Below are 71,322 nucleotides of genomic sequence, written 5' to 3'. Positions count from 1 at the left end.
TAGCGGTGTTAACAGTGCGCTGGAGGGTCTTCCTGTTCTGATCTGTGCAGCTTCCGCCCCACACTGTGATGCTGCTGGAGACGATGCTCTCGATGGTCCCTCTGTAGAATGTAGTCATGACAGGAGGCGTGGCACTTGCCTTCTTCAATTTGCGCAAGAAGTAGAGGCGCTGCTGGGCTTTCTTCGCCAGTGATGCTGTGTTGGTGGTCCAGGAGAGGTCGTCGCTGATGTGCACCCCCAGAAATTTTGTGCTGCTCACTCTCTCCACAGCATCTCCGTCGATGGACAGTGGTGGCAGTTGTTTGTGGCCTCTCTGAAAGTTGACAACAATCTCCTTGGTCTTGCTGACATTTAGCAGGAGGTTGTTGTCTTTGCACCATTTAGCCAGCAGGTCTACTTCTTCTCTGTAGTGAGCCTCATCGCCCTTAGTGATGAGGCCCACCAGTGTTGTGTCGTCCGCAAACTTCACCAGATGGTTGGAGCTGTGAGTGGTTGTACAGTCATGTGTTAGCAGTGTGAAGAGCAGGGGGCTGAGCACACACCCTTGAGGGGCCCCCGTGCTCAGGGTCAGAGTGCTTGAGGTGTTGTCCCCGACACGTACTGCTTGTGGTCTCTGCAACAGGAAATCCAACAGCCAGTTGCAGAGGGAGGTACTGAATCCTAGCTTGTCCAGTTTGCTGATGAGTTGTTGTGGTATTATGGTATTGAATGCTGAACTGAAGTCTATGAACAGCATTCTCACATATGAGTCTTTATTGTCTAAGTGGGTGAGGGCTGGATGGAGGGCAGAGCAGATTGCATCCTCCGTGGATCGTTTGGCTCGGTATGCAAACTGGAAGGGGTCCATGGTGGGGGGTAGGGTGGCTTTGATGTGTGACATGACTAGCCGTTCGAAGCACTTCATGATTATGGGCGTGAGTGCTACAGGACGGTAGTCATTGAAGCATGATGGTGATGATTTCTTTGGCACGGGTATGATGGTGGCAGTTTTGAAAAGTGATGGGATGACTGCTTGCTCCAGAGAGGTGTTGAAAATGTCTGTAAAAACATCCTTCAGCTCTTCTGCACAGTCCTTCAACACTCGTCCTGGTATGTTGTCTGGGCCTGCTGCTTTGCGTGGGTTAATGGTGGCTAGTGTCCTCTTCACGCTGGCAGAGGACAGGTACAGGGGTTGGTCGTGGGGGGGAGGTGGGGTTTTCTGTGGGTGAGTGTCATTTTGTGCTTCAAAACGGGCGAAAAAACTGTTCAGGTCATTTAGCAGAGAGGTGTTGTTCTCACAGCTCCGTGGCGCAGGCTTGTAGTCAGTGATGGCCTGTATGCCCTGCCATAGGCTCTGTGCATCTCTGCTGTCTTTGAAGTGTGTTCTTATTTTGTCTGTGTAATCCTTTTTTGCCTTCCTGATGCCCTGGGACAGGTTAGCCCTCGCTGTTCTTAGGCCAGCTACATCTCCAGCTCTGAAGGCTTTGTCTCTGGCCCTCAGCAGTCTGTGGACGTCTCCTGTCAGCCATGGCTTCTGGTTGGCCCGAGTGGTGATGTGTTTTATTTCTGTAACATCATCGATGCATTTGGTGATGTAGGAGGTCACAGTGTCTGTGTATTCCTCAATGTCAATGTGGTTGTTGTGGGTGGCAGCTGTTTTGAAGATATCCCAGTCTGTTGTTTCAAAGCAGTCCTGAAGTTGTGAGACGGCCCCCTCCGGCCACATTCTCACCTCCTTCAGAACCGGTTTGGTGACTTTTGCTCTTTGTCTGTATCGGGGCAGCAGCAGGATGCTAATGTGGTCTGATTGCCCGATGTGGGGGAGGGGTTTGGCTTTGTAGGCTTCTTTCTGTGGGGTGTAAACAAGGTCCAGGGTGTTTTGTCCTCTTGTTGGGAAGTTTACATGTTGGTGAAATTTTGGTAGTACAGTTTTGAGATTGGCGTGATTGAAGTCTCCAGCGATGATTGTGAAGGCATCCGGGTGTTCACTTTGTTGTTCACTGACGGCCCGATACAGCTCATTCAGTGCCATGCTCCTGTCACTGTTTTTGTTGCTGGGGGGGATGTACACCGCGACCAGCAGAATCGCGGTGAATTCCCTGGGGAGGTAGAAGGGTCGGCACTTAATTATCATAAACTCCGCCAGTGGAGAGCAGTGTCTGTGTACTACCGTAGCGTCTCGGCACCAAGCATCATGTGTGTAAACACAAACTCCTCCACCACGTCTTTTGTCTGCTAGGGCTCGGTCAGCTCGATAGCACGTTAGCTGCTCCAGGTGTATAGCAGAGTCGGGGATGTTATCGTTGAGCCATGATTCAGTGATAACAGTCACGCAGCAGTTACTCACTGTCTTGTTTGCTGATCTTAGCAACCGAATGTCGTCCATCCTATTGTCTCCCATAAGTCCCAAAGTGTTTTGAAATAAAATTATCTGAAATGCAATGGCTTTCAATTCAATTTATGCCTAATATTTTATCTGTGTAGCACACAGTTGATTTGACATTCATGAACAATCGTCGACACATGAAGCAGTTTTAATTATTAGCTGGCTGCAGAATTATCCTTTTGCTTGCATCAGATAGGCTATAGCTGTAGCCCACTGGCAAAGCGGTCACTGAACAGCCTACCAAAATGTGCATGACCCTTTATCAGCAGTAGACATATGTCTTTCATCATTATAAGATTATAACTAAAAATGCCATTAGCAAGGTGATAAACTATGGAGCCTTAATACTTCGAATGGGAAGCGAACCTGCGAACACGCAAGAATGTAATTCCTTTCCTATGCCGTCTCGCTGCACGTTACACCACCACCGAACGTAAGTGACGCAGAGTAGCAAGGTTGCTAGAACCACACGTATGTGAAGTTAAAACATTTTTAATCGTATAATCTTCATACATTCCTTGGAGCTAGTGAATGTGTAAATCCATGCTTGGTGTACTGTCGGAAAAAAACATTTCTATAGGCCTACTTCTATTTTTTAAGTTGTAGGCTACAGGTGACGAGAGCAGGTTGACGGAACCATCTTTTTGGACTCGTTTTCCGACTGATTGTTTTTTTTTGCAACACAGCTTAATTTAGCTTGAAAGTGAACCTGCCACGGAGCAGGTTAGTTCTGTGGCATAAATTCCCATGGTTACCAAGCTGGGATTCACATTAACCTCATTAATGGAACGGAATTCTCATTAAAATTAGCGAGACTTATCGAAATAAGCCAGGTTTGGCCTTTAGCGAGGTTGATGGAATACCCCCTCGGTCTACGTCATCTACAGAATAGCCTATTCTGCCAAAGACTGCTGTTTAATACACTGTAGCAAGCATATTTTGTGTGTGTGGTCGATCTACTGGCCTCATTCATTCCCTGTAACAAATACTCTAACGCACAAGATATGTAATACATTCAGTTGGCCGGCTTGTTACAGCCAACAACAGTTTAACTATGATGGCCATAGTCTTCATATCATTGTTTAGGAAATCTCGGACAACAATTTCTGTCGTTAAAATGGGAGAATGAAGTTACTAACTTGCCACAGTCCTCATTGTTTGGAAAAGTGGTAAAGGGAGGAGGAACCAATCATTTCTAGACCTTTTGTCAGAGTGTAAGCTATTGATTGGCTCTCAGCATAAAAGCCAGCCACTGAGACACACTGCGGCAAGGAGATAATATAATGGCTTCATTAGCCTACTCCGTGTAGAACGTTTCAACGACAGGAATCACTAGTAAAATGAGCGGAAGAGGCAAAACAGGAGGCAAGGCTAGAGCTAAGGCTAAATCCAGAGACTTTCTAATGAGGAGACACAGCACTTAAAAAATCCTCCATAGAAATGCATGGGGTTAGTTTGTAAGGGCAATATGGCCGTTGTCAACACATATCCCACCCCTTCCTCGGCAAAACGTCGACATTGAGCCAATCATATGTGGTGTTGTGAAGACATCTTCCCAATCATGTGTTGTGAACTCGCCGCAGGAGCAAGATTGGTGTCGTGAAGCCTTGCGCACGCGCATTTTTGCTGAATAGGGTGCCCGATGAGTGCCCAAAAATCGTTGCTATATGGCCGCTGAGTGGAGGGACTTGCCTAAAAGGACTTTGCTAAATCTCGCTCGTCAAGAGCTGGACTTCAGTTTCCCGTGGGCCGTGTGCACAGGCTGTTACGCAAAGGTAACTATGCCCAGCGTGTTGGAGCTGGTGCCCCGGTCTATCTCGCCGCTGTGCTCGAGTACCTAACTGCTGAGATTCTTGAGTTGGCTGGTAATGCCGCTCGTGACAACAAGAAGACTCGTATCATCCCCCGCCATTTGCAGCTGGCTGTACGCAACGACGAAGAGCTGAACAAGCTTCTCGGTGGAGTCACTATCGCACAGGGTGGTGTACTGCCAAATATTCAGGCTGTGCTGCTACCCAAGAAGACTGAGAAATCTGTAAAGAAAAAACGGTAAACAAAGGCTCTTTTAAGAGCCACCCAAGTCTACATAGGAAGGCAATCTCTTCAATGGCGTCTGTTGTGTAACATTTATATTGTCAGACTTTATCCAGGCGACTTGGGACAGAATGAGGAATAACATTTGAGCTGCAATGCCAGACACCGAGAGTGAAAATCGAACATGCAGTAATTTGAAGTTTATGTAGGTTCGGAACTGTTATACTGACAGTCTCCGATATTTGTGTGTGCCTCACCAATAAGAGAAATGTACCGCCATTAATCCAGTAGCTTTTTACTACAGGGCTGGAAATGTACCGCCATTAATCCATTAGCTTTTCACTACAGGGCCCGGTGTAGTTCCCCTGTTAACCTGTGTAGGGCTGGCAATGGCAGTAGCAATACAAGGCGTGATAACGCCGCACACGTTCGAAAAAAATAGATCGGTTTTTCAGTTGCCTCAGAAAGCATATCATCTGCAGGACCCTTTATGCCCCTTGGTGTCAATATTACCAAAGTCCTTTTAGGCAAGTCCCTCTCGGCGGCCATATTGCAACGCTTTATTATGCTCCAGCGGCGATTTCACAACACATGATTGGCACGATGTCTTCACAACACACCATATGATTGGCTCAATGTATTCACATCACATCAAATGATTGGCTCAATGTATTCACATGTCGACGTTTTGCCTAGGAAGGGGTGGGATATGTGTAGACAACGGCCATATTGGCGTTACAAAGTAACCCCATGTAGAGGTTTGCACTCCCGCAGTAGACCCGCGGGACCCGTGGGTCCCGAAGCAAAAGAGTGCGGCGCGGGACAACTTTTGAAAGCTCTTTGCGGGAGCGGGCGGGATGAGAGAGGTGCGTTCGCAGGTGCGGGACAAACCGATGATTCACTGCACTCCCACAAATTAAATATGTGCGTAAAATTAAATATGGAAATGATTAAAATGGTGTTCATAACTACAGTTCAGCTGGATGTTCTGTTAGGCAGCATTAAAAAACGGGGTTTAAGCATAACTGACGGATAGCAGGCCTATAGCCTATCCTCCTGACTACCAGCAGTTCAATTTTGTCCTCTCTAGAGGACCTTTATAAACCAGAATAACTCCCACACCATACATTCTATTGAGCTAATTCCTTTTGTTCTCTAAAGAGGACATTTAGGGCTTTTAAATGGTATAACATGTATGGGGGTGGGGTTTTGGGAACTTCCTCTTCCTCTTCAAAGAAAATGGCGGCCATCACCAAAAGGACATTTTATGGAAAGAAGAAAAGTAAGCGCTTAATCAAGTTAGTTGAGCATTTAACATTTAAAATGTTGTTGTTTTTTCTATGAATCTCTTAAAAATACTTAAAATAATTTTCTGAAGTAATGTAACAATGTTTTACCATCATAGGAGAGTGTTAAACAATTGTCCTCCGCCGTGGACATTTGTAGTTACTACCTCCATTTTTTTCTCTTTTTTACTTATTTTTGATTCAGTTTTATGTGTACGGTGTTATGAAGTCCACTGTAATGGACACTTTATATTTCTTAAATAAAAACATTTTTTTCAAAAAGAAGAATTTGGAGATATTTTTTTTCTTGGTAGTCAGGAGGCTATATTGTCGTTTACGTGGGTTCAATTTGTTCCTGCTGCTCATTGTCAAAACTCAAAATCGAAAGCATGACAGAGGAAGAGGGCACCAGGCTAGGCCTACTTCAGTTATTAGCCTACATTCAGAACCAAGAAACTGACATCTGGAGTCTTTCTCAGGTGTGTGTGCTCCTTTCGTGAAACAGAAAGAAAAACTGAATAGGCTATCTATACAGATGCGGGCGGGAGCGGGACTAAAAATAACACATTAATGTGTTCTACCCCATGCATTTCTGTGGAGGATTTTTTGAGTGCTGTGTCAGAGACTTTCTAATGAGGAGACATAGCACTCAAAAAATCCTCCATAGAAATGCATGGCCTTAGTTTTACCAAACAAATGAGTAAATGGGTCGTGATCTAACCCGATCAACAACGTTACATGATCACATCAATGTCAGATACTTTATTCTCTGTAGCCTATTGTAAGTTATTGTAGCATCAAAATTATTTAGTAGTATTTATTTTTAAATAAAACAAAGTGCAATTGTGTTCCTTTAAGGATGGAGTTGATGTTGGATATATCACAGTATATTCCAGCCTTCCCCTGTGTAGACTAACCTTACAGTGGAAGACATTGTTGTAAAACCAATCAACCTGGGTTAATAGACAGGTAATTAGGTTACAGATCTTGAAATTTAAAAAAAAAAAAAGTGCTCTCCAGAAATGAAAAAGAAAAAAAAAACTGAGGTTTCAAATAATACATCAATAACTACTCATTGCAAGCATCACTAATCATCAGATAATCTTACAGTTTTTCACAATTGTTAAAACACGTTTTTTTGAAACCTTCCACCCTTTTCTCAAAACTGTAAACACAAACCCCAAATCTCAAACTATATTCACAAAACCTCTGACAACCACCGCAAAACTGAACAATCGCCTCAAAACAGTTGTACCTGTGCTGAAAGCCAAACTGTCTTCAGATCATCTCACAAAGCAGTCAAAATGAAAACACTACTGAGCAGTCATTAGACGCTAACATAAAAAAAATGGAAAACAGTGTTCAGTACCGGTCATATAGCTCCAGGAGAAATGTTCATTGTTTACAATACAGTAAATGCATATTGCATTTAAAAAAAGATTTCATAACTCAGTGGATTCAACATTTACTCTAAATCCAGTAAACATAAGTATTGATAATGGAAGTGTGTGTTTACAGTTTTGAGAAAAGGGTAGGAAAAAAATGAATACTCAGTACTGTAAGTGAGAATTATGTTGTAGTCTACCTACAATGTTTTATATGAACCTGCACTGTTTAGCTACCTGTTTACAGTCTGAAATAGCTAATATTGGTTGTGTCACATCATTTAAAACAAGTGTGATCAATTTTGAGTAGTTATGTTTAACATATGGCATTTGTGCTTTCTTTACAGTTTTTTTCAACTGCTTACACACTAAATCTTTGCTTGTCACACAATTTTCTAAACATGTCCTCCAAACACCAAACCCGACACCAAATCTGCAAAACCATACACTAATTCTCAGTGTTTGACTCAGTTTTCAATTGACTAAAACACATTTTGCAAAACATCACACAGAATTTTCTACCTAACACACAAAAATCTAACAGGAAGTAACTTGATTTCGTTCTTCAAACACAACCCATCAAAATGCCACACTAAATCACCAGTGCTTCACTCTTTCTCTTCACATGTGTAAACACTCTTTACTTTACTGAACACCATCCAATCATTGCCTTAGTATAGGTCTATGAATAGATATACTCTCTATATAGGTATGGACAGTTTCAATCTGCTCCTAGAGGATTTCCGGTTGAAATATTCAGAACCAATGCAGATACTTTGAAAATTACAGTAATCTGACTTTATCTTACAGTAATGTTCTACAAAAAGTTGACTTTATGTAAAAATTTTCTTTTTACTCTATTTTTGTTTGACACCCCCCCCCCCCCCCCCCACACACACACAAAATCAGTGTTTTCAAAACTACATGTACATCTGGTGGTCACTGTATTCTTCTTTGCTTTTTTTTCTTGTTTGCTGTAAAATACTGTATTCGCAACAGCAAATTATTTGGGAAAAATCACTATTTTTGGCTTCAATATTGCTTGCATTTACTGTGTATTTCAACTTCTCTTTGTTGATACCGTAACTTTCACTCTTGTATGGAAATACATATATAAACCCTAAGACAGAAGAGCTTTAGGTTTTGAGCAACAGTGTGTACATGATGTATCCAAAATGTCATATTATGACAAAAGTGTTGGTAATGTGAGGCGAATGTTTGCTTTAAAGATGTGTTTTTGACATTTTGAATGTTGTGTGTCATTTTGTTGGAGATTTGAGGCATTTTGCATTTTGTGTGAGCAATTGTGGGTTTTGTGTGTGGAGTTTTGAAAAATAGACACAGAGTTTTGAAAACGTGTGTAAACAATTGTAAAAAACTGTAAATGTTAAACTTGTGCCAGTTGTGGTTACCATTATGCATCACAAGAACATCACCATGCAAATTGTGTTTTATTTGTGAAAACTGTTTAAGGTTTTGCCAAAAGAGTGATCGATTCAAGAAATGTGTTCAGGTAACTGAGAATTTGGTTGAGAGGATGGAGTTTAGTGTTTTAGCTATTGTGAAAAACTGTAATATCAGACCGTAGTCTCTTGTCGTTCTAGTTTGGGCTTCTTCTTCAAACCGTGCTGTCTTGCTGTTATGGTTTGGAATGTGTATTGATGGCACTGTAGATCACAGATTCAACCCCTGTTCTGTGGAGAAGCATCAGAGAAGTGTGCTGATTTATCAGAGAAGTTCACTGTGACATACAGTATGTATTGCTGCCATAGGTTGACATGGGCTAAGGCATGTCTTACTAATGCAAGGCTGATCAGAGGTGCATTCAAATTCACACACATAGGCGAATGTTTGAGAATGTTTGCAAACAAGTTACTTTTTGCCTTGAGTTTTTTGGTGAACGTTTGCAAACACTCGCAAACAGTCTGAAGAGGTAGTTATCCGCAAACGTTCAGTGGAGCTGGACGTGAGCTTGACAAAGGTAAAAATGCAATTAGACCATTGCAATGGAATGTTAACACCAAATCATTCAAATTTAGCTGTTCAGAGAAAACTTGTTCGACACAAACATTCGCCAATGTTTGCAGAATTTGAATGCACCTCAGGAGTTTTGCTGAAACGTGACACATGACTATCTTTTACTTGAAACATCTTGTATTTACTGGTTGGAAAATGTACTCTGTTGCAGATTGAGGTTTGCATTAAAAGACAGAGATGCTGCAGCTCAAGTTTCAAATTAAGAATGTTGAACTTCCAGTCATATTCATTCATTCAACACACACACAGGCAAATATAGTGCCTTTACAAAGTATTCACCCCCTTGAATATTTCCCCCTTTATTGCTTTAACAAATGGAATGTTTGTCTATTTAATGTTTGTCTATTTAATTTGGCCTTTTCTTACAAATAATTTACAAATATCCCCTCTTTAATGTCAAAGTGAACACAAATTTCTATAAAGCAAAATGTTAATTAATTAAAAATGTAAAATGCAAAATAGGCGATTGCATATTCACCCCTCTTAAAGTGACTAAATCAACAGTGGTCCAGCCCATTGGTGCTAATAGTCCCACAATTAGTGAAATGGGGATCACCTGAGTGCAGTGAATGTGTACAGTATAGTAATATAAAGACACCTGCGTCTGGAAGGTCCAGTCACTGGTCAATCAGTATTCCTGACTATAATCCCACCATGAAGACAAAATAACACTCCAAACAACTTAAAAGGTTACTGAAAAGCATAAGTGATGGGATGGATACAAATACTGTCACTGAACATCCCAAACTACATTGTACAAACTACACAGACATGCTTTAAAGACCGCAAGGTGAATGTTCTTGAGAGACCGAGTCAAAGCCCCGACCTCAACCCTATAGAAAATATGTGGCTGGACTTGAAAACAGCTGTTCACACCTGATCCCCTTTCAACCCGACAGAGCTTGAGCAGTTTTACAAAGAAAAATGGAGCAAAATCACAGTATCAAGATCAGTGCAAGCCTAACTGAGATCTAGCCACACAGGCTCCATGCTTTAATTGTGGCCAAAGGTTCATCTGACTTGAAGGGGGTGGATATTTATGCAATCACTTGTTTTGCATTATATATTTTAATTAATTAACATTACTTTGTAGAAATCTGCTTTTGCTTTGACATTAAAGATGAGATGTTTGTCAATTATAATAAAATATGCCAAATTACATTGATCGAGATTCCATTTATAAAATAAATAAAAGTGGAAATATCCAAGGGGGGTGAATACTTTCTATAGGCACTGTACAGCATCCCCTAGTAAAGTGCAATGCACCATCCACATAACAAATTAAAACAAACTGTAGTGGCTCAGAATAACTCATGTTGTCTCTACCAGAGACTTTCTAATGAGGAGACACAGCACTTAAAAAATCCTCCATAGAAATGCATGGGGTTAGTTTGTAACGCCAATATGGCCGTTGTCTACACATATCCCACCCCTTCCTCGGCAAAACGTCGACATGTAAATACATTGAGCCAATCATGTGGTGTGAAGTGAATACATTGAGCCAATCATATGTGGTGTTGTGAAGACATCTTCCCAATCATGTGTTGTGAACTCGCCACAGGAGCAAGATTGGTGTCGTGAAGCCTTGCGCACGCGCATTTCTGCTGAATATGGTGCCCGATGATATGGAAGCATATGAGTAGCTTTATTCAAATGAGAATGCAATCTGCAATATGCAATTCAAAAAGACATTACATTAAGCAATTGACAATTCATTATGCAATTTAATATTGCAATTTGCAATAATATCCAACAAATTGTATTTTAATCTGCAAAGTGACAATGAAATCCTAAAATCAATTCCAATAATTTTGGTTAAAAAATAGAATAAACATGGATTGAATTGCATTCCATTTTGCCATGGTACTTCAGTCTCAAAATTTAAATGGCAATTCATTTTGCATTTTAATTTTCAATATTCAGTTTCATCATTTAACTGTCAATTCGTTTGGCCATTTGAATTTTGCAACACAAAGAGCGTGACCAAAGTGCAATGCAATCACGAGGGGCGCTATTTCTTTTCCATTTGAATAAAATGCCTCAAAACGATGGCAAAACGTTTTTGCCCAAAATAATCCAAAATCTTTTCAAGCTGGCATTGACAGTTTTGCCAAATATGTTTTTAAAATGCAATCCTACATTGCACTTTAAATATTAAATTGCAAAACGAATTGACAGTTAAATGATGAAACTGAATATTGAAAATTGAAATGCAAAATGAATTGCCATTTGAACTTTGAGACTGAAGTACCATGGCAAAATGGAATGCAATTCAATCCATGTTTATTCTATTTTTTAACCAAAATTATTGGAATTGATTTTAGGATTTCATTATCACTTTGCAGATTAAAATACAATTTGTTGGATATTATTTCAAATTGCAATATTAAATTTCATAATGAATTGTCAATTGCATAATGTAATGTCTTTTTGAATTGCATATTGCAGATTGCATTCTCATTTGAATAAAGCTACCCATATGCTTCCATACGATGAGTGCCCAAAAATCGTTGCTATATGGCCGCCGAGTGGAGGGACTTGCTTAAAAGGACTTTGTCTCTACTTTGTAAAATTTTCCCGCAATGTCAGTAAATACTCACTGGGGGGCAGCACTGAGTCCCTGCAGATTCACTGAGGTGTACTGGGTCTCCTCCTGTGATGTGCCAGACAGAGGCGGCTCAGGGACGTTGGGCTCTGGTTTGGACTTCCTGAATGGGACGTTGGCATACTGGACGTCCTCGTCCTGGCTGAGCACTTCCTGCTGTTTGTTGGGCGTAAACTGGACACTGGCGTACTGGATGTCCTCTTCCTGGCTGAGCACATCCTGCTGTTTGTTGGACTTAAACTGGACACTGGCGTACTGGATGTCCTCTTCCTGGCTGAGCACATCCTGCTGTTTGTTGGGCGTAAACTGGACACTGGCATACTTGACATCACCATCTTCATCATCACAATCTGCCCCAGCTATCTGGCCAGAGCCACAGCCCATAGAGGTGTTATAGTAGACAGGATTAGAGACTTCCTGTGAAAGTTAAGCGACAAAATGAGCTAAAATAATTCCTCTAGTAGAATACTGTAATGGTGATCTGACAAGATAAATTATATACGGGGCTGGATTTACTGAGTAGGTTTGGGTTTGTTACTCATCAACTGCTACTATGTGCAGAGCTTACCTTAGATGTGTTGCTCTTTGGGGTTTTGGTAGAGTTTGTTTTCTGTCTGTCCCAAACACATCAAAAAGTTTGTGACATTGTTACTGACTGTGGTGCGTATGTAGAGTTAAAAAAAACACAGATGGACTCTCAAGGCAGAATTTTTTTCTTTCTCTGTAATCAGAAGCTGATGTTGTAATTTACAGTTATCTGACATTAAAAAGTATTGCTCTGTCACATACCTCCAGAATGAAGCAACCACGACCAACAGCAGAACCACAGCTGAACTGGCCCCCAAAGCAATAAACTGTATTCCACTGTGAAAGTCTGAATCTAAAGAAAGACATTTACAAATGCATTGCTGTCGCACAAAATCGTACATATGTCAGATGTGCATCTCTGGAAAATATATTAACAAAACATGCAGGGAGGTCTAAAGTACAATTTCAGGTATACTGTATGATAATAGTATAAACTTTAAATATAATGTCAATCAGATAGATAAACCTTTCATCAATGAGGTCGAGTACAATGTAAAATATGATGTAGACTAAATTACATATGATATCATCACTCCCTGGATGCTTTCCAGAAGATTTTAACAGTGAATGTGAAAGCTGCAGTGGGCAAGTCTGACAGATTGAGGGGATTTAGCCAAAATGTTGAATGTTTACAACTCTCATGCCCCTCCCCCACTACCACCGAGCACCCTCTCATCAAATTTGTGCTAGTCAGTGCGTACCAGACTGTGATTGATAGTCAGATCTCACACAGCCCTAGCCTAGAAATCTAGACGCGCCCCTAGCGGCAGCAAATTACATTTGCTGCCAGGGCTAGTCTAGCAACTCTCCGTTGGCTTGTGAGCTCCAGAAATCGAAACTTAATCAGGCCAATGAAATCGTGTATAGAGTCGTTAGGTGGGCTTAACATAATGATTGATGGCAGAGTTGCAACGGTTTGGCTTGAATTCCCTGCTACTTGAAAACAAATAAGATGGATGCTGCTGGCGAACAGTGTGACATGAGTTAAGCTTTTATTAAGTTGGCAAACGTTTGAACTAGCTCTGCTGGTGGGAAACGCATGGGACTCATAGCGCTGCCGCTGTCCTATTGCGCGCAGAGGGAATTTGAAAGACAACTGATTATCCCGCCCCTCGGACTGAGCACTGCGAATGGCGAGTGCCCAGACCCTACATTTTAATGTGGGTCTGGCTCGTCAGGCTAACACAGCCCTGCTCTGATTGGACCAGAAGAACCGGGAGCTGTGGATTTTTGCAAAACAAATAACAGGCTCTAGGTGGAGGTAGTGTGTTTTTTTTTCTAAAACCGGCAAATTTATGTTGTTCTGTGGGAGCATACTATCGGTTTCAGAAAATATGATCAAAAAAATCTTGCTAACTGCAGCTTTAACTCAGTTGTAGGTCCGTACACAGCCAACAGCGTCTCATCAAATGTAATATGAAATCTGATAAACATGAATCCTGTGCTCAGATTGTGTGTATGACTGCCTGATTCATTGTTTTAATCTAGCTGCACCACACAGTACTCACAGTGCACATCCAAACATGTGGCATTGGAAGTGTTGGCTCCATGTTTGTTCTCTGCCCTACAGTAGTAAAGCCCACTGTGTTCAGCACTGATGTTAGTGATGCTGTACGTTTGTCCTTGTCCAATCCATGCAGGTTCAGATCCATGCTTCCTTCTGTACCAGGTGTAGTTGTGCACTGGTGGGTTGGCATCGCTGCTGCAGGTTAGAGTCACTGAGTCGCCCTCCTGAATGTCACCAGAGAGGTTGAGTGATGCTGAGGTCATCCTGGGAGAGTCTAGTGGATGGGGGACATGATAAAATAGCAATCTGATCAGCAACCTCCTCAACTCTGTTCACATGTGCTGTAGTCTAAATTATCAAATGTTTAAATGAGGGTTAAATTAAGGAGAAATAAGGGTCCCCAATGTTTTCTCGAAATCCATGTATGAAATGTACAATAAAGAAAGCATGGATCTCATTAACTTACATCTGACTTCGAGGGTCCTATCAGATGAGTTGAGAATCTCATGTCCCTGAACAGCACATGAGTATCTGCCTGTATCTTCAGGTCTGGCAGAGTCTATAACCAGCCTGTTGTTAGTCGTGTGGGAGTTACCCAGAAGCTGTAAGTTCCTGTACCAGATGTAGGTGGGGTTGTTACTCAGACTGCAGGTGGTGCTGCAAGTCAGTGTCACTTTGCCTCCCTCCGTCACGGTTGCAGGATCTATCAGCAGCTCTAGGCCTGAAGAAAATCCCCTTGCATTATGTACTTAATACTGTATATTTAAGACTTCAAACCATTTTGAGGGTACTTCCGTCATTATTTATTATCATGCAAATACCTGTTCATTTGAGTTCAAGATCTCCACCAGAAAAATCCCCTCCTTTATCAGTTATAAATCAAAAGGTATACAACTTTGCATCACCAAAGCTCACGTTTCTTATGCTCAGAGTGTGGCTATTCTGGTTATTTTCAGTATAATCCACACGACCCTGATAATGTTCATCCCCTCTGAGATCATCATATTTTCTGATAAACCAGAATGCCTTTGTGACAATTATTGTCATACAGAAAAAATCTATTTTAATTTAAAACATGTTTTCCACATTACCAACCTGTAAGTGTCAGAGAGACCTCATGTCCACTCCATTTCCCTTTTGAGTCATCAGTTATAAACCTGAATCTGTATTTTTCCACAGTGTCACTGTCTCTCAGATCCTTGATTTGTAGGGTGCAGTTGTTAACTTCATCACCAAGATATTTCACACGCCCCTGATATCTGGGATCCAGACTGAAGTCATCTTTATCTTTTGTACCAGTCTCCCATTTGATGTGCCAGAATGTGTCTATGATTTGATGACCACTTGGATATGAGTAAGTGCAGAGAATGTCCACAAATGACCCCTTTAAACCACAGATGCTGGTAGAGGAATACGTCACACCCCAGTCGCCCTGACCATGGATACCTGGTCACATGATAGAGAGAGGTTAAAGCATCACTGCTACTGGACCTTCCACAACTGAAGTTCTGCCTTAGAATCCAGAGAGTACACTGTGGGTAACTCTTACCACACATTACAGTAAAGTGTCTTGTTCACTTGTTTTGGAAATGGTGTATCCCCAAAGACCTTTCTTTACTCATAACACTTCATTGTTGTATAGTTTGGTAAAAAAAAAAAAGTGTTACTGATGTCCTCATGCTTTACATATCAGGTGCTTATTTCTACTAGCCTAGAAATCTAGACGCACCCTAGCGGCGGCAAATTAATTTGCTCAGCCTGTACGTCTAGTATCAAACCATAGGGATTTCTATTGGCTGACGCCATGGACTTCATCCAATCACAGCGCTCTATTTTGTTAGAGAGTCTTAAGGCGGGCTTAACAGGATAACGACAGTCCTGTGACGGTGAACAAGGAAGGTGGCTATGGCTAACGAAGAGCAGTTGTTTGAATCGGCGTTGGCGTCAACTTTGGAGGAGTTGGACTTGTGCTTTTCTTTGAAAGTTGAGCAACACAATGCACTTAAGTTATTCCTTTCGAAGAAGGATGTATTTGCCGTTTTGCCGACCGGATACGGATATGGTCGTAGCGCTGGCCTATTGCATGCCTAGGCAGTTTGAAAGACAATTCTCTGCCCGCCCCTTGGATTAAGCGAGGTAAATGGTTCGATTCCAGACTATACATTTCAATGATATAGGATGGCCCACCAGGCTATATTTCTACATTTTCTGTATTAATTTAGTGATGCGGTACTTTCCCCACGTTTTTTACCCACACAAGAACAGTATAGTTACACAAATTTAATTATAAAACTTAGTACATTTGTTGTGTTATGTATTACACTCTGTAGCCCTTACTGAAGACACCTGGTCACAAGTTAGAAAGAGGTTAAAGCATCACTGCAAATGGACCTTTCACAACTGAAGATCTGCCTTAGAATTCAGATTTGGCAGCAGCTACTAGTGCATTGTGGGAAATATTTACTACACATTACAGCTGTTCATAACCATTACCATAATTATTAGAGATTAGAGATTTGAGATTAGACTCAGAATCCCCCCCCCCCCCCTAAAAAAACAGTTATAGTGCTACACTCTGTGGGGCTGGGGGCATCTTTAAAATCACCGGAAACGGAACCGGAAACCGGAAAATGCAGACTAAAACTATTTTACATAAGATAGATAGATAGATAGATAGATACTTTATTGATCCCCAAGGGGAAATTCAAAAGAAAATGTCCCATACCCAGCAAATAACAATATCAAAGAAGCAAAGAAGTAAACTCCTAGGAAATAGCTATTTAAATTCAGTGCTGAATTACCTAATAGAATGCACAGGACTGCAGTGAGAATTGCAGGGCTTCTTGCGAATGACATGGCTGTGTCAGCCTGCCTGTGAAGAAACAGATTAATCATATTACCGTGGAAATAGTCATAAACATGATGCCGTGTTAGCTGAGAGAGGACATGAAATGGGAAGCCTACCTGATCTTGTGTACAACAGAGACTTCGGGCCCTAATTTCGTGACGCAAAACCTGGCAGAAAGCGGATTACAGTTTTTTCTGATTGCTTAAGCACATTTTTTGTAACTATGGCTTTTTTTGCAAAACTCTACAATGGTAAAACCTCTCACCCAATCAGCAAAACATTGTAGTTCTCTTGAAAAAGCTAACACACCTTGCTTAACTCTTCACACCTTCGTAAAAATGGTGTTTTCGTATCAAACAGTAAACACAAGCCATCACAATAATAAGCACACAATGTGCCAACAACACACTGATGGTATGAATAAAAAACACATCTGGCTTTTGCTTTCTCTGTGCACAAGGTAGACTATGTCAGTTTGAGGTCATACTTTTGTCATAGTTCTGTAAACATACAGGGATCCCAACTTCAAGTATTAGTGTTTATTTACACACATCAAAACAAACACAAGTGTGTTTTTCCAAGTCAAAACACAAAATAGCATTTCACTGAGACAAAACAAATCAGTCTACATCGGGTCGTCTCTCTCAAAATTCTGTCTACATCACATGCAATGTCCTAGTCCAAGGCACCGGGAAAAATATATTCTGGAATGACGTATCCAGGCCTGACATGACAATATCCCCACATGTAGACTGTTTTTGTGTCTGTTTTTTTCTCTTCTCACTCTTCCTGCTCACTCCATTGTCTTTTTTGTCACTCCATTTATAGTGCTTAGGCTGATTGCAAAGTGAACTAATTATCCAAAACAGTTTTCACATGAGAAAGTGTGCCAGAGAGTTGGCAAAATAGTGTAAATAATAGCCATTGTGCCTACAGTTGTGCAAAGTGTGTGTTACAAAATTGCAAACTGAGTGCAAAGCAGTGTTTGTGCTTTTAGTTTTGCGAACTCAGTGAGTGGTTTTGCCATTTGTGTGTAGAGTTTTGCAAAAAAAGCCATAGTTACAAAAAATGTGTTTAAGCATTCAGAAAAAACTGTAATATCCCAGCGCAAAGTTTATTCTTATCTTGCATGTCTCTTTTATTGAGCACCGCGCCAAGGGGTGTGGCAATTAACAACCTAAGGAGGGGTCTGGCGCATGGTCTAAAAATCGCTATTGTACACTACCTAAAACACATTATGCCATTGACCAAGAGAAACCTGGTCAGAAATCCATGGCTAGTTGCTATGTTATTTTAAGAGCGCGTTATCAACAGTGATATGGGCGGGTGCACAACGCATCCTGTTTCTCTTATCCACACGAACAAGCACCAGCGCACATCCATGCAAAACATAACAAATTCCATGATTACAAGGGGAAACATAATGAGAATAAAGATATTACTAAATACATCTCACAATGAGTAGTTATTCACCATTTGCAAATTGGTAATGACGGATAAAAGTGATTAGGCGAGAGAAATAGGAAGCACAGCTGAAGACACACTGTCATGAGAGTAAGCAGCAACTCCTCTGCAGGATAAATGTTTTTTATTTAGTCATTCGAACTTTATTGGGGTAAGCGTTGCTTTTTCCTGTCAATAGTGAAAGTAATTTACTGCTGTTTTGTTGTTGAATGACACCAAGGTGAAGTTACTTTTACTTTGCCAATGAGTTCAAATAGTAGACGAGTGCAAATGCGTGTAGGCTATATGCTAGGTTTTTAGTAAAGCATGGTTTAGTGGAATAACTGTTCCATACGGTCTTGTGCAAGCAGAGTCCTTCAAATGCACACCCATGACTGATCAAGATACCTAGAAACGCCTTGCACCATCCCAACGTTTGATAATGAAAACATTCCCAATATGGACTGGACATTCTACTAAATTTAAATAAGATTACTGACCATGCATTTAGTGACCCGCAATAATAAAGGTTGTATCAGCGATAGCGGGGATACGTCACTTCTTTTGATGTTCAAACAAAACAGAGAGCTAACTCGCTACTCCCCCTCCCTCCCGTGCAATTAAAACTCTCCCAAACGCGCATCTTGTCGGTTATTGGTTGAAACACTTTATTTTGCCTTTGAGTGGGTTGCCAACCCTTGTTGATAGCAATTGTTTTTGTGTACAGATCTCATAGGCTGCCTACAGAGACACGTTTTTTTTGACGGACTGCTTATGGGGCAGAAAGCTTGCGTATCGTTAGGAAAGATTAGATAAATGTGATCATTTATGTTTGGGCCTTTTTTGGGCCTGAAATCGCTGAAACAACCTTTAAGCCCTTCAGTTTGTTGTTTAAAGGCCGGGACACACCAAGCCGATTATCGGCGGAAGTCATTGGACAGTCGGGCGAGGTCGGGTACTCGAGTTGGTTTGGTGTGTCCCTCGCCGTCGTCAGTCGGAGGAGCTGTCAGCGTTCATTTTGGCCAATTTGACATGTTGAATCTGCCAGTAGCAGTCGGCCTCAATGACCAATCTGATTGGTGGAGTGCTAGCCCTTGACTAAACAATAGGGGGATTCAACTGCATGTAGCTCCCTGCAGCTGTTTTATTGCATAAGGTGATTTCTAAGATTGCTACATGAAGTCGAATCCCTCTATTATCTCGGATTAGTGACCATTAGTCTAGCGATGTATGTTATGAACCCATTTTGATAAACTATCCTAACATATTTTTCCTACACTGTAACAAGTTGCTGAATGTATGTTATTTCAGGTTAGTTTCCAACAATATACAAGTTTAATCTGTCCTTAGTTGCTACCTAGCTACCAAACATAGCAGTTCCCATTCACTTTCCGTTTACTGTGCTAACATTAGCTAGACAGCTAGCTAGCTCAGTTAACAGGCAAAAATAAATTATTTATTCCGTGTCCGAAAGAGTGTTTCATTGGCATCACACACAAGCAATGACAATAAAATAGTACACAATATATATTAATATTTATATTTTCTTATTGCTTAATCAGAGAATTACGAAACTAGTGTCATTTTGTTTCATTGGCGAATCCTGTTATGATTATTGCTAACTAGACGTTAGACCACTAATTTTTCGGCTCTGAATCTTTTAGCGCCGCCTGCTGTTATGTAAACGTACTACACCTTGTGCACGTACAGAACGTACGCTCGGCGTCGGCGGTGCTTAGGTGTGTTCCGAGATACTTTTTTGACTGACCCAGGGAGACGGGAGACGACTGATCAGTCCGTCTGCTTTTCTGCCAACGGTCGGCCGTCGGCTTGGTTTGTTCCGGCCTTAAAGGGACACCAATGTTTTTGTGTCAATTAATCATCTTCGTAAGTCGGTATATGGTTAAATGACTCACAGGGCGAATGAAGACTCTCTCACCCGCCCCTACTGCCTGTAGGAAGAATATCCCGCTTGCAAATTCGGCGTATTGACCCACCAACCTTCAGTCTCACAAAGTCTCAGACATCGCGAGAAGCAGGATCAGTTTACATCCTGCATCCCCAGCACAGAGGCAGGCTATCGAAACACTAGCAAATGTTGCAAACAATTGGCAGAGCCACCGAAGAAGCAGCAAAAACCCTTGACGGAAGATGCAAAGAAAAGGAAAAGAGCTTCAGACCGAGTGAGGGCTCACACACGTATCGACACGTACAGACGCTAGGGGGAGCTTCGTAGAGAAAAAGCATCAGGCTCGCCTGGTGTCCCTTTAACATTAAAGCGATGGTTCGGAGTAATTTCACGCTAGGGTCCTTTGCACCATGACCCCAAGCCAAACACCCTCCCAGAACGTGTTTTCCCTTGATCGAACCCTGGTCGAGTAGCGCTGTCAGAAACGAATGACTTTTTGCAGGCGTAATGGAACCAACATTTATCTCGTAAATTACTCCACTAATAATGGCTAATGGTAATAATGGTACGACACTTCTACATTAGTACAACTATGCTCTTTACTCATAAAATAAGGCATTGAAAAGTTTGTAAGTACACCAGGAGTTTTTTTTAAATAACACTTGCCTGATGAATGCTACTATACCGCTGCGTCGACGTTACTTCCGTGATTTGGGAAAATCCTGCAAAAGTCCTGGCAGGAAGCATGCATAAGGATGTAGATCCAGGAATGCACTAATATTTTGTTCGTAGTACCAGTTTGCAATAATTATTAGCTAACTCTAAGTTGTAAACACTTTGGAAAAAAAATATTAAAAACTGGGATATACCAAAAAACGTTGATGTAATCGCTTCCAGCTAGGGCTAGGGCTTTTTCCAAATCACAGAAGTAACGTCGATGCAGCGGTATAGTAGCAGATAGTAGCATCCATCAGGCAAATGTTATGTAAACTAGATGTACCGCATAGCGGTACAAAATATGACCGCCGCTCAGTCCTGTACATCCGTTCCGCGAAAATAAATCACACTAATCAATTTGTCTCCATCTTTTACTCCATCCCCCACTCTTGAAACTTTTGTGTATGCTTGTTTGGCATGCCTGTGTGTGTGTGTGCGGCTGCACAGAAAGTAGCCTACTGGCGCTGCAAAGGTGAATAGATTGTAGAATAGCCAAAAAAGTTGTAGCATTGTTATAAAACCTTTAAAATCTCTAAACAATCACAAGTAGGGCAGTTCATCACAGTTCATCCATTGCAACTGGATTGATGAAATGTCACTTACACCTGTAGGCTACATTGTATCTGAGAAAAGCAGAAGGTAGCAGCATAATGTATTTATTTATTTATTATTAAACAAAACAATCCCTGTCAGTTCCATGCAGTTTTCAACAGCTATCAAGAAGAGAGGTCATGTCATGGATTTTTGTGAATGTTTCTTCTTCTACATATGCATAAGTTTAGTCATCTAGTTCATATGATATTCAGCTTTATTGTCAATGCACAAATTAAATACCAGTAGTCTAAAACAAAATGCAGTTTTACCCAGTGGTGCAAATAACTGACATGTCCAAAAGGGCCTTCATGAAATGCGTTGCTAGACTGTTCTATACACATTTTAACGGGCCAAGTTGAAGAGCTACCATCCGTTATTGTTCATGCAAATAATAGGCTGATTCATGTTCCCTTGCCATAGGTGCCAACTCTCACGCATTGGCCGTGAGACACACGCATTTGATTAGTTTCACACACTCACACGCCACACCCCCGATTTCTCACGCTGAAGTGTCAACCCGGTCGGTCAGATGCCTGAAAAATGAGTTTAGCCATAGGCAAAATTGTATTGGACCGGTGTAACGTTGGTACTAAATCATCCATCGCAAAGAATGATTTTTGTAGCACGTGTAACAAATATGTGTAGGTACAGCCCTGCCTTGGATACATCTCTCAAGGTGCGCTCTAAAACATTTGGTTTAAATGGAGATGTAGATCATCGCGGGTGCGTTAATAAATCTACATTGCGGCGAGTTGACACAAATTATTCACTTTGACGAAATTATGTAGTTTCAGTCCTAGTTACTTTACTTTGGGCCATGCTCTTCCTTACTTGAATCACCTTTGAAAATAGAGGATTGAAGTAGCCTATATTAGCCTGACGAGCCAGACCCACATTAAAATGTAGGGTCTGGGCACTCACCGTTCGCAGTGCTCAGTCCGAGGGGCGGGATAATCAATTTGTTGTCTTTCAAATTCCCTCTGCACGCAATAGGACAGCGGCAGCGCTATGAGTCCCATGCGTTTCCCACCAGCGGAGCTAGTTGGCTAGTTCAAATGTTTGCCAACTTAATAAAAGCTTAACTCGTGTCACACTGATCGCCAACAGCAACATCCATCTTATTTGTTTTCAAGTAGCAGTGAATTCAAGCCAAACTGTTGCAACTCTGCCATCAATCATTATGTTAAGCCCACCTAACGACTCTATACACGATTTCATTGGCCTGATTGAGTTTCAATTTCTGGAGCTCACAAGCCAACGGAGAGTTGCTAGACTAGCCCTGGCAGCAAAATAATTTGCTGCCGCTAGGGGCGCGTCTAGATTTCTAGGCTAAGCCTATATGGGTGTTTGGGAATGAACGTTGACTCGATGCTTTTTGAGACTTTGAGCAGAAATGTCCCAGCCCGGTGTTTAGGATGCATCTTTCAGGTAGCCTATATATTTTTCATTAAAAAACCATCACGTAGCGAACGTGTTGTGGCTAACTCACTTAGCTCCTGTTAGTAGCCTAGGTTATGGTCATAAGCAAATGAGATGACAGTCGAAAGATACAATTAGTGCTGCTATCAATTTGCTTGGTATAACCGCATTTATAGTTTTCTACAAATGCAATCAAATTGGCCTCCATCACTCAACTAATGCTAACAGTAACATTATTGTACCTAGGTCCTATAGCTATTGATATTATAAGATTAACGTACCTGCAGTAAAAACCAAGCATGCCCGATAAACATTCTCAGATTTATTTCGGCTTCAAGAAGAAATGGGAATTACATTTCATGTGAAAATCGTCCTATCCTTATTAGGCGTTCTCTGCGGTAAACTACAGTCCTTGTAGGAAGCGTCCATTGTTTTTCCAACCCACTTTAGATTAACTTTCAACAAAATTACGTCTCACTGCAACGATGCGCCATCTGGTGGACAAACGACTACGTATCGCCAATACTGGAAATGCAGCCATGATGATGATGATGAATATTTGGTTTATCTTTAATCCTACTGAATTTGTAATTATGTATCGGCCGTTCTAATTGCCGATACCGAAAGTATGTGCGTGCCTGGGTGTGTGTGTGCGTGTGTATATGTGTGCACCGCCATCTACAGGCCAATGGGTGTACAGTCACTAAATGTACACATAACTTACATTTTTTTAGACCCCCCATGGATGAAATTCTACGAAACTTGGCATACCTCCAGAGAATGGCAGGTTAATCATACACATAAAATTTGGTGCAGTTCTGAACATCTTAACTGAAGAGAGGGGCGGTTAAAGCAGAATGATATTGCATTTTCATTTTTTACCGGGGAGGTGCAAATCACAAATGAGTGATTATGGGCTAGGTTGATGTGGGCCCTTGAGACCAACATGCCATAAAAATGTCTTCATCCTCGGTGCCACGGTTCAGGTAGTTATTTAGGAAAAACTGCATTTTTTGGGTTTCGGGGGGCCCCCGGGGACCAAACGAAAAAGTTTTTCCGTAAAAGTCTAGTGGGGCTACATACCCACCAAATTTCATGTGCCCCGGTGTTTCGGTGTCCCGGGTATCGTTGACCAAAAATTCAGGAAGTAGATGACGGGAAAAAAAAAAAACTTTGACAATCACTATATGACCGCTTCGCTAGCGGCGGTCATAATAAATGCCTGGTGTACTTACAAACTTTTCAATGCCTCGTTTTATGAGTAAAGAGCATAGTTGTACTACTGTAGAGGTTTCGTACCATTCAGGGCATTATTAGTGGGGTAATTTACGAGATAAAAGTTGGTTCCATTACACCTGGAGAAACTCATCCGTTTCTGACAACGCTACTCGACCAGGGTTCGACCAAGGGAAAACACGTTCTGGGAGGGTGTTTGGCTCAGGGTCATGGTGCAAAGGACCCTAGGGTGAAATAACTCCGAACCATCGCTTTAACAAGGCCTTGCCCTCTGTCTTTTAGCTCAGGTGAGTGAGTCTGTTGATATCAGGCTAAGTGTGTTCATTCAGTATGTGTTTAAAGACAAACAAAAGTAAATTACTTAAATGACTTACTCTTCACACATAGTTTTCCCCTAAACTCCTACTCATCTCTCCCATCGTTGCATATGCATAGGCTAATTTAGAGTTCTTAGCCGGTTTTTATTCATCCAATACTATGCTTACAGATGGACCTTGGGACAAAATGAATGTCTACAAATGCAAAGTCACAAACGTTCAAAGCCCCATGGCTAACCTGCTAATACACTAACATTTTAGCACCTTTTTCAAGTTCAGAGAAGCATAAGGTGTACCAATGATTATATCATAGTTTGTGATGGAAGGCACAACAACACAATAGCATTACATCACGTCTGTGTTGCAACAAACACCATCCTCTTTTCAATGAGTTACCTAGAAATCTAACATTAGTAGTATTATGCAAATGCAAATTATGCAAATGTTGGCTATGCAAATATGTGGTGAAGCGTGACAAAGCTCGGTCAAACTTACATAGAAGTGGGACACACCACTATGTCGTTCTTTTTATCCGTAAAATAACTACCTCGTACTAACTTTGATGAAGCATGGATAACTTACGTGCTTGTATCACAGGGAGAATGGTAACAATTGCTTGTTATGGAACAGTGAAAAAACCACACTAAAGGTGTAACTAGTACATTGACAATGGTCTACCATGGGTAGATGTCTATTCTTACATTGTGTTGCTTTAAAGTAAAGGGCATCCTTGTTCACTCTTTAGGTCAGCATTGTAATGCATCAATCTGCATGCTTGAATCAATGGGAACATTTCTTCAGATAAATATGTAATCTCCTCAAATGTACCATCAAATGTGTGTCCAATTCCAAAAATATTATTTTTCTCTCAATTATAAAGGGTCTTGACTTCTAGAGGGTAAATTATTTTAGATAGTTATACTGTACATTCTCTTAATCACTTTAGATAGATATATGTTTATGTTTATAGTTCTCAGCAGACACTTTTGTCCAAACCTACTTACGAGGACATCAATAAACATTACATGGACATAAAAATGAACAGAATAAAGTCATATGACCTACAGTAAGTAAGAAAACTATAAACATACAATCCATGGCTCTGTAGTTAAAATTAATGAATTAGTTAGAAACAAGTTAAACAACGAGAAACCAGAGAAGAGTCTTGACTGTGACCTCTTACTATTGATGGAGGGCCAACATTGCATACAGTAGATAGTAGAAGAGATTGACATAGAACGAAAAGGAAAACACTGTACTGTACTGCATGGGGCCCACAGGGCATAAGCACTCTCCTCTACTGTCTGTGGCTATAAACAATGTGCTAATTTGACTGAATATTATTTGTCAAATGAAACCTGGGTGAGCAACAGGAATAACCAATTGAAAATGACGGTCCTTTAAATGAAGGTAAAGTTCAATTGAAGGAGAGTGTAATGAAACGGTCACCTTGGTTCAACTTCAATATATACAGTATATATATAATATTGTTCTTACCTGTGTTTCCTGAGTCCTGAGGAGAGAGGTTTGCTCTGGTTGTACAGGAAGTTTTCTGCATGTATTTCTGATGAAAAATGTAAATATGTGTGTGTGTGTGTGTTAGCTGAAGTAGGAGAAGCTCACACTGACACAGACTGTCCTTTTTTTGTTTATCTGTGGCCACATCAATAGAAGATGTTTACGAGGAAATAATTTGCATGAGCTGCTCTATTCCACCTCACTAGTTGTATCAGCCAGCTAGGTTATGTAACATCTTTCAATAATAAATACAGTACTTTGTGCCTGTACAACCTGAAGCCACTTCCAGCCACAATCTAAAAATAATTAAAGGGGCTTAAAAAATGTTGACTATATGGTTCCATAAATAACCATGGCTTTGTGCTGAATGTTTACATCAAGTGAAAGGCTCTTCAAATTAGACATTTTCATAGCAGTTTGCTTTTATTTAAATAGTTCTACAAAGACCTATCACCTTGAGGGTTCTTTGAAGCAAAAGGTTTTTCTATGGCATGATTGCTCTGAAGTACTAATTTTGGAACAATACTTTTTTTTAAAGTGCACTTAATTTGCTACTTCCTTTCTATTTGTTCTTTTGGCATGGCGGACACCTATGTTGTTGATGTTATCTAGCAGTAAACAATAGTTTAAATCATGACTAACAGATCGCATTTACCGTGCTGTTGCCTTAAATCAACATCATCCAAATACTTTGAAGATTAACAGAAAACAACCGATCATGTGGATATGAAGTGAAAGTTAACGGGGTCTGTGTCTATAGTGTATTGAGGAGGTGGGATTGGTCTTCTGCCAAATCTTAACTCGCACCCTCCTTTCTCAGAACTATGAACAGGCAAGATGGGGGTGGGGTTGTATAAAATGAATTTTACATGTGAAATCTATGAACTAATCATGTTTTGGTACTTGTTGTCTAGCAGATACCAGTGAGAATTGAGTGTGGATAATGCAATTTAGTGAGACAGTTAGAATCATATAGGCCTTTCAGCGTGATTTATTTTTGTGGAAAAAATGTGCTGGACTGGGCTGCTGTCATATTTTGTACCGCTCTGCGGTACATCTAGTTTGGTTCACTGTTGGAGCAGGGGCCCAAAAGCACCAGTCAGCTGACAGAGCACAACCATACCAACCTAATGGGTCAGACTCTCTCTCTCTCTCTCTCTCTCTCTCTCACTCTCTCACTCACACACACACACACACACACACACACACACACACACACACACACACACACACACACACTGGTCAGCTTGCTGACTGCATACACTACATTCAAATCATGTCAAGTCACTTGTATTGAACATAAAAGAAGCTGAATTAAAGCGCTTTCCAGTCAAGGTTAAAAAAACACAGGTATTAAACAGCTCATCAATAAAAACTATTCAGGGGCGGGAGGAGGGAGAGGGGTAACAATCCTGCTGGCGGTACGCTTGCAAACTACTTTTAGCTTATCAATTAAAATGATAAACATCGCTGCAAATCTCCCTATTTATCAGTCGGTGTTTCGGTCAGGCCATCGGTCTCTCATGGTTTGGACTTCTTGTTACGGTGTTGTAGATTGCAGACTCATCCCTGGTTCTGTGGACAGTGAGCAGGTCAGTCAACTTTAACTCTTCACTCAAATATGCATCATTATGTTTAATATAACAGAGAATCTCACAGTAAAACTGTAAAAATACAACTCTAGTTGACTGGCATGGGTCAGTGTTTGTCCTCAGAGTGAGGAGGTGACCATGAGTCTTGCTGAACCAAGAAGCAGATTGATGAGTCTCCTTTTGGAGAGTTTACTTTTTTGAAGATTGGAAAAGGTCAAGATTTGTATTAAAAGACAGAGAAGTTGCTGATAACTAAATCAATTTGACTGTAAAGAATACTGCACTTTCAGTTATATTCTTTCTTATATTTATATTCTTTCATATCTCCTGCCAAGATTTGTGCAGACATCGTATCCACTTGTAGATCGCAATATCCAGTGAAACCTGCACATGACACACAATAACACATTCACAAAGTATTTCACTGATCACTAATGTTCAGTTGTCTGTAATATCAGTAAATACTCACTGGGGGGCAGCCCTGCAGATTCACTGAGGCGTACTGGGTCTCCTCCTGTGATGTGCCAGACAGAGGCGGCTCAGGGACGTTGGGCTCTGGTTTGGACTTCCTGAACTGGACACTGGCGTACTGGACGTCCTCGTCCTGGCTGGGCACTTCCTGCTGTTTGTTGGACTTAAACTGCACGCTGGCGTACTGGATGTCCTCTTCCTGGCTGGGCACCTCCCGCTGTTTGTTGGGCTTAAACTGGACACTGGCGTATTGGACATCATCTTTGTCATCTCTGTGATCTGCAGGAACTTTCTGTTTACAGCCAGAAACCATGGGGATTGTGGAGACGTTGTCGTAGACAGGATCAGAGTGTCCCTGTGAAAGATCAGACAATAACTAACAATACAGGGGTACCCAGACTTTTCTTTTGGCCCGTAAACATACCGGACCAAAGATTTAGTTGGGACGCATTTGAATAATCAGTGTTTACCTGTGTGCTGCTGTGTGTGCTCCTTGAGGTTGTTGTTGATTGAGTCTTCTGTCTCCTACATTCCAAACACATGAACAAAGTTTAAACTTGTATTGTGTGCAGACACAGAGTAGCTAGACATATAAATATATATTCAATATGTTTTATTCTGTAAAATAAGTCTCTGTGATGATTCATAATAAACTGGTACAAAAGTATTTCTCTATGACTTGCCTCCAGCACACAATGAAGGAGAGCAGGAGAGCTACCGCTGAGATGACCCCCAAAGCACTAAACAGGATTCCTCTGTACAAGCCAGAATCTAAAGAGAAACATTTAGAAAATCATTGTTTTGCTGACAACTTTTGTATCTCAAAAGCCCACCTCTTTAAAATATATGACTACAGACATTCAGGGTTTCACAATGCTGACAAAGATCGCCAACACTCTCAGAGACCAATTTAGAAGAGAAAATAAGAAAGTGCTCTGGACCTGGCAAGGAGACCCTGACTCCGGTGGAGTTCTCCGAGCCGACCTTATTTCGTGCTTCACAGTGATAAAGTCCATCCACACCAGGGACGAGGTTAAGAGTGAGGCTCGGCATCCTCCCTGTGCCCTGAAGAACTGTTTCATCTCCAGTCTTCCTGTACCAGGTGTAGTTGTGCACAGGTGGGTTGGCATCACTGCTGCAGGTCAGAGTCACTGAGTCAACTCCATGGAGGTCACCAGAGGGGATGAGGGACGCTGAGGTGTTCCTGGGGGAGTCTAGAGGGGAACATGATAATTGTACTTAGCAATCTGATCAGCAATCCCTTCAGCTCTCTTTTACCTTGTGCACTGTACTCTAAATTACTAGCCCGTCTGGGTTTTCCCCAGGCTACTAAATTACCGCTTGATTTCACAAATGACTTGGATGATGTTTTCAGATAGAAAAGAATGTTAAAATTCAGGAGTTGAAGTCTTGAATGTTGATCCCCATGCCACCTCATCAGCTGCATTATGAAGTCAGATATCATTTGACTCTTTACTCTCTGAAAACACGTTTGATTCCCTGACTTGATAATCATATCTAACAGTACTCACAGTGCACATCCAGAAATGTGGCATTGGAATCACTGGATCCATGTTTGTTCTCTGCCTTACAGTAGTAAAGTCCACTGTGCTCAGTGCTGATGTTAGTGATGCTGTATGTTTGTCCTCGTCCGATCCATGCAGATTCAGATCCATGCTTCCTGTACCAGGTGTAGTTGTGCACTGGTGGGTTGGCATCGCTGCTGCAGGTCAGAGTCACTGAGTCGCCCTCCTGAAGGTCACCAGAGAGGTTGAGTGATGCTGAGGAGCTTCTTGGAGCATCTATATATTTGAAAGTTAAAATATAAAATGAAAGAGAGAGAGAGAGAAATCAGCATAAATTACAGCAGATAAATCGCATGTGGTTAATGCACTGGTTGGAAATGATCACAGATTTACATGATCTCAATGATCTCATTTCATGGTATGAAACACTGAGGATATTTTTTGTGTGGAAAAGGTGAAAAGGTGCATTGACTGCATTCCACAAAACGAATAAGAAAAAAAAAAGTACAGTAAATATATTTACTTGTCCAACTCATCATACCCAAAGCATCATGGGTGTAATTATCATTACTTTAATTACATGATGATTGAACTGAAATAATGACACATATGGACAGTGTACATTCAGTAATTTAATTTCTGATTTCTGATGAATATTTCAACTTCCACACTTACATGTTACATTTATCTGCACTGCTGAAGAATTGTATTTCCCGATCACATTCTCAGCCACACAGTAGTAGAGTCCACTCTGCTCAGAGCTGATGTTGACAAAACTGTGGTTCTGACTCGATCCAACTTGTGAAGAGCGATCTTTGAGCATCTTGTACCAGGTGTAGTTATGTGCTGGTGGGTTGGCATCACTGCTGCAAGTCAGAGTCACTGAACTGCCCTCTTCTATGTCACCAGACGGGAGGACTGATGCGGAGGTGTGTTTTGGAGCATCTATGTATTGACAACAGAAGTGCACACACAGAGCAATAAACAATGATCCCAGCATTGAAATCCATATACATTTTTTCATACAACAAAGCAATAGGCACATATCAAAACATTATTTGGATTTCACAAGGCAAAAATATATGATTTTTGACTTGCCAAAACATTATAGCCTCTAGCTACAGTTACATGATGTTTTAACTAAAATCATAAAACATGGGTAACACATGTATGGGCCGATGAGGTTTAAATGTTTAGATTCTCTAAAAGAGTCTAAAAGAGTAACTTTCAAGTTCAGCACTTACAGGTTACATTTATCTGTACCAGTGAAGATCTGTTTTGTCTAATCACATTCTCAGTCACGCAGTAGTAGAGTTAGTAGAGTCCACTCTGTTTAGAGCTGACCGTTGCAATGCTATAGGTCCGACTTGATTTGACCAGCAAAGATTGTTTTCCAATCTTCTTATACCAGATGTATCGGTGTGCTGTTGGGTTGGCATCACTGCTGCAGGTCAGAGTCACTGAACTGCCCTCAGACATGGGCAGTATTTTAATTATATGTATTTTAAATACATATTTAATTACTTTTAGCATATTTTGTCATTTGTATTTTACAGGATTGGAACAAATCTAATGTAGTTTGTAACAAAATACTTTGAGGGATTGTATTTAGAGTATTTCAAATACTTAAATACTTATGAAAAATCTGTCATTTTTTCTCTAATAAGCCAACATTTCATCAGTTCCTAACCATTGCAATAAGCTATGCTTATCATAGTCCGGGAGCCAAAGGCCAGAATCATGGTGAACCTGTTTTTTTTTTCTTTGTTGTTTCTTGTTGCCTAGGGGTTACTCCATAAGAATAGGGTGGGTGACCAATGATATTCCTTGGGCAATTCCCTATATTCAGCTCTAAAGTTGGCCTAAGTAGCGATTTTGTCCATACAAATATTAATTTCATTACCCTTTTGGAAGGACAGCGTAAAATGTAAACCCATTTTTCCTTTTTCTTGCAGTATTGCCACAATGTGACCAACGTAAGTGTTAGATACAACTTTTCTCTTTGATCCCCTCTGGACATGTCTGAAGTTGGAAAAAATTAACTGAGGGAGCCAAAATGGTCAACATGGGTTGTAAACTAGAGGTCTGCGCAGGACTGATTTTTCAGTCCCGCTCCCGCAATATTCTGTCCCGCTCCTGCCCGCTCCCACATTAATGTGTAATTTTTAGTCCCGCTCCTGCCCGCATCTGTAACATGATGTCCCGCTCCCGCCCGCTAAAGCCCGCATGCAGGAGGGATAGCCTATTCAGTTTTTCTTTCTGTCTCACGAAAGGAGAACACACACCTGAGAAAGACTCCAGATGTCTCCAGAAGTTTCTTGGTTCTGAATGTAGACTAACACCTGAAGTAGACCTAGTCTGTCATGCTTTCGATTTCGAGTTTTGACAATGAGCAGCAGGAACAAATTGAACCCACGTAAACGACAATATAGGCTATAGGCCTGCTATCCGTCAGTTATGCTTAAACCCCGTTTTTTAATGCTGCTTAACAGAACATCCAGCTGAACTGTAGTTATGAACACTACTTTAATCATTTCCATATTTCCATATTGTCCCGCACCCGCGAACGCACCCTTCTCATCCCGCCCGCTCCCGCAAAGAGCTTTCAAAAGTTGTCCCGCGCCGCACTCTTTTGCGTCGGGACCCGCGGGTCTACCGTGGGAGTGCAGACCTCTAGCTGTAACCCAATTTTTTTGCGCCGCCAATTTAATGTGGACCCCAGACATGGACCCCATATGATGACCTTTGACCCCATGACCTTGAGTACCTAATAGCTGATGTTCAGTCTCACTACAGGACAGTATTAAAACCACTTAATGGATTTGACATGATGATTTATGCCAGGGATAACATCCGCTAGCCTCGTGAGACCATCCTGATCTCGCGAGCTTCAGGGTTTCACTCGCAGATCAGTCTGGATACTTTCCATTAAAGAGAATTTGGAGCAGTTCACCAAACGAACGTCCAATCAGCGTTGGCTTTGAGGCGGGTTGAGGTGTGACGCAACGAACAACATGACGGCATCCACAGAGATGAGCATAGCTATCGCGCAAGTTTTATTCAAATTAGAAAGTATTCCTGGGTAAGCTGTGAAGCTATGAGTCTCAGCCATGCAGCTGGGAGGAATGAACGACACAGACATCCTCCACGGCTGATTCCAGTTCATAATGGAAGAATATACTTTCTTCAGAAGTGTAGGGCCTACCGTGAAAACTTGATGGGAATTGTCGTTGATTAGGTTCATGTCACATACAAATGGTAAGTTAAAACATCTTAACGTTAGTCACGTTACCTAACTTAATTGTATGTTAAACGAAGGCATTAGAAGAACACTTTGTTCATCTAATTGGTTGATTTGGCCCGTCGATAACCAACAAAGGTGGTGATAGACAGATGGTTTATCCAATCAGCTATCCAGTATTTCCGCCCCTTCCCAAAAGTTCTTCAATGAAAAGTTCCCAGATGGATGTGCAGAGCAAATCCATCTGGCGGAGTCAGGTTAAACATCCGCCGAGGTATGATATGGAAATGCCGAAATAATGGAGGAGACGGATGCAAAGACCTCCCCGATGCAGAAAGAGTTTTCTCCACCAAGTTAATTAATTCTGTATATCGGGACACCTTGCAGGATGTTATTCTGTTTGTCCCCCATGTTGCCAGTCATTTATGTAGGCAATAGGCATGCATTTATAGCACAAAAAAAGAATTGCAGTTCAGTTTAAAAAGAGGCCGACCTGTTAAATTTGTCGTTCTACATTCATTGGTTACGGAAATGATGGTGGGTAGTATTCTATGTCAGTGGTTCTCAACTGGTCTGGCTTTGGGACCCACAATTTCCCATGTTCATAAATTTGCGGCCCATATATATATTTTTTAGCATTCAAGCCAATGGATATGGTGAGCTACATGGTAAGACAAGCAAAGTGCCTGTAGGCCTACTTGTTTGGAACATGCGGATGTTTGCCATTAGCCTACATTTGTGAAGTCTTCAACTCTTGATGTCACCTTTCAAAGTACTTATGGGTACAGGTATGGGTACAGGTATGACTTTGACAGGGGTGCCTTGTTTTCATGTGGCATTTTAGTTTTGATGGTTTCATGCTCTCATGTGCCAGCCATCTACTGCACACCACACAGTGGGGTTTTTATTATTATATATTATATTATATATTATTACATTATATTACATTACATTTGGCTGACGCTTTTTTAACCAAAGCGACTAACAACATGGTAAACAGTAAGTTTTAGAACAATTCTCACAATTTTAGGACAGTTTAAAAAAAACACATTAGAGTACAGTAAGAATAAGTGCGTCGGTGAGTGCTGTATTTTAACAGTTACTTGTCAGTTTAAAACGGCTGGTGAGTGCTAGGATCAGTAAGACTTGTTGTAAGTGTTGCTATGAGAGTAGATGTTCTCTGTATGAGGGCATTCAAGTAGGTGGGAGCAGAACCGGAGACTACTTTGTAGGCAAGCGTTAGAGACTTGAATTTGATGCGGGCCGCCATAGGTAGCCAGTGTAGCTGGATGAGCAGCGGGGTAACATGTGCCCTTTTGGGTTGGTTGTAGACCAGGCGCGCCGCCGCGTTCTGGATCATCTGAAGTGGTTTCACTGCGCAGGCTGGGAGACCTGTCAGGAGGGCATTGCAGTAGTCGAGTCGTGAGATGACTATTGCCTGAACCAGAAGTTGGGTAGCATCTTGAGTCAAGTAAGTCCTGATTTTCCGTATGTTGTAGAGTGCAAAACGGCATGACCGGGCGACTGAGGCAACATGATCTGAGAAGTTTAGTTGGTTGTCAAGAACAACTCCTAGATTTCTTGCAGTCCTGGTCGGTGAAACAGACAGGGAGTCAAATTTGATGTTGATGTCGTGGTGTATGGTAGGTTTAGCTGGGATGACCAGCAGTTCAGTCTTTGAGAGGTTCAGCTGGAGGTGGTGTGCCTTCATCCATGTAGCTATGTCTGAAAGGCAATCCGAGATCCGTGCTGAAACCAGGGGGTCGTCAGGTGGAAAGGACAGATAGAGCTGTGTGTCGTCTGCATAGCAGTGGTTTTTGTCCTATTTTGTCCTCAGTTGTGAGGACAAAATAGTGAATCCATATCCGAGGCTACTTCAAATATTCAGGGTAGCAGCCTACTTGCGTTTACCACTAAAATTATGTCTAACATGACCTGTCACATAAACATTGTCTATGTCCATGGCAATGACTGATATGTACGCTACGAATAAAGTTTATCAAAATAAAGGTACAATATTAGATAAGCTAGCATTTTAAATTGCCGATTTTTTTATTTATTTTTAAGCCCAAACTCTGCGACCCACCCAGGACGGTTCCACGACCCACTTTTGGGTCCCGACCCACCAGTTAGGAAACACTGTGCTATGTTACAGTTGAATCCACTGTTGCGAAGTTTGCTTCTTGTCAGTTCATTCATCGATATGGGATGCTATTTACATTTTTTACCAGATCAACTTCATAGGAGCCTCAATGTACAGAATTAATACTGTAGCCCTCTGCCAGCCAATCAGAAAATAGTATTTCTTGTCTCTTGGGGATACGTTTTCAATAATATGCCTTTCTTTCTTTTTAAAAATTTGGTATACCATGATTATTGTGTGGATATTTTTGTAATTTCAAATTACTAATTACTTGTATTTTAATTAAATACATTTTTCACATCAGTATTTTGTATTTTATTTTGTTACATTTTATGAGCCAGTATTTGTAGTTTGTAACAAAATAGTTTTTGATGTATTTGTGCCCACCTCTGACTGCCCTCCACTGGTTCACCAGAAGGATGGACTGATGCCAATGTGTTTCTTAGAGCATCTGACAGAAACATTTCTGTCATTTATGTTTTTCACATTCTGTGGATTTGTTTCCAGTGTCTTCTCAGATATATAAAATATAATCATAAAGGATGGTATGAATCTCACATACTTACATCTGACATTGAGGGTCCTTTTAGGTGAACCGTGAATCTCATGTCCCTGAACAGCACAGGAGTATTCACCTGCATCTTCAGCGCTGACTGAGCCTATTGCCAGCCTGTTGCCAGCTGTGTGTTTATGAAGCTGTGAGTTCCTGTACCAGATGTAGGTGGGGTTGTTACTCAGAGTGCAGGTGGCGTTGCAAGTCAATGTCACGTTGTCTCCCTCCTTCACTGTTTCAGGACTAACCAGCACTTCCAGCTCTGAAAGAAATTGCATTATAAATGGACGATTTAATAAACATTATTTATTTTACATGTCTCAGAACATTTGCATGTGTGTATTAATGAAAATTACCTGTAACTGTGAGTTTAACATTTTCACCAGCATACTTTCCTCTGTCTTTATCAGTTATAAACCTGAAGCGATAACTGTTTGAGTCTCTGGTGGTCAGATTTCTAATGCTCAGAGTGTGATTATTTTTAATATTATCAATGTAAATAAATTTCCCTTCATAATGATTGTCCAGTTTCAAGTCATCGGGTTCTTTACCATCTGGCCATGTGGTAAACCAGAATGCCTTTGTGACTGCATGGTCACAAGGATATGTGTAATAGCTGTGGAGTTCCACTGAGGAGCCCTTCAAGGCACAGATGCTCTGTGGGGTGGAGGTCACACTCCAACCACTCAGAACACCTGAAACATGGACACACACACACACATACACACACACACACACAAACACACACACACACAAACACACAAACACACACACAAAGTATAATTAATCACAGAGTGGTATTAATTGCCTAAAATTAGTCACAACAGCAGTGGTGGACATTACTTGAGAACATTTACTCAACTACTGTACTCACTTTTTCATGTATCTATACTTTACTTGAGTATTTCAATTTAGTTAAACTTTTTACTTTCACTCCAGAGGGGTATTCCAGAAAGGAGGTTTAACAAACACTGAGATAAAACTTAACCTCTGGGTTGTCTGAACCTGTGGCGACTAAACCCGAGCTGTCGGTTCCAAAACACCGGTTACCAGTTAGTTCAATCAACCCTGTGTTAGAGAACCTAGAGTTGTGCGCGTTCACGGCGAACTTATAAAGGCATCATCTATTGAGAGTCGAAACAATGAGTGAAACCGGCGAAACGAAGAGCACCGTATTTTTCAGAGGCGGAGTAGTCGAGGCTTACGAGGAGAGAACTGTAACAAAAAAAGAGCAATACTTAAGCGCCTGCGTCCGAGACCTTGCTTGGCAGAGAACAGCCTAACTGACCGTGTAAATGCGTACGTTTAGGATAGCCTATTTAATGTCAAAAGCACAATTAAATAATTCACTGGACATCACGTATTGTATTGACAGCTTTGAATGATGCTTTCTTAAACTAGCCTACCTTGTCACAGATTGAGTGGGCCATAGAATTCTTTGAGAATCCCAAATGTAATTTTCTATTTTAACACGGGTTCTGCAGCTGTGGGCCAAGTTAAACTTTTGCGCTCCATCATCGGAAGGGTGAATGTCGGAAGGCATGGGTAGCCTATTGGACACATTTCAGTGCACATTTGGAAAATGTAATAAGTGATGCTGACCTGCCAGTTGGTGAAACTACACATTAATGATCCTCGTGGGTTTGTGTCCAGGAAAACGAATGAAGTTACGCAGGGACTGCTTTAGCGCAAGGCAAACTTTACGCACCGACCGACAGCTTGCCGATATGCTCTGCGTCTCCAACACTACAAAAACTCCCAGTCAGAGAGCGTGTCTAGCCTATTAAAAAAATATTTTATCCCAAATGCCATCAGCATTCTTAACCAAACTTAGTGACAACATGCATACCCGGCTGAGCTGTACAGCTATATTTAAACTTATTTATCAATTTTCTATAGGCTATGTTTCCCCTTTTTTGTACTGTACTTGTTTTAATTATATCTTCAATGTGTCTGAGATGTTGTTTGTCCATCTGTCTGGTGAGCCAAACACAAATGTCCACTATGGTGTAGGCTAAGATTTATTTTATTCTATTCTAATCCACCATGCTGCTTTTCAAGTAGCCTATATTTAGGATTCAGCTGAAAAACTCTAGCGCTCTTGAAAAACTCGTTTGGAAAAGAATGGATAGGCTATCATGTGATGTCGTGGTCTTATCGCCCTCTCACGGTGAATTGCACGGATGAATGTTACATGATTTTGTGCTTCTTTGTCAATCGGACCTTTGTCAAAATGAAACGCCATTGTGTGACAAGTGTAAAAATAGCGGCCTGATTGAACATGCACTGAAATAACTGAACATAACCTGAACAAAACCTACCCCCTACCAGGTTAAGTTCAGAGCCTATGTTACCATAGTTACTTACATAGCCTGATCATTTTTGAGCTTTCTGGAACTGAAATCCCAGGTTTACCGTTTACTCTGGGTTTACATACCCAGTTCAGTTCAGAGCCTATGTTACCATAGTTACTTACATAGCCTGATCATAATTGAGCACTCTGGAACTGAAATCCCAGGTTTACCGCTAACTATGTGTTAACATACCCAGTTAAGCCAGTAAACCTACTTTCTGGAATACCCCTCAGTACATTTCGAGGCCAAATATCTTACTTTTTACTCCACTACATTTTGTGACAGCTAAAGTACAGCTTAAGTTCCTTTTGGAAAAAAGACTGTTTAAATACATGTTACATGTATATTTTCTATTAAGCGAGCTAGGCTTTAAACTAGATGTACCGCATAGCAGTACAAAATATGACCGCCGCCCAGTCCAGCACATTTTTTCCACAAAAATAAGGCACGCTGAAAGGCATATATGATTCTAACTGTCTCACTGATTTGCATTATGCACACTCAATTCTCATGGTATCTGCTAGACAACAAGTACCAAAACATGATTAGTTCATAGATTTCACATGTAAAATACATTTTATACAACCCCACCCCCATCTTGCCTTTTCATAATTCTGAGAAATTTTTGAATTGTGTGCATGTGTGTGTGTACATGTTTATGTGTGTGTGTGTGTGTGTGTGTGTGTGTGTGTGCGTGCATGCTTGTGCTTGTGTGTGTGCCTGTGTATGTGCCTGTGTATGCATGCGTACATATGTCTACTGTGTGAGTATGTGTCATACGTATGATTACTGTGAATGTATGTGTGTGCGTGTGTATCTGTTTATGCACATGTGTGCATATGGAATGGGTTAACATGACCCCTGGAGGCAAAAATTGTCAGGGCACACAGACTCAGGAAACAAGGTTAGGCTCAATCAAGTCGTTTTAATTTGAAAACAGCAACCAAGGCAGGAGAATTTAAACAAGGTCTTGAAGTGAAGTTACCGCTCAGAAGATCTTGACTTGACAAACAAGGCAAGAGGATATCGTCCAACAGAAAAGGTCCAATAGAAAATGTCCAACTTAAAAGTTCTACAACCTGGGACGTAGCAGGAAATTCCAGAAACGAGGAGCTGGGCTTGGAAACAAGGAGCAGTCCGTGCGCTGGAGTAAGTGTCTCCGTTGAAGAGGCCAGACAGAGAGAGCAGAGTGACAGGGGTTTATATAGGCAGTAGGAGATTGGCTACAGGTGCTGGGGAGTGGCAAACGGGAGATTGGATGATTGGGTAATCAGTAGACAGGGGAATTAGATTGGGAGATCGTTGGAGCAGAGTGACGAGGAGGAGAGACTGGTGGAGAAACTGGTGGTGTCGTGACAAAAATACGCAAAAAATTGGTCATCCTAGGCCCTACGGTTCTCAAGATATTTACAGAAAACTCTGTTGGTGTACGGTCACTAAATGTACACATAAATTAATTTTTTGTATGGCCCCCCATGAACGAAAGTCCACGAAACTTGGCATGCATTCGGAGGGTGTCATAATGATCCTACACTTTCAATTTCGTGCAGTTTTGACCATGTCAGCCAGAGATATTGTGATTAAAACAGCTAATTGTTTGCTTTTTAATTTTTAACTAGGTGGCGCTATACATGAAATAAGTGGTAATGGGATGGGTTGACATGGCCCCTTAAGACCAACATACAAAAAAAAGGTGGTCCTCCTAAACCCTACGGTTCTCGAGATATTCACAGAAAACTGTCTACCCTACCCTCCTTTCGGGGGGTCCAGTCCAGTGGGGGGGCTACAGATAAAAAAAACGATGGTTCCATGCTATCCATGTGGGGCTACATGCCCACCAAGTTTTGCCATGCGAAAAAAATAAATAAAATCTGACTAAACCTATATGACCGCTTCGCTGCGCGGCGGTCATAATAATGGTGTTGCCAAACCTATGTTATTGTCATATCCACTATTTACTGTACCTTGTTGACCCCTTTTCACAATATTGATGTTACCATAACTAGCCTCTTGACGCCATCGAACAAATGATAGACAATCTGACACTATCAAACACAAAACAGAACATCTTGATTTGGTCCGAAAGAGTAAAGCATTCAACAAAGGAAAATGTGGTTACTTTGAAGTATCTAAGATAAGATGTTTTTAGTTCTTTCTACATACAACAATTATTAGCTGATTTTGTCCTTGAATGGAGGAGAAAGGCTCAATGAATGCCTATGTCTGTGCCGAATCATTTCAACAATAGTAAATGCAACTGTATTAGTCATAATACATTTCAGGACTTTTACTTTCGATACTTAAGTACATATGAAGGCAAGTACTTTTGTACTTCCACTCAAGTGGAAATGTAAAAGGAGGACTTTTACTTTTACTGGAGTAACATTTGACCAGGCACGTGCAGAGAAGGGGGGCTACAGGGGCTCTAGCACCTGCCCTTTTGCCCCTTTGATGTCCAAGTGCCCTTTTGACAAGACCTGTTTTTTACTTTTTAAAATTTGTAATACTTCCGCTAGTTCCAACGTGAATATTGGCTAAAATGTCTCATTAATAGTTTGTGAAATTAGAAATTTACAAAAATAACAATTTTCTTTGTTAATTGAAATGCCTTGCGGCCACCAATCCGTGACGTCATACATTCAGTGAACTCTCAGAAGGTGCACGCAGGCACAGTGCTGCAGGAGACGTTTGGGAGCACGGTGAGGTTACTTGGCAGTTAGCCTATCTGAACATGCAATAGTATTCAGCTTAGAGATAGAGAATGAAATGTTTAAAGTTGTTTCATGTTGAATGAAGTAGCCTATCAAACCCGTTTTAACCATGTCATGGTCCATCCATTTCAATAACCTGGCAGTTTCGAAAATCTAAGGCTGAACATTAACATATTCTGTTTAGGTTACTATGTTAGCTTAGGTTAGTAGACCTAGTTCATAAAACAGAGTAGGCAAACCTTTTCTAAATCGTCATAAGCCGACGACATAGGCTACTGTAGTTGTTTAACTAACCCAACTCCACACGTCGTTCTCTCTTTACAGTAGGCTACATTACGCATCATTTCACTCAGTGGCCACACGCACAGCATGTGAATCTGCAAGACACCAGCTTGCTAATGGTGGTAGTTCACTGTGATAAACATTAAAATTATAGCCTGACAAGCCAGACTAGGCAATAACATTTTTGCTGCCGCTAGGGTTAGGGTTACAGTTTTTCTCAGTTGCTTTGGTGCTTTTCTCACATCACTATTAACATTTGCACAGCAGTTAGTGCAATTCTCAAAACAATTAGTGCAAACTGCAAAACCTAGTGGATGACCTGCAAAAGCACGTCACTTGCTCAAAATGGATAGTCCATTCCTCAAAAGCAGGTATTCATGTCAATGAAACTGTCAGTGTCATCAAAATGAGAAGTCTTGACACCATCGTTTATGAACAAGACAGTCAAATGGCTTTGTCATGTTTTCATTAAGACAGTTCTCTCAGTGTTTTCCAATGCAAAAAAAGGTCAGAACTCAGTGACACTACCTGAACATGCTCAAGACAGCACTATACAGTACTTGTACAGGCATTTGAAATCTTTACATTACATTACATTACATTACATTTGGCTGACGCTTTTTTAGCCTAAGCGACTAACAACATGGTAAACAGTTTAAGTTTTAGAGCAATTCTCAACAATTTTAGGACAATTTAAAAACATTAGAGTACAGTAAGAATAAGTGCATCAGTGAGTGCTGTTTTTAACAGTTACTTGTCAGTTTAAGACAGCTGGTGAGTGCTAGGATCAGTAAGACTTGTTGTGAGTGTTGCTATGAGAGGAGATGTTCTCTAAAGAGCTGGGTCTTCAGGAGTTTTTTGAAAATGGAGAAGGATGTCCCTGCCCTTGTAGGAACTGGCAGTGTGTTCCACCAACGAGGAACAACAGATGAGAAAGGTTTGGATTGGCTTGAGCGTACCGGTGGTAGAGCTAGACGTCGTTCGTCTGAGGAGCGCAGCGGTCTGGAGGTAGCGTATGTCTGTATGAGGGCATTCAAGTAAGTGGGAGCAGAACCGGAGACTACTTTGTAGGCAAGCGTTAGAGCCTTGAATTTGATGCGGGCCGCCATAGGTAGCCAGTGTAGCTGGATGAGCAGCGGGGTAACATGTGCCCTTTTGGGTTGGTTGTAGACCAGGCGCGCCGCCGCGTTCTGGATCATCTGAAGTGGTTTCACTGCGCAGGCTGGGAGACCTGTCAGGAGGGCATTGCAGTAGTCGAGTCGTGAGATGACTATTGCCTGAACCAGAAGTTGGGTAGCATCTTGAGTCAAGTAAGTCCTGATTTTCCGTATGTTGTAGAGTGCGAAACGGCATGACCGGGCGACTGAGGCAACATGATCTGAGAAGTTTAGTTGGTTGTCGAGAACAACTCCTAGATTTCTTGCAGTCCTGGTAGGTGAAACAGACAGGGAGTCAAATTTGATGTTGATGTCGTGGTGTATGGTAGGTTTAGTTGGGAGGACCAGCAGTTCAGTCTTTGAGAGGTTCAGCTGGAGGTGGTGTGCCTTCATCCATGTAGCTATGTCTGAGAGGCAATCCGAGATCCGTGCTGAAACCAAGGGGTCATCAGGTGGAAAGGACAGATAGAGCTGTGTGTCGTCTGCATAGCAGTGGTATGAGAAGCCATGCGAACGGATAATCTGTCCCAAGGAGGTGGTGTAGATAGCAAAGAGAAGGGGGCCCAGCACTGAGCCCTGCGGGACCCCTGTGATGAGATGGTGAGGTGCAGATAGCTGACCAAGCCATGATACGTTAAACGAGCATCCTGTGAGGTAGGATTCAAACCAGGAGAGAGCAGAACCGGAGATTCCCATGTTAGCGAGTATAGAGAGAAGGATGCGGTAATTAACCGTGTCAAAGGCAGCCGATAAGTCAAGCAGAATGAGTACTGATGACCGAGCGGTCGCCCTGGCTTCTTTTAAGGCTTCTGTTACAGACAGCAGAGCCGTTTCGGTAGAGTGGCCGCTTTTGAACCCAGACTGATTTGGGTCCAGAAGGTTGTTCTGTGAAAGGAAGTCAGAGACCTGTTTGGAGACTGCTCGTTCAATGCCTTTGGATAGGAAAGGCAGGAGTGAGACAGGGCGGTAGTTCTCGACTTGAGCAGGGTTGAGAGAAGCTTTCTTAAGTAACGGTGTTACCCGGGCCATTTTGAACGCTGTTGGAAATGTGCCGGAGGTTAGCGAGGCATTGATCACATGTGTGATAGCTGGAGCGATGGTCGGGCTGATGGACTGAAGTAGGCTCGTAGGTATAGGGTCCAGCGAGCATGTGGTAGGACGGCTGCATGTCAGGAGTCTAGATACTTCATTCTCGGAGAGAGGCGTGAATGCTGAAAAAGATGTTCCAGCAGTCCCTAGAGGTTGTAGGAGTGCGGTATCTGAGTCAGATGCGTTGAGTGGGCATGTAGAGAATTGACTGCTGATTGCCGCCACTTTGTTTGTAAAAAATGAGGCGAAAGTATCTGCAGTAAGGCTGGATGGAGGAGGAGGCAGCTGAGGGTTGAGTAGCGATTTGAAGGTTGAGAAAAGTTTTCGAGTGTCTGTAGCGCTGTTGATTTTGTCATTGTAGAAAGCCATCTTAGCAGCAGTGATGCTGGCTGAGAAGGAGGTCAGGAGTGTCTGGTAGTTTTTGAGGTCATCCGCGGCTCTGAGTTTGGTGCGCTGCGATCGGAGGGTATCATTTAGCCATGGATGAGAGTGTTTGGATCAAGCTGGCCTTGTGGTAAGAGGGCACAGCTCGTCTAGACACAAGGTCAGAGTGGAGCAGAGCGAGTCTGTGGCCTCATTAACCTCCAGAGAGGAGAAGGTGTTGAGTGGAGGTAGACCGGAGGCAACCACAGAGGAGAAGTGCGTTGGAGACAGGTTCCGGATGTTGCGGCGGAACGTGACCATCGGCTGAGGAGCCGGAGGCTGTTCTGTCAGGCTGACGTTGAACTGGATGAAGAAGTGGTCAGAAAGATGGAGAGGCGTCACCATAAGGGTGTCTGTGCTGCAGTTCCGAGTGAAGATCAAGTCAAGCTCTTTGCCAGCTTTGTGAGTCGGTGGGCTTTGAACCAGTTTGAGGTCAAAGGAGTGGATCAGGGCCAGAAAGTCCGCTGAGCCTGGGGCATCTAAGTGGATGTTCATATCACCGAGAACAAGAAGCGGACAGTCATGCTCAGGGATGGAGGACAGCAGAGTGTCAAGTTCGTCCATAAAGTCACCTAGTTGGCCTGGAGGGCGGTAGATGACCAGCACGTAGAGTTTTGCTGGGGCGATCACTGTGATGGCATGGAATTCGAATGAGACATATTTGTTTGAAGGCAGTAGCAGGGTGAATTTCCATTTGTTGGAGATCAGCAGGCCCGTCCCGCCTCCTCGTCCAGATAGGCGAAGGGTGTGGGATAGTGTAAGGTTAGTGGAGAGTGCAGCCGGGATGGCAGTGTTCTCTGGTTTGATCCAAGTCTCAGTGAGAGCAAGGAGTTCCAATGAAAGGTGGTTGGCATAGCCAGCTATGAAGTCTGTTTTGTTGACTGCGGATTGACAGTTCCACAAGCCCATGGAGAAGGAGGTTTCTGTAGGTAAGGACCGTTTAAGTTGCTGGAGGTGAAGGCGATTTCTGCCCCTTTTGGCATGATGCCGTTTTCTGCGATGGCCGGTGATAACAGATATGGTGGAATGGCACATTTTTGCATTTGTCGGCGCCTGTGCTCGGTGAACTTGCACAGGTAAACTTGCTCGTCTTGACCGCGTCCGTCTTGAACGAGGACGGCTGAAACGAGGGCTGACACTTACGCTGACGCTTCAGCTACAGCCTCTATTGTTATGCTGACAGGAATTGCATGCAGCTGTCCTCGTGTCTCACTAATGATGAATCAGCGTAGACCGCCCTCTGACGTTCGCACAGCTTAGATTGTTCAAAAGGGTGTTACAGTTTTTCTCAGTCGCTTTGGTGCTTTTCTCACATCACTATTAACATTTGCACAGAAGTTAGTGCAATTCTCAAAACAATTAGTGCAAACTGCAAAACCTAGTGGATGACCTGCAAAAGCACGTCACTTGCTCAAAATGGATAGTCCATTCCTCAAAAGCAGGTATTCATGTCAATGAAACTGTCAGTGTCATCAAAATGAGAAGTCTTGACACCATCGTTTATGAACAAGATAGTCAAATGGCTTTGTCATGTTTTCATTATGACAGTTCTCTCAGTGTTTTCCAATGCAAAAAAAGGTCAGAACTCGGTGACACTACCTGAACATGCTCAAGACAGCACTATACAGTACTTGTACAGCCATTTGAAAACTACACATTGCTGTAGTTAGGTGAGTAAGTGAGTACAAGACACTGAATGCATACATTTTTACTGTATGCTCTTTGCAATTCTACAGCACTGTGACAGAATTTGATAACTAGTTCAACAATTTTGTATGTAATGACTCAAGCAATGACATGAAGACTATTCGTTTTATTGGGAACGACTATTCAGCATTCATAAGTATAGTTCATTTTGACTGACATGACATAAGCAAATGATAATGTTTAAAAACAGCAGAGAATTGTATGAAAGCAACTGATACATGTCCAAAAGTATTTGCAATTTGTTCAGAGGAAGGAGAAATTGCTACTATGATGTGCACAAATGACTACTGTAAATGTTGTGGAGGTTGAACTAATAGTAATTTTCATTCTGATCTGAAAAAAGCACCAAAGCGACTGAGAAAAACTGTAATTACTGTCAACTGAAAGTCCGCTCGCTCACACCGACCGAAACTCGCAGTTTCAAGTAGCCTCCTCCCTCAGCTGTTCCCAAACACCAAATCTACATTAAAGTTACACATTGCTGTAGTTAGGTGACTAAGTGAGTACAAGACACTGAATACGTACATTTTTACTGTATGCCCTTTGCAATTCTACAGCATTGTGACAGAATTTGATAACTAGTTCAACAATTTTGTATGTAATGACTTAAGCAATGAAATGAAGACTTGTTGTGGAGGTTTAACTAATAGTTATGAGAATTTTCATTCTGATCTGAAAAAAGCACCAAAGCGACTGAGAAAAACTGTAAATGCCACACCCATTTAAGTTTTAAATAAAGTTAACACATTTTCTGAAAATTTTGTTCCATGTGCCCTTTTTTAATAATTTGAGCCCCTGCCCCTTCAAAGGTCTCTGCACGCCCCTGCATTTGACCATGTGTATCTCTACTTTCACTCAAGTACAGGATTTGTGTACTTCGTCCACCACTGCACAACAGTTTATTTTAATCTGTATCTGCAGACATGTTTATACTGCAGAGCGAGAACAAAACAAAAGAAAACTAATCTGTACTTACACACAGATCTTGATGGGTGACCCTCATGTACTCTTACAGCACAGGAGTAATAACCACCATCTTCCTCTCTGCTAACTGAAGGTATGGACAGGGTGTTGCTTCCGGTTATGTGCGAGTTGCTCAGAGGCTGTGAGTTCCTGTACCAGATGTAGGTGTGGTTGTTACTCAGACTGCAGGTGGTGCTGCAGGTCAGGGTCACTTCGTCTCCCTCTTTCACTGATTCTGGACTCACTTTCACATGAAGATCTGTGTGCAAAAAGGCTTAAATGATTATTGTCATATAGCAACATTATTAAGTTAAGTTATTACTTTACTGGAAAAAAACATAATCCTTTTAGTTTAAAATTTAAAATCCATTTTTCATAATACTAACCTGTAAGTGTCAGAGAGACCTGAGATCCAGAGAACATCCCATCTGGGTCATCAGTTATGAACCTGAATCTGTATTGTTCCCCAGTGTCACTGTCTCTCAGATCCTTGATTCTTAGAGCACAGTTGTTCCTTTTATCCCCAAGATATTCCACTCGCCCCTGATATTTGGAATCCTGATTTAAGTCATCCATCCGGAGTATAAAGTGCCAGAATGTCTTTATGATTTTTCGTTCACTTGGATATGAGTAAGTGCAGGGAATGTCCACAAATGACCCCTTTAAACCACAGATGCTGGTAGAGGGATACGTCACACCCCAGTCCCGCTGACCAAGGACACCTGGGGTCACATGATAAAAAAAGGTTAAAGCATCACTGCTACTGGACCTTTCATAGATGAAGATCTGCCTTATTCAGATTTGACAGCAGTTACTAGCTTTGTTACAAGCATTGTGGGAACATTGCAGCTGCTCATAACCTCGTAGACAGAAACACTGTGGATATATGGCCTTATACTGTATATGAATATATGACTTCGCATTAGACACACAGGACCAGATGCAGCTTCAACATTTAATGAGGAGATATACAATATACAGTATAGAGCAGGATTACCTGATAAAAGGCAAAGAACTGTGATGAGAATCACAGGGCCTTTTGTGCATGGCATGGCTGCATCAACCTTTAAAAAAAGACAAGCCTTATCACTTTTGGAGACAATAATGAAAAATCTAGTACTTATGTATTCAATAGAGACATTATCTGTTTGCACATGTTCACCATTAACAAGTTAGTGTTACCACACAGTAGGCTACTTTATATTAATCAGCACAAAAATTAGGCAACGAACAAAGAGGCAAGTAAAGAACATGAGAATATATCTTACTACTGCTTGTAAAATAACAAAATTTCAAATCATGATGTTCAAAACAAGCTCAAGCAAATGTCCCATTTGTAAAAGTACTCACCCAACCGTTCTCACCAACACATCTCTAAGCTGCTTAACATGTGTTATGAATGTGGTGACTGAATGTGGTGACTGAACCCAAGGCCATCCTTAAAAATATTTTCGTTTGCCGTAACCCGACCGACCCTGTCAATTTAGAACCGACCCAAATATTTATTTTTTTCCCCCTTTTAGTCCGACCGACTTGCCGGTTGTAAACTTGCGTTAATACCGACCGATTGTTTTTTTTTACTCTAAACAACCAATACAAATGCAATAAAATAATATTTCTTTTAGTAGGCCCACGTATTGTGAATATAAATTGCCTACATGCAAACGTGGCTCACTTTGCGTGGCTCACTTGGCGTCATCTCTACACCATTGGTTTTACGCATGTCACACTATGGCCTACGCTTCGTTTCATTCACACAAACTGATAACGCTTTTACTTCACTCTAAAAAATAAAGGTGCTTAAATGGTTCTTTAAATTTCTGGATGGTTCCACGGAGAGTCAAAATTCTGTGTTGAACCATTACATCAGGCAAAAGGTTCTTCACATTGGAAATGGTTCTTCAGAGACCTACGGGCTAGGACATTTGCCATTTGGTGGTCAATGAAGGCTGCACAGCACAAATGTTTACACAAATCTATCTTGACTGCTCAAACAACAAATTTCGAGTTATTTGGATCCATCTATGTTTGGATCAAATGAAGTAGCCTAACACCGTGTCCTAGCTGCAAGTGACAGCCAGTTGTCACATTGACTGTTGCCTGTCTACATCGAGTCCATCAAATAGGCCTACGCCATTCCATTCGGAGAGATTCCATAGCCGAGCAATGCCCTATAGCCTATACTTGTGGTGTCATGATGCACACACTGAACACTAGCCTATGCACAAATTAGGCATTGGGACATTGTGATCAGGTCACCAGATATAGTTGTTATATTTCTAAAACAGTTTGTGCATCATTTTCCTTTCACAAATATGGCATAAAATACATATTATTTCCATGGTTAGAGCCAGGCATGCAGCAGCCTCGCCAGTGTTGCCAGATATTATCGTATTTGTAGGATAATTTTGACCTCAATACCGATCAATAATGAAAACAAAACATCTCATAATGTACGATAATTTCATGTTCATTGTTAATTTATTGTAACCCTACAATCCAATGACCCCACTGGCATTGGGAGGCTACACTTGGGCTAGGCTCGCCTCAACCTCTCGGGCACAACAAGGTTGTTTTGTGACTTGTCGCTTGTTTGAATGACATGTTTGATCGCAGCGGGTTGTGTGTGCATTGAATAACCCTACAGCCTTGGTCATCATTCGTTTGGGAGGGTGGAATGAGAAGGGAAAGGGCTAGCTAGGCTGAATGGTTTGGGAAAGCCTGTGTGCGTGAAATTGTTTGAAAAATAGCTATACTTTGTGTCTTGTGTGCGATCACTTTACTCCAAAAACGATAATTTTCAGTCTGTCAACACGAGCCTCAGATCCAAAGATTCCAGAATCTTTGCGAACATTCTAGCGCGCAACCGCCATCTCGCGAACGTTGTTAATCCTCAGTCTTTTCTCTTCACCTGAACTTCTGCTGGAGGTCACATCTCGTTGAAGCTGCCAGAAGATTATATAAACCTTTCGGTAAGTGTTTCTAAGAGGGCTTGTTGTACACCAGCTTAGTCTCATTATCAAGCAAATACATTAGCGATTTGTGGGGTTGACGAAACGAAGTCTTTATCCCAATTTTACAAAAGAAAAGTTAAAAATCCTTTGCTAACTTTAACATTAACTAACGTTAACGTTAAAGCAATCAGGTCGGGCGCCATTTTATGAGTAACGTTAGCTAGCAGCTTCTATATAGCTGCGTCTTGAAACTTTATCAACGTTTTTCTAAGTTATTGCTGCTTACATGTTCAACGGTCAGTTTGACGTTTTTTGATTGAATGTCAATATCTGAATATTGTCTCTGTCTTTAATTTCGTGTGGGTGGAGTGTTATATGTTACTGAACGTTAACTAGCTTAGCAGCTAGCCAAACTTAAAATGGTACGATCACGTATATGTAACGTTAACGGGTTTGGGCTTCCCCTTTGGATGTTTCCAAAATGCAAACGGCAAAATGCAGTTTCAGACAGAAAAAATACGGTTTGAATTTCTATAAATGTTCCTGTATGTTCCACCTTGAGACGCACACGAAGTCTTTGTCTGATGTATGATGATGGGTAGATAATAATATTCAAGTGTCACTCGATGGCGGGCTTGCTGCTTTCACTGTCACTGGCCGTGTCTGTTAAACTAGTCAAGTCCTGTTTAGTGTGTTGGTTAGGATTTTTCTAGACGAAAATGTCACACATCTGAAGTTTAATTGATAATTTCACAGAATATTCGTACTTGAGACCTCAACATAGGCATAGCTATCATGCTGGAATATTTTTTAAGCATGATGGCGTTTTCGTTGAGGCAGGTAGCGGCTTGCACAGCACAAGGCAAGCATTCTGGGGGGGGGGGGTATGTTTGAAAAATACCCATTTGTATCTCAGTCAAGTCAGCATATTTGGTGCAAGATGCTTAAAAATGCAAGCAATTTAATAGAAAATGCATTTCACTGTAGTATGCAATTTGTTTTTTGGTGTTCATAAGTAAATTGAATGATTTTTCTAATTAATGTTTATATTTTCAGGTATGGCACATCTATGGTCAGTGTCACAAGTTTGTGAATGGCTTGAAGAAGCTGGACTAGGGCATGCCAAGGACACTTTCATTGGTAGGTCCAGCTGAACGGACATGATTTTTCAGTGTACATTTTGGAAGGACCTATCAGAAAAAACAAATGAAGATGAATGTGTTGTGCGGACACCAGATATACACAGTTACCACCTACAGTGTGTAGCTGAGGACCCCAATACAAGCTCATTATATGGAGTGACCGGTCCGTGTGCTTTTAGTGAGATACCAAACTTCAGTGTAACTAATGCATTTCCACCAGATGTTATGCACGACTTCCTTGAAGGAGTTGTTCCTCATGTCATAAAATTACTTGTAAGAAGTCTTCACAGAGAAAAAATTGTTGGTCTGCAAAATGTTTCTGTTGCTCTGGCAGGCTTCACTTTTGGACGGAATGATTCTTCTAGTAAGCCTGCTCCAATTTCTGAAAGACTTGTTTTAGATGGTAGACTTGCAGGGAAAGCAGTTGAAAAGTGGACATTATTCAGGACACTTCCCTTTATTATTGGAGACAAAATTCCGAAAGACAACAAGGAATGGCAACTTTTCCTGTGCCTTAGGGAAATTGGAGAAATAATATTGGCACCTACTATAAGTGCTAGTTGGATCAGTTATTTGGAGTTTTTAATTTCCTCCTTTTTGGCAGATTTCAGGAGGTTGTATCCTGATAAAATCACTCCAAAAGTACATTTCTTGCTTCATTACCCTCGTCTGATTCAGGAGTTTGGTCCACCAAGAGCACATTGGTGCATGCGATACGAGGCAAAGCACCTCTACTTCAAAAAAGTTTCTGAAAGAAACTGTAATTTCAAGAATATCTGTCTCTCTCTCGCTACAAGAAACCAGTTCAGGCAGTGTTGGGACTGGCTGGGCATCAAATTTGAGAGAGAGAAAAGCTCAGCAGTCTCGCCTTTGAAGTATCAGGAACTTGATATTGCTGTTCAGGAAAAGCTCAGACTTGCTCATGTGTCTGAAGAGGAGACATTCTGGACCTGCTCAGAGGTCGATATAGACACTGTGAAATACTCTGTTGGTGACTGTTTCATCTTGGATTTGTACCAGGATGAAATTCCTCTGTTTGTAAAGGTGACACAGATTGTGAACGCAAGAGCAAGTTGGTTTATTGTTGCTGAATTCCTCACAACCTTGGCCTTTGACACCCATCTTCATGCTTATCAAGTGAGCCCAACAGCAAATCAGATTGTGTTTAAGCCTGGTGAAGAGTTGGACTACCACAGGCTGGACTGCTATGAACTATCTGGCAGACAGTTTATTACTCTTTTCCATCGGCCGTACAAAGCAATTGCCTAGTGGTGAGGTAATAATACAAATTGATGTTTTTTTTTTTTTATTGAATAAAAATGTCCATATGTCATGTTGATTAAATTCAGTTTTTCCTCACCTCACACACCTCCAGAAAATGAAGTTGATGGCCTTACACTCACAAAAATGACAGAACGTATGAGTGAGAGAATGTTTCCGAAGATGAAGGACCAGGTTCAGTTCATGGCTGCTCTAGATAAATTGAAGTTGTAAGTAATTAAGCAAAGTTCAATATGTTTACTGAAATGTGTTATATGAAGATTATTATAAATGTGCAAACATTTCTGTTTTCTAATTGATAGGGGAGACAGCCATGATGCTGAAGTGAGAGCGGAGACGCCAGTGATGCCAGTTTCACCAGTTTCGCCAGTTTCCTTTGATGTCATCCTCCCACCTTTTCTCAATAGTGCTTTAAGTTCACAGGATCCACAGTTCAAGTCTCAGGGGAAGAACAAACTGAAAAATGCCCTCATTCAGGCTTTGTTTGACCACCTCAGTCAAAAAACCATGTAAGTGTCACTCATCCTTCATTCTTTTTTTATAATTACAAAATTATTTATCTAGGTTCAGTTCCTGTGTAGCTTAATTTCCCTACATGATCTTCTGAAGAAGCCAGTAGCCAATAAATAGTTTAACTCAATGTATGGGAAACACTGAATACTTGCAATAGTTTAGTTTGTTTGTTTTGTCAATGTCCTTAGGTATCCCTCTCACACTCAATATGTTCTTACATTGAGATCAACCTTGATTCGCTTCCCTTTTCTCAGGGAGAAATATGGCTCTGGATACGTAAGTAACAAAATTATTTTAGGGTTATAAGGTCAAAATACAGTGGTAACCAGAAGTTTTTTCCCTGACCTTTACCTTTAATCATTAAATCAGAGTAAAAGTTTTCTGTTTTAGGTCAGTTAATATTAACATATTTTTTGTATTTGTTAAATATCAGAATAAAAAGAGCCTACACACACCCTTTTCAGTACTGTCCACAAATTTTTGATAGTATGAGGGCTTTGTGGTGACAACTCCAATATCTTGTCTTGGAGCAGCCGTGGCCTACTGGTTAGAGCTTCAGACTTATAACCGGGTTGCCGGTTCGAACCCCACCAGTAGGAAGCGGCTGAAGTGCCCTTGAGCAAGGCACCTAACCCCTCACTGCTCCCCGAGCACCGCTGTTGTAGTAGGCAGCTCACTGTGTCGGGATTAGTGTGTGCTTCACCTCACTGTGTGCTTAGTGGGTTTCACTAATTCACGGCTTGGGATAAATGGCGAGACCAAATTTCCCTCACGGGATCAAAAGAGTATATATACTTATACTTAAGCCACTTAAATAATTAGTAAATCTACCACTCTGTTTTTTTCCCTAGGATGCCTTGCTCGAATCACTTAGAAACAAATTTAAGAAAGAAAGAAGACCACTAGTGAACTTGGAAGAAGTTTTCAAAATGAAAGAGAAGTACTCGGCTGTAAGTATATGTGTTGTATACTGTAAGTATATGTGTTGTATACTGTAAGTATATGTGTTGGAGAATATAAATACATTTTATTTATTTATGCATTTATCCATTTTATCCAAGTGATTTAGATTTGTAAATTGCTTTAGGACCCCGCCTTGGTGTTAAGTGCCTTGCTCAAGGGTAGCAAGTGATGGCATCTTCACAACTTTTCTGGCTATGGCTTGCTTAACCCTTACACTAGATTATACTACCACTTCTCCCTACAATAAATCTGCTGTTTGTCTAGTGCAAGAACAACCAACTTTGTTTATGCAGCCATCAATTTTCCTCTGTGTTTACCACAGCTCCTTGGAGAGATGAAAAGAATCTACCAGATCGACGCTGATAAAACCATCCTAACAAAAATGGGAGAACTTGCGCCAAAGTTGTTAGAAAAGGCACCTAAAGGTACAGAGTTTTTTTTTTTTACAGGTGCAGTCAGTGATGCATGATAATGTTACTTTAAATTTCTTATGGATCATGAGGAGACATTGGCCCAGTCTGAATTTCTGCCTTTGCAGACTCAGAATTAAACTAAAACATTTAACGTTTGAACGGTATACCAGATATTGAACATTGAGGTATATCATCTCAGCAAGGCTTTGATGTATGATGTCCAAGCTTGGTATAGAAACTTGGTACATGATTGTGATGACGTACTAGGAAATTGGCATCATTTGGCCTCTATAGGGGGTGCTGCAATACAGGAAAAGAGCTCGTATCTGTGAGGGCTCAGTGCAATTGACTGAGGCTACGCTTACACGTGGCCGGCTATTTTCATAAACGGACATTTCACCCTCTCCATTTTCAAAAATATCATCGTGCACACCTGTCAGTTTTCAGAAAAGTTTTCGTTTACACTAACCCGTGTATATATGCCATCTCAAGCATGCCAAACCTGTAGTTGGCAGTGTAACGAGAAGCTCAAGCCCACGTTAGCCAATCAGAATCCCGAAAATAGCAACAACAGCAACAAATCACTTCCTCTTTCTCTTTTAAACTGTATTTGCACTTGCAAACAGATGAAAATAGTTTGCACCAACATAAAATGCGACTGCTACTCTGAATGCATCTATGATCACCATAGCCAAATGAAAATGTAGGCTAAACATAGGTTGCACTTTTGGCGCAGGTGCAAGTTCTGGCGCATAGGCCTACTGTGACGTTGGCTGCCTAAACCTCCGTTTTTGTCCGTTTAGATAGATCGATAGATAGATAGATGGATACTTCATTGATCCCCAAGGGGAAATTCAAGATTACATTACAAGTTTACATGCAAACGTGCAACCGAAGTTTTCCAAAATCTCCACTCTGGCTGGAGATTTTAGAAGGAATCTCTTTCAGATGTGAATTCTCCTTTTGCGTGTAAACGAAGGGCGTAAACGAAGAAAAATGTCTGTTTTTCAAAATAACCATGTACGTGTAAATGGGGCCTGAAATAAATTATGCTTGTTTTCAAAACAATTTAGCATTGCTGATTTCTAATGCAAAATACAGTTTATTTTTTTAGATTTACGTTAATGATATGTAGAACAATATGAATATAGTAATTACATTTTGGTATTACTGATTTTCTACAGGTACTTTAAAAGACACCTGCCTGCAGACACTGCAGTCATGTGAGGATGAACAAGAAAGAAAAGGTGTGTATGTTTTTTCATTAACCCATGCTTTCCCCCCTGTCACCTACTACTAGTCTTTGAACTAGATGCCCAAATTTGGCCCATCTGTACCACTCAAGCATTGCATTCGGGGTAGCTTTAGTGTTTTATCAGGATGTTTATGTCTATAATACAGTATACCTATGGAGAGCTACATTACAGGGGAATAGATTATAAACCTCAACTAATAGATATCCCCACAAAACTTTGTCATCTGATTATTCTTGACATCTTTTGTATTGCAAGTTTTCTGATGTTATGTACAAGTATGCAGATGAAACATATTCCTAAATGTATACAGTAATTAGCAAAAAAAAACTTGGTATGTTAACGGTCACCCATGTCATGTGTAAAGTAAAAATGAGTGCTATTTAGCAGAATACCATTTAGTGACTAAACAATGTGGGGTTCTGGAATTGAAAGGTTGTCTGTTTTTTTTATTTTTGTTTTGTTATAGCTCAAATGGTCAATGCAGCCATTGTCTTGCTGCCATCATTTTTCAAAGAAAATCCTGCATTCCTTTTTGTCAACGACCAGGTAAGGCCTCCTTAGAAAATAGTCCGTAGCATTTTGTTACTGTATCGCTTTAATGTGGCATTTTCATGGAATACTTTTGTTTCCACGTTGTCTAGAATACAGTGGCCACAAATGCTAGAACTGGTAGATCACACGATAGAATTTGATATTACAAGAAAGCTGGTTCATTGTTTGTTGGTTTGCATGCTTGTATTTGGTTGAACAGTTTGTAATATTTTGTAACATGCAGTGTGATTTTATAGGAACCCATTTCTCCCACACCCACCATCGTGATGACCGGCTCCAACCCCCTGTCCAGCACGGAAGTAGCTGTGAAGATGGATGGTTGTAACATGATTTTAGATGATGGTAGCATTGATGTCAGTTTGGCCTTAGCTGTGTCTTTTTCTCTTTTCCATGTCTATCAAGTTCATTATCCCAAACCTCTCCGAAAGACACTGGCCTTTCTTGAGGCCTTTGTCTTTCAGATGAAAAGTGCTGTTCCTCTGACAGTGCAGAAGCTGTTCAATTCCCTTCACTGAGTATGTGTGTGTGTGTGTGTGTGTGTGTGTGTGAGAGAGATTGCACCTGTGTCTAAATGATCAGTTAATTTAATAACAACAAGACATTGCTATTGTGTTTGTGAGAGAGTGACCGCTGCATTGCTATTGTGTGTGTGTGTGATCACACCTTGCTTTTGCTATTGCTATTTTGATTGCTGTTTTAATCAGTTGATTATAACGCTTTATATGTGTATGTGTGCACGCAATGGTATAGTTGATGATCACTAATGAACTTGTAAACATAAAGATTTTTAATAAACATAAAAATGACCAAAAGTGTGAAGTATTGTCTGTATTCTTCCTCTGAAAGCATAGATGCATCATTTAGTTGTAAAAAAAAATCATAACCAAGCAACCATCATAAAATCAAGAGGTGTGTATAATGAACCTATAGTGGTTCTTTGAAGAACTAGATCAACTGGTTCTTTGAAGATCCTTGTTTGAGGGTTCTTTGAAGATCCTTTTGGGAATAGGAGCTTGGAAGAACCTTTTGAAAAGGTGCTTCATAGAACTAAAACAAGTTCTTTGAAGAACCATTCATTAAATGGTTCTTTAAAGAACTGTTGCCTCGATGGTTCTTTGAAGCACTGAAAAAGGTTCTTCTATGGCATCGCTCTGAAGAACCGGTACTGGCCCCATTATTTTTTAGAGTGTTGGCACGAAGTTCTGGAAGAACTGTGGCCAGATCTTTTCTCATCCCTTCTCCCCCTAGTCTAGCGGTTCAGCATTTCTCGAAATATGGGTCCGCAACATGGAGACTGCTGGTTCGCGGAGTCGTGGAGTGAAATTAGGCCCGATGCTTCATCTGATAATTTGCTGCGCAGTTGATCAAGAAACCGCGGATCGACGAAAAAAGAAAACAAACGTTTCTGCTATCGATGTCATTAAACATGGAGCCCTACAATTAAGTGGTGGTATGAGCATTCATTCAATGCGCGTCTGCGCGAGAGAAACTGAAACTAATCGATAACGTTGGTATCAAAGCTCCGCTTCAACCTGTTGGAAGGCTATTTATTTATTTAACGAAACTTAATAGAACGACGTTGTTTTTTGGAACTTCCTTAGAAACAGAGCAGAGACTGTATAATATACTGTATAGCATTGAGTATTGTATAGTCAAATTTCAATATAACGTGGCCAAGAGCTATTGTAGCCTTCTTTCTGGGTACATGTAGATGAGCCCTATGACCCAAAAGTCTGCCATGACCGGGCCTCAGGTCAAAGAAGTTTGAGAAAGGCTGGTCTATATAACCTGCATCAGAATGAGGTTTGCAATGGTGCGCCTGAAGGCACGGGTTGAAGACCCAGTCAGTTACGTCACGATATGCACATTTGTGTAAATTCATTCCTACGTAATCACAATGACCAAAATTGAACTTTTTTTTTTACTTTGAATCTTGAAAAAAAAAAATATTGACCTACCTACCGACCCATTTTTATTTTTTTTTGGCTGTTACTGCAAACAAAAATATTTTTAAGGATGGCCCAATATGTGCAGAAACAAACATGCTGATGCAGGGTGCCACCCACTTCCCCTTATGTAAAACAGAACGGGCTGAGGAGTGTATTAACACAAGGCTAACCAAGACCATGTCAAACGCATGTCTTCACAATCTTACAGGTCTAATGATTTACCATTTGTTTGCATGTTAAACATACAAGTTTGCAGAAGCATAAAGAGTAATACTTAATTTCAGCCGAATGCAAACGTGCAATCAAATAAATAAATAAATAAATGTCTTACTTTGTTCTCCAAATCAAACATAGAACATCCAGCTCTCTTGCATGATGCTATTTCTATATCACAAACACCAACATTTCTAAAGATTTACCAGCAGAACACCAGTCTGTACAATAACTATACTGAATTGGGGACTTGTGATATTTCAGCATCATCAGTTCTAGTGGCAGCAGTGCAGCGAAGTGTAGCAATGTGGTCACATGTTCATGTAAGCTAAGCAGACGGGAAACTGCTTCTAGCTCATATAGTGTCTGAGTAGGATGAGACTGTTATACTCTCACAATTACACAATGTCACCTTCTTTTACACACACTCTCTCACATAGGCCTGCAGTGTTACAGAATACTGTGCAGCAGTTTCAGGCGCGTTGGAAAGTACACTGTGGATGCTTGCAAAATGATATGAAGAGGTTTTTTTTTTATTTTTTTTATCTTAAATCTTTTTGTTCTTTTTAAAAAAAAGAAAAACTATTTTGAATAACTATCTGCTAAAGAAGTAACATATTGCACTTACTTGTGTTTGCTGAGAGGGAGAGAGAGAAGGCTGTTCTGTCTTTACAGGAACTTATCATAAGCTAAAATAGAATGTGCATAAATAAGTGTGTGTGTGTGTGTGTGTGTGTGAGAGAGAGAGAGAGAGAGAGAGAGAGAGAGAAGGGGGTAGCCAATGTAGGGCGAGCTGTGAGAACTGATGCGGAGACTGTGCTTCTCTTTTTGTCTTATCTGTGATCTTTGTGAACTGAGGCCTTTCTACAGAAGAGCAGCTGCTCCAGACTCCCCACTGTACTTACTGTACATCTTACATCGTACTAGTTGGACCATTCAACCAGATTCAAGTGTATTTTATTTGAAATTACTAATGACTACATTTGCACTTCTTATGTGAGCGGAAGAGGAGCATCATTGTGCCAGGCTACTCTGATGCTGATCTGACATCATCTCCTTCTCGTCCTGATTGTGACACTGTGGTTGTGGTCAGTTTGCTGGTTGTTATGGTGATGAGCTAAAGTGGTTACTTCTTGTTCTCTGCCTGGAAACCGTTAGAATGTGTGATGACGGTTGGGGAGCTTTTCTCCATCTCTCTGTAGCTTCTGCCCCACCCCAGTACGGAGTCTCTCTCCAAACACAAATATTACTTCTCATAGAAAATAAAGTAAACTAGATGTACCGCATAGCGGTACAAAATATGACCGCCGCTCAGTCCTGTACATCCGTTCCGCGAAAATAAATCACACTTCAATTTGTCTCCATATTTTACTCCATCCCCCACTCTTGAAACTTTTGTGTATGCTTGTTTGGCATGCCTGAGTGTGTGTGTGCGGCTGCACAGAAAGTAGCCTACTGGTGCTGAAAAGGTGAATAGATTGTAGAATAGCCAAAGAAGATGTAGCATTGTTATAAAACCTTTAAAATCTCTAAACAATCACAAGTAGGGCAGTTCATCACAGTTCATCCATTGCAACTGGATTGATGAAAGGTCACTTACACCTGTAGGCTACATTGTATTTGGGAAAAGCAAAAGGTATCAGCATAATGTTATTTATTTATTTATTTATTTTTTATGTATTTATAAACAAAAACATCTCTGTCAGTTCCATGCCGTTTTCAACAGCTATCAAAAGCAAAGGTCATTTTTGGATGGATGGATTTTTTGTGAATGTTTCTTCTTCTACATAAGATTTTAGTCATCTTTAGTTCATGTAATAGCCTACTTTATTGTCAATGCACAAATTAAGTAACAGTAGTCTGAAACGTTATTGTTAATGCACAAATTAATTAACAGTAGTCTGAAACGAAATGCTGTTTTACATCTAACCAGTGGTGCAAATAACTGACATGTCCAAATGGGCCTTGATGAAATGCGTCGCTAGACTGTTCATACACATTTTAACTGGCCAAAGTTGAAGAGCTTTTGTCCGTTATTGTTCGTGCAAATATAGGCTGATTCATGTTCCCTTGCATTGTGTAACTGAGGTCCATGGCTAGTCTGGCTTTCATCAGACCAAGCTCAATCTTTTAAGAAATCAAAAAATAAATAGCGGGCAGATCAGGCTGGGTTCACCCAGCCTAGTCCATAGGCACCCGATATTGTTTAATTTTCCGATTGAGATATACGCTCTGGCTATTCTAAATGCAAAAATGCATCAGGGAGTTATGACAAAACGGTAACTAACAAACTAGATCCTAATAGAAAGCTGTTAGCTTCCCTAAGCTACAGGTAGGATTATAAGGTAGGCCTATTTAATCATGGCTCAACGATAACATCCCCGACTCTGCTATACACCTGGAGCAGCTAACGTGCTATCGAGCTGACCGAGCCCTAGCAGACAAAAGACGTGGTGGAGGAGTTTGTGTTTACACACATGATGCTTGGTGCCGAGATGCTACGGTAGTACACAGACACTGCTCTCCACTGGCGGAGTTTATGATAATTAAGTGCCGACCCTTCTACCTCCCCAGGGAATTCACCGCGATTCTGCTGGTCGCGGTGTACATCCCCCCCAGCAACAAAAACAGTGACAGGAGCATGGCACTGAATTAGCTGTATCGGCCGTCAGTGAACAACAAAGTGAACACCCGGATGCCTTCACAATCATCGCTGGAGACTTCAATCAAGCCAATCTCAAAACTGTACTACCAAAATTTCACCAACATGTAAACTTCCCAACAAGAGGACAAAACACCCTGGACCTTGTTTACACCCCACAGAAAGAAGCCTACAAAGCCAAACCCCTCCCCCACATCGGGCAATCAGACCACATAAGCATCCTGCTGCTGCCCCGATACAGACAAAGAGCAAAAGTCACCAAACCGGTTCTGAAGGAGGTGAGAATGTGGCCGGAGGGGGCCGTCTCACAACTTCAGGACTGCTTTGAAACAACAGACTGGGATATCTTCAAAACAGCTGCCACCCACAACAACCACATTGACATTGAGGAATACACAGACACTGTGACCTCCTACATCACCAAATGCATCGATGATGTTACAGAAATAAAACACATCACCACTCGGGCCAACCAGAAGCCATGGCTGACAGGAGACGTCCACAGACTGCTGAGGGCCAGAGACAAAGCCTTCAGAGCTGGAGATGTAGCTGGCCTAAGAACAGCGAGGGCTAACCTGTCCCAGGGCATCAGGAAGGCAAAAAAGGATTACACAGACAAAATAACAACACACTTCAAAGACAGCAGAGATGCACAGAGCCTATGGCAGGGCATACAGGCCATCACTGACTACAAGCCTGCGCCACGGAGCTGTGAGAACAACACCTCTCTGCTAAATGACCTGAACAGTTTTTTCGCCCGTTTTGAAGCACAAAATGACACTCACCCACAGAAAACCCCACCTCCCCCCCACGACCAACCCCTGTACCTGTCCTCGTGAAGAGGACACTAGCCACCATTAACCCACGCAAAGCAGCAGGCCCAGACAACATACCAGGCCGAGTGTTGAAGGACTGTGCAGAAGAGCTGAAGGATGTTTTTACAGACATTTTCAACACCTCTCTGGAGCAAGCAGTCATTGTTGTCAACTTTCAGAGAGGCCACAAACAACTGCCACCACTGTCCATCGACGGAGATGCTGTGGAGAGAGTGAGCAGCACAAAATTTCTGGGGGTGCACATCAGCGACGACCTCTCCTGGACCACCAACACAGCATCACTGGCGAAGAAAGCCCAGCAGCGCCTCTACTTCTTGCGCAAATTGAAGAAGGCAAGTGCCACGCCTCCTGTCATGACTACATTCTACAGAGGGACCATCGAGAGCATCGTCTCCAGCAGCATCACAGTGTGGGGCGGAAGCTGCACAGATCAGAACAGGAAGACCCTCCAGCGCACTGTTAACACAGCTAAGAGGATCATTGGAGCACCACTCCCCTCCCTGCAGGACATTTACACCACCCGCCTCACCCGCAAAGCACTAATGATTGTCAAGGATACAACCCACCCTGCACACAAACTATTCAGCCTCCGCTCCCGCACCACCAGACTGGCAAGTAGCTTCATCCACCAAGCAATCAGGATGTTGAACACTCTACCCACTCTCCCATCACTGACAGCCCCCCCCACCCACCAGCCAGCCAGGAACCTAGGAAACTAGGATCCTGTCTACCCTAACCCCCCCCCCCCCCCCCCCCCAACACCGCCCTGTGGAACTGCACTGTGACTGCGCAGCCTAACGTGTTGCTGCTTCACATCAAGCCTGATATACTTGAAATTACTGCATACTGCATATCAATGTAAATATACAGGTCACACAAGCACAAGTTTAAACTTCATGTAACTGTTAAGACTATATAAATATACAACACAACTACCTCTATTTTTTTTATATATATATGTCCTATATTTCTATGTTGATACATACATGTTCTATATTTCAGTCTTGCACTTTAATTGAATGTTTATTGTCTATGGCTATGTCTATAGTATGTCTATGTCTGTATTTAAAGCATGTCTATGTCTGCATGGGAAAGTAAGAAACGAAATTTCAATTCTTTGTATGACCAGTGCATGTAAAGAAATTTGTCGACACAAATAAAATCTCCTTTGGAAACCAATGGCTTACGCCTTACAGTATCAAGCGGATTTAAACTGCCATATCGTGGCGAAAAGTTGTAATAACATTCACGCAGCTCCATGAGTCAAAGAAAGCGCGAATGAAGTAGCCACTTCAAATGGGACCCACTACACAGTAGCTTAAGGTGTGTTGCTAAAGCAGCCATAATGAAATGAAGGTGTCATTGTTTGGATACTTCACACACACGTGCTTTTTAATTTCACAGACTACAACTACCAAGCTGGAATCAAAGCACATCGATTCTCCTCACCCTGTACGCACTTAAAACAAAATAAACAGGCGTCTCAGTCTCACGCATGTATAGGCAAAACTGTATCAGACCGGTGTAACGTTGGTAAATCTTCCATTGCACAGAATGATTTTGTAGCACGTACAATAAATGACAGTCGAAAGATACAAACAGTGCTGCTATCAATTTGCTTGGTATAACCGCATTTATAGTTTTCTACAAATGCAATCAATCAAATGGGCCTCCATAACTCAACCAACGCTAATGGTAACATTACCTAGGTCCTTATTGATATTACAAGATTAACGTACCTGCAGTAAAAACCATGCATGTCCGATAAACATCCTCAGATTTATTTCGGCTTCAAGAAGAAATGGGAATTACACTTCATGTGAACATAGTCCTATCCTTATTAGATGTTCGCTGCGGTAAATTACAGTCCTTGTAGGAAGCGTCCATTGTTTTTCCAACCCACTTTTAACTTCCAACAAAATTACGTCTCACTGCAACGATGCGCCATCTAGTGGACAAACGACTACTTATCGCCAATACTGAAAATGCAGCCATGATGATGATGATGAATATTTATTTTGGCTTTCTTTTAATCCTACTGAATTTGTAATTATGTATCGGCCGTTCTAATACTGATAGTATGTGGGTGCCTGTGTGTGTGCATGTGTATATGTGTGCACCGCCATTTACAGGCTAATGAGTGTACAGTCACTAAATGTACACATAACCTAATTTTTTTAGACCCCCCCCATGGATGAAATTCTTCGAAACTTGGCATACCCCCAGAGAAGGTGGTCCCTGGGGACGAAATGACATTTTTCCGTAAAAGTCTAGTGGGGCTACATACCCACCAAATTTCATGTACCCCAATAATTCAGGAAGTAGATGACGGGAAAAATTATTGAATTGTGTGCATGTGTGCGTGTACAAGTTTATGTTTATGTGTGTGGGTGTGTGTGTGTGTGTGTATGTGCGTGCTTGTGTGTTTGCCTGCGTATGTGTGTTTGTGCATGTGCATGCATGCGTACATATGTCTACTGTGTGAGTATGTGTCATACGTATGATTACTGTAAATGTATGTGTGTGCGTGTGTATCTGTTTATGCACATGTGTGCACATGGAATGGGTTAGCATGACCCCTGGAGGCAAACATACGGAAAAAAATGGTCATCCTAGGCCCTACAGTTCTCAAGATATTCACAGAGAACTGTGTCTGCCCTACCCTCCTTTCGGGGGGTCCAGTCCAGCGGGGGGGGCTACAGATCAAAACGAAAAACGATGGTTCCATGCTATCCATGTGGGGTTACATGCCCACCAAGTTTCGTGTACCCCGGTCTTTCAGTGTCTCGGGAATCATTGACGGAAATTTGGGCATGCGAAAAAAAATCTGACTAAACCTATATGACCGCCGCTTCGCTGCGCGGCGGTCATAATAACACTCCTAATAATCTGCCTGCTCTATTTGCTATGTGTGTGTAAGTTTTGTGTTGGTCACTGCTCCTTGCCAGGTATTTGTGCTTTTCTTCAGGATTGTTTCTGCATCCGATGTCTGCTCTGTTTCCCGTTTCAGTGTTGTTTATGGGTTGGTGTTGATTGTATATGGGTTGGTGTTGATTGGCTGGTATTGTTTATGACTTGGTGTTGACTTCCCATTTTCCAGGGCCAGGTGAGCTACTTTTGAAAACCAAAGATTTTAAGGTTCAAAACCACAGAACTGCAGGCAGTAGGCCTTCCTTTAAATTCAACACTTCAATATGGGGGATACTAACTAAACAATGATCGCAATAAGGGTAAAAATATCAATGCATTAAATACTAGTAAGAGTAATAGTATTTTGATGCATTTGCCATACAGTAGTTGTCTCTAAACATGCAACATATTGACATGACCCTGCCTGTATGTTTACTAGGCTGCTAGTGAGGGTGTGAAAGTGGCCATCAGTGTCACTGAAAAGAGGAACTAAACACTGATGCAGAGTTTATTTTATGCACATCCAACTTGGTGTGTGAGAAATGAATAAAGTTTCAGACTTAAGGTTCCATAGTACTTATCATTAAAACCATTCTAGCACGGGCATGCATTATTTGTCAACCACCATGCAAAAGGAACAAAGGAAAGAAGACATCACTCTCTCTATCTCTGTCTGTCTGTCTGTCTGTCTGTCTCTCTCTCTCTCTCTCTCTCTCTCTCTCTCTCTCTCTCTCTCTCTCTCTCTCTCTCTCTCTCTCTCTCTCTCTCTGCCCCCCACCAGACACTCTCCGTAGATACTTGGACTAATTCCATCTCACGTCAGACAAAGTACACAACATGTATGGCTCTATAAGCTGATTTGACCGTTTTAACACTTTTTCACTCTTTTGTGGGTGTGGTCCAATACGTCTGCTATTTGTAGATTTACAGGAACTTTGGCTGCGCTGCTTGAATGGGGAAGACATTTGTACAGTAGTGGAGGAGGGATTGAATATGCTGTAGATTAGATTAGATTAGATTAGATTAGATTCAACTTTAATGATGATTTGAACAGCAATTCCCGTTATAGAGAGCTAAAGTTGCCGACATGAGGGCAGTGAGACTACGCTGTCTATAAAAAGTCAGAGATGTAAAGTATAACTATACACTTAAGTATGAATGGGGAGTATCTGTACTTTACTTCAGTTTTTATTTTTTATTTTTACTTTTACTTCACTACATTTTTAAAATTAAATGTGTACTTTTACTCCACTGCAATTAGCAGCATTAAGTAGAAAGTAGGCTAAAATGAAAACAAAACAAACAGCTACATTCAGCTTGTTAGATATTTGCAACCCCAATATTTTCTGACCTGATGTCACCACGGGACATTAGATTTAGATTATACTTCATTGTTATTGTGCAGAGTACAATTACAGAGACAACTAAATGCAGTTTGTGTCTATGTCAGGATCCCCACCTGGACTGTTAGTTTTGTCTCAACATCATTTGTAAACTTGACAATGATGTTAGAGCCATGTACAGCTGTGCAGTTGTAGGTGAAGCAGGAATGAAGGAGAGGGCTCAACACACAGCCTTGTGGTATGCTGATGTTCAGGCTGAGGGTTGAGGATGTGAGATTTTCTAACCTAACAGACTGTGGTCTGTTGGTTAGGATGTTCAAAATCCAGTAACAGAGGGAAGTATTGATGCCCAGACAATCCTTTTCAAGTCCAGGCACTAATTGAGGTCTTAGGCAGACAAGAACATTCACATTGCCGTCTTTAAACCATTTCTGTGTAGCTTTCACAGTATGCTTCAGGTCATTGTCTTGTTAGAAAGTAAATCTTCTTCCAAGTCATAGTTCGGTAACACTTTACTTGACAGTATCGACATAAGAGTGACATGACACTGTCATGAACATATGACACTGTCATGCCACATGAACCCTAGCCCTAACCCTAATCCTAATCCTAATCCTAATTCTAACCCTAATCCTAATCCTAACCTCTAACTCTAATCCTAACCCTAACTCTACCCTAACCCCAATCCTAACCTCTAACTCTAATCCTAACCCTAACTCTACCCTAACCCCAATCCTAACCCTAATCCTAATTTGTTATGACAAAAAACGAATGTCACTTAATAACAGAAGCGTTATGTCATAAACGTTTATGACTTGTTTATGACACATTCGTGTCACTCTTATGTCAATGCTGTCAAGTAAAGTGTAACCCATTGTTCTTTTACTAAATTCATCTGACCCTTTTCCTTCACAAGCTGCAGGCTTTCGAGAAACATCCCCATAGCATGATGCTGCCACCACAACGCTTCAAATTAGGGAATGTGTGTGTATTGTGTATATTGTGTATCCATTGCGGGGAGGATTCCAAAGTGAGCAGGAACTGCAGTTTTAGATGAAAGCTTGCCAACTCCCATTAGGCCTACACCATTCTAACAGTTCTTAGGAAGAGAACATGACGTGGTTCTTTACACTATCATCACCTAATCAGTAACAGAGGCAGGCCCAGTTTCACATCCTGGAAGAGAATGTGAGGTCATCTGCATAGAAATTCTCATTCAGTGTGTCCATCCATGCATAAGGGAACATTGTTCGGGATTAGAGGAAGCTACACTAGTTAGCCTAACAGGATGATGCTAGTAAGGTGGAAGAGGAAGGCAGTTTTGGTGAGTCGTGTCAATGTAGGAATGAATGATCCTCATCCTTCTGTTTAAAGTCTACAGGCCACACACTGATCACAGATAAAAAAAAAAAGAGAATTGCAGTGTTTGCTTCAGAATTAACAGCTCCTCCTCCTTTGATTAAAACACACACTAAGACACACACATAACTATATATTTCAATTTGTACCAATAGCATAAGAGGAGTCCCTGTACACCCAGAGCAACTCACTCTCCTTCTCAACAAACCCAAGTGAGTAAAATATTTTACTTTTCATTCATAAAAGCCCTTTTAAGTTTCCCTGCTCATTGTGGTGATCCATGGGTGTGATCAGTTTCTACAGCCTCTCCTAACCTTCATCTTTACTACTTAAGCGTCACAAGTGGTGAGCGACTAAATGTCTCTGAGCATGTAGCCTCAATCGTAAAATCATGCTGCTTTATCCTTTACAACATTATAAGATCAGACCTTATCTGAGATAATATGCAAGACATCTTCTTGTTCTTTCAAATAAGGACTAGTGCATTTTATTTAATTGTCAGCTGGCTTGCCTGCTTGTATAGTGAGACAGTTGATTAAGAATGTGACAGCATACGTATCTGGTCTTTAATCAGCCAAAGATGACACATGTAACTCCTGTCTTAGTTACTCTTCATTGGCTTCCTATAGCAGCCTAGCCTGACGTAGCCATACTCAATTCTAGTCAGAATATGAGTCTGATGCTGTTCCATTGTGACGCAATTATGGGGTGTGTTTCAACCGATACGGGGGGGGTGCCTCTGCACTCAAATGGATAAACCTAACCAATCAGAGCAATAAAAAACTTACCGTGAGAGGTGTAGGAAGAACACACAAACCATCCTTCTTCCCCACAAATGCCTTAACATTGTTTTCTGGTCTTTTGTAAAAGTTATTGTGCCGTCTTTATATCCTACAACACTCATTAGCGAAATCTAAGAGATACGTAGTAGGGTAGACTATTAGGAAGAAACTGATAGCCTATATCCCCTACGTTTTTAAAAATAATTCTGTTGAACACTGATATGCTACAAACATGTTATAAACAGCTGGGAAAGGCTGCAAATCCCTCAAACAGGTGGTCAATCAGATATTTCAAACGAACGAAGGAACAACATGTCACAATGCAACACGCTACACCATTGGTTTTACGCATGTCACACTATGGCCTACGCTTCGTTTCATTCACACAAACTGATAACGCTTTTACTTGGCACGAAGTTCTGGAAGAACTGTGGCCAGATCTTTTCTCATCCCTTCTCCCCCTAGTCTAGCGGTTCAGCATTTCTCGAAATATGGGTCCGCAACATGGAGACTGCTGGTTCGCGGAGTCGTGGAGTGAAATTAGGCCCGATGCTTCATCTGATAATTTGCTGCGCAGTTGATCAAGAAACCGCGGATCGACGAAAAAAGAAAACAAACGTTTCTGCTATCGATGTCATTAAACATGGAGCCCTACAATTAAGTGGTGGTATGAGCATTCATTCAATGCGCGTCTGCGCGAGAGAAACTGAAACTAATCGATAACGTTGGTATCAAAGCTCCGCTTCAACCTGTTGGAAGGCTATTTATTTATTTAACGAAACTTAATAGAACGACGTTGTTTTTTGGAACTTCCTTAGAAACAGAGCAGAGACTGTATAATATACTGTATAGCATTGAGTATTGTATAGTCAAATTTCAATATAACGTGGCCAAGAGCTATTGTAGCCTTCTTTCTGGGTACATGTAGATGAGCCCTATGACCCAAAAGTCTGCCATGACCGGGCCTCAGGTCAAAGAAGTTTGAGAAAGGCTGGTCTATATAACCTGCATCAGAATGAGGTTTGCAATGGTGCGCCTGAAGGCACGGGTTGAAGACCCAGTCAGTTACGTCACGATATGCACATTTGTGTAAATTCATTCCTACGTAATCACAATGACCAAAATTGAACTTTTTTTTTTACTTTGAATCTTGAAAAAAAAAAATATTGATCTACCTACCGACCCATTTTTATTTTTTTTTGGCTGTTACTGCAAACAAAAATATTTTTAAGGATGGCCCAATATGTGCAGAAACAAACATGCTGATGCAGGGTGCCACCCACTTCCCCTTATGTAAAACAGAACGGGCTGAGGAGTGTATTAACACAAGGCTAACCAAGACCATGTCAAACGCATGTCTTCATAATCTTACAGGTCTAATGATTTACCATTTGTTTGCATGTTAAACATACAAGTTTGCAGAAGCATAAAGAGTAATACTTAATTTCAGCCGAATGCAAACGTGCAATCAAATAAATAAATAAATAAATGTCTTACTTTGTTCTCCAAATCAAACATAGAACATCCAGCTCTCTTGCATGATGCTATTTCTATATCACAAACACCAACATTTCTAAAGATTTACCAGCAGAACACCAGTCTGTACAATAACTATACTGAATTGGGGACTTGTGATATTTCAGCATCATCAGTTCTAGTGGCAGCAGTGCAGCGAAGTGTAGCAATGTGGTCACATGTTCATGTAAGCTAAGCAGACGGGAAACTGCTTCTAGCTCATATAGTGTCTGAGTAGGATGAGACTGTTATACTCTCACAATTACACAATGTCACCTTCTTTTACACACACTCTCTCACATAGGCCTGCAGTGTTACAGAATACTGTGCAGCAGTTTCAGGCGCGTTGGAAAGTACACTGTGGATGCTTGCAAAATGATATGAAGAGGTTTTTTTTTTTTTTTTTTTATCTTAAATCTTTTTGTTCTTTTTAAAAAAAAGAAAAACTATTTTGAATAACTATCTGCTAAAGAAGTAACATATTGCACTTACTTGTGTTTGCTGAGAGGGAGAGAGAGAAGGCTGTTCTGTCTTTACAGGAACTTATCATAAGCTAAAATAGAATGTGCATAAATAAGTGTGTGTGTGTGTGTGTGTGAGAGAGAGAGAGAGAGAGAGAGAGAAGGGGGTAGCCAATGTAGGGCGAGCTGTTAGAACTGATGCGGAGACTGTGCTTCTCTTTTTGTCTTATCTGTGATCTTTGTGAACTGAGGCCTTTCTACAGAAGAGCAGCTGCTCCAGACTCCCCACTGTACTTACTGTACATCTTACATCGTACTAGTTGGACCATTCAACCAGATTCAAGTGTATTTTATTTGAAATTACTAATGACTACATTTGCACTTCTTATGTGAGCGGAAGAGGAGCATCATTGTGCCAGGCTACTCTGATGCTGATCTGACATCATCTCCTTCTCGTCCTGATTGTGACACTGTGGTTGTGGTCAGTTTGCTGGTTGTTATGGTGATGAGCTAAAGTGGTTACTTCTTGTTCTCTGCCTGGAAACCGTTAGAATGTGTGATGACGGTTGGGGAGCTTTTCTCCATCTCTCTGTAGCTTCTGCCCCACCCCAGTACGGAGTCTCTCTCCAAACACAAATATTACTTCTCATAGAAAATAAAGTAAACTAGATGTACCGCATAGCGGTACAAAAATATGACCGCCGCTCAGTCCTGTACATCCGTTCCGCGAAAATAAATCACACTTCAATTTGTCTCCATATTTTACTCCATCCCCCACTCTTGAAACTTTTGTGTATGCTTGTTTGGCATGCCTGAGTGTGTGTGTGCGGCTGCACAGAAAGTAGCCTACTGGTGCTGAAAAGGTGAATAGATTGTAGAATAGCCAAAGAAGATGTAGCATTGTTATAAAACCTTTAAAATCTCTAAACAATCACAAGTAGGGCAGTTCATCACAGTTCATCCATTGCAACTGGATTGATGAAAGGTCACTTACACCTGTAGGCTACATTGTATTTGGGAAAAGCAAAAGGTATCAGCATAATGTTATTTATTTATTTTTTATGTATTTATAAACAAAAACATCTCTGTCAGTTCCATGCCGTTTTCAACAGCTATCAAAAGCAAAGGTCATTTTTGGATGGATGGATTTTTTGTGAATTTCTTCTTCTACATAAGATTTTAGTCATCTTTAGTTCATGTAATAGCCTACTTTATTGTCAATGCACAAATTAAGTAACAGTAGTCTGAAACGTTATTGTTAATGCACAAATTAATTAACAGTAGTCTGAAACGAAATGCTGTTTTACATCTAACCAGTGGTGCAAATAACTGACATGTCCAAATGGGCCTTGATGAAATGCGTCGCTAGACTGTTCATACACATTTTAACTGGCCAAAGTTGAAGAGCTTTTGTCCGTTATTGTTCGTGCAAATATAGGCTGATTCATGTTCCCTTGCATTGTGTAACTGAGGTCCATGGCTAGTCTGGCTTTCATCAGACCAAGCTCAATCTTTTAAGAAATCAAAAAATAAATAGCGGGCAGATCAGGCTGGGTTCACCCAGCCTAGTCCATAGGCACCCGATATTGTTTAATTTTCCGATTGAGATATACACGCTCTGGCTATTCTAAATGCAAAAATGCATCAGGGAGTTATGACAAAACGGTAACTAACAAACTAGATCCTAATAGAAAGCTGTTAGCTTCCCTAAGCTACAGGTAGGATTATAAGGTAGGCCTATTTAATCATGGCTCAACGGTAACATCCCCGACTCTGCTATACACCTGGAGCAGCTAACGTGCTATCGAGCTGACCGAGCCCTAGCAGACAAAAGACGTGGTGGAGGAGTTTGTGTTTACACACATGATGCTTGGTGCCGAGATGCTACGGTAGTACACAGACACTGCTCTCCACTGGCGGAGTTTATGATAATTAAGTGCCGACCCTTTTACCTCCCCAGGGAATTCACCGCGATTCTGCTGGTCGCGGTGTACATCCCCCCCCAGCAACAAAAACAGTGACAGGAGCATGGCACTGAATGAGCTGTATCGGGCCGTCAGTGAACAACAAAGTGAACACCCGGATGCCTTCACAATCATCGCTGGAGACTTCAATCACGCCAATCTCAAAACTGTACTACCAAAATTTCACCAACATGTAAACTTCCCAACAAGAGGACAAAACACCCTGGACCTTGT

General features: G+C 41.3%; 4 protein-coding genes and 1 long non-coding RNA gene across 10 annotated transcripts in view; 3 read left to right on the top strand and 2 right to left on the bottom strand.

Moving 5' to 3' along the window:
* The first annotated feature begins 2,763 nt into the window (after positions 1 to 2,763).
* Positions 2,764 to 4,541, top strand: LOC121718452 (histone H2A, sperm-like). Its single transcript, XM_042103465.1, has 3 exons — positions 2,764 to 2,798; positions 4,127 to 4,414; positions 4,505 to 4,541. Exons 1-3 carry the CDS (start codon positions 2,764 to 2,766, stop codon positions 4,539 to 4,541), a joined length of 360 nt encoding a protein of 119 aa, XP_041959399.1.
* A 3,920-nt stretch (positions 4,542 to 8,461) lies between these two features.
* LOC121718595 (B-cell receptor CD22-like) lies at positions 8,462 to 25,965 on the bottom strand. Its single transcript, XM_042103651.1, has 9 exons — positions 25,788 to 25,965; positions 16,609 to 16,679; positions 14,903 to 15,253; positions 14,274 to 14,528; positions 13,809 to 14,081; positions 12,502 to 12,592; positions 12,281 to 12,326; positions 11,708 to 12,129; positions 8,462 to 8,764 (listed from the first exon to the last, which is right to left on the bottom strand). The coding sequence occupies exons 2-9, from the start codon at positions 16,661 to 16,663 to the stop codon at positions 8,710 to 8,712; spliced, it is 1,548 nt and encodes a 515-aa protein (XP_041959585.1). The 5' UTR covers positions 16,664 to 16,679; positions 25,788 to 25,965; the 3' UTR covers positions 8,462 to 8,709.
* Positions 25,966 to 26,790: 825 nt separating this feature from the next.
* LOC121718567 (B-cell receptor CD22-like) lies at positions 26,791 to 57,411 on the bottom strand. Its single transcript, XM_042103598.1, has 13 exons — positions 57,375 to 57,411; positions 47,018 to 47,084; positions 46,407 to 46,742; positions 46,034 to 46,279; positions 35,691 to 36,029; positions 35,348 to 35,596; positions 30,073 to 30,342; positions 29,404 to 29,673; positions 28,813 to 29,085; positions 28,555 to 28,642; positions 28,342 to 28,396; positions 27,870 to 28,226; positions 26,791 to 27,383 (listed from the first exon to the last, which is right to left on the bottom strand). Exons 1-13 carry the CDS (start codon positions 57,393 to 57,395, stop codon positions 27,372 to 27,374), a joined length of 2,583 nt encoding a protein of 860 aa, XP_041959532.1. The 5' UTR covers positions 57,396 to 57,411; the 3' UTR covers positions 26,791 to 27,371.
* Positions 48,570 to 58,002, top strand: LOC121718612 (sterile alpha motif domain-containing protein 3-like). 6 transcript variants are annotated; one of them, XM_042103684.1, is made up of 11 exons: positions 48,597 to 48,992; positions 50,031 to 50,114; positions 51,492 to 51,606; positions 51,700 to 51,906; positions 52,099 to 52,186; positions 52,762 to 52,860; positions 53,196 to 53,298; positions 54,471 to 54,533; positions 55,009 to 55,088; positions 55,331 to 55,637; positions 57,970 to 58,002. In XM_042103684.1, exons 2-10 carry the CDS (start codon positions 50,033 to 50,035, stop codon positions 55,607 to 55,609), a joined length of 1,116 nt encoding a protein of 371 aa, XP_041959618.1. In that variant the 5' UTR covers positions 48,597 to 48,992; positions 50,031 to 50,032; the 3' UTR covers positions 55,610 to 55,637; positions 57,970 to 58,002. The 6 variants fall into 6 exon arrangements, 5 of the variants coding, with proteins under 5 accessions (XP_041959618.1, XP_041959617.1, XP_041959619.1 ...); XM_042103683.1 differs by lacking the exon at positions 57,970 to 58,002 and having other exon boundaries at positions 48,599 to 48,992; positions 55,331 to 55,906; XM_042103685.1 differs by lacking the exon at positions 57,970 to 58,002 and having other exon boundaries at positions 48,601 to 48,992; positions 50,031 to 51,387; positions 55,331 to 55,906.
* Positions 58,003 to 66,272: 8,270 nt separating this feature from the next.
* Positions 66,273 to 71,322, top strand: part of LOC121718696 — a 7,372-nt gene continuing 2,322 nt past the window's right edge. The window contains exons 1-2 of the long non-coding RNA XR_006033993.1: positions 66,273 to 66,331; positions 66,522 to 66,578. This is a non-coding gene — a long non-coding RNA (uncharacterized LOC121718696). The remainder of the gene's footprint in view (positions 66,332 to 66,521; positions 66,579 to 71,322) is intronic.

This window comes from Alosa sapidissima, chromosome 9 (genome assembly GCF_018492685.1).
Source record: "Alosa sapidissima isolate fAloSap1 chromosome 9, fAloSap1.pri, whole genome shotgun sequence".
Taxonomy (NCBI): Eukaryota; Metazoa; Chordata; class Actinopteri; order Clupeiformes; family Clupeidae; genus Alosa; species Alosa sapidissima.
This window is presented reverse-complemented; position numbering and strand designations above follow the sequence as displayed.

Bases quoted from the DNA above. Each gene is read 5' to 3' on its own strand.
- LOC121718452 (XM_042103465.1), top strand. From the start codon at position 2,764: ATGCCGTCTCGCTGCACGTTACACCACCACCGAAC. The intron at 2,799-4,126 runs GTAAGTGACGCA...CCGTGTGCACAG, and splicing joins ACGTTACACCACCACCGAAC to GCTGTTACGCAAAGGTAACT. The intron at 4,415-4,504 runs GTAAACAAAGGC...TTATATTGTCAG, and splicing joins AAATCTGTAAAGAAAAAACG to ACTTTATCCAGGCGACTTGG.
- LOC121718595 (XM_042103651.1), bottom strand. From the start codon at position 16,663: ATGTCATTCGCAAGAAGCCCTGCAATTCTCACTGCAGTCCTGTGCATT. The intron at 14,082-14,273 runs GTAAGTTAATGA...CCCATCCACTAG, and splicing joins TAGGACCCTCGAAGTCAGAT to ACTCTCCCAGGATGACCTCA. The intron at 12,593-13,808 runs GTGAGTACTGTG...GTCTTTCTTTAG, and splicing joins CACATGTTTGGATGTGCACT to ATTCAGACTTTCACAGTGGA.
- LOC121718612 (XM_042103684.1), top strand. From the start codon at position 50,033: ATGGCACATCTATGGTCAGTGTCACAAGTTTGTGAATGGCTTGAAGAA. The intron at 50,115-51,491 runs GTAGGTCCAGCT...ACACACCTCCAG, and splicing joins TGCCAAGGACACTTTCATTG to AAAATGAAGTTGATGGCCTT. The intron at 51,607-51,699 runs GTAAGTAATTAA...TCTAATTGATAG, and splicing joins GCTCTAGATAAATTGAAGTT to GGGAGACAGCCATGATGCTG.
- LOC121718567 (XM_042103598.1), bottom strand. From the start codon at position 57,395: ATGTTTGATTTGGAGAACAAA. The intron at 30,343-35,347 runs GTAAGTATGTGA...GTCAATACATAG, and splicing joins AAGGACCCTCAATGTCAGAT to ATGCTCCAAAACACACCTCC. The intron at 29,674-30,072 runs GTAAGTGTGGAA...TCAAATATATAG, and splicing joins AGTGCAGATAAATGTAACAT to ATGCTCCAAGAAGCTCCTCA.